Raw genomic sequence first — 71156 nt, forward strand, 5'->3', positions numbered from 1 at the left:
GAGCTGAGATCTTTGCGAGCCATACAGCACTGCCAAAATTAAAAATTTAAGAAAAAAAGAGAAAACTTTAGGTCACTTTTCTTTAAGAATATATATGTGTATATAAAAAAAACTTCAATAAAACAGTGAAATCTAATACTGTGTTAAAAATCAATGCATCTTATTCAAATAATAGAATATTAAATAATATTTTGTGGGCTTCCCTGGTAGCTCAGAAGGTAAAGAATCTTCCTGCAATGCAGGAGACCTGGGTTTGATCCCTGGGTCAGGAAGATCCCCTGGAGGAGGAAATGGCAACCCACTCCAGTATTCTTGCCTGGAGAATTCCATAGACAGAGGAGCCTGGCAGGCTACAGTCCATGGGGTTGTAAAGAGTTGGCACAACTAGGCAACTAATACACAAATAATATTTTAAAAATCTATCTACTGCTATACACAGCAATCCACATTGTTGAGTGAAAAGCCAGACGTATAAGACTATCTACTATATGATTTCATTTCTGAGAATTTCAAGACAGGCAAAATGAATCTATGGACAGAGTTCAGAAGAGTCATTACCTTAGGGGTGAGAGGCTGGCAATATAGACCAGTTCAGGGAATTCAAGAGTCACCAGTGCGGAAATATTCAATATCTTGGTCTGAATGGTATTTAAATGGATGTATAAGCATGTAAAAATTCATTAAGTGACACATCTAAGATTACCGTGCTTTACTGAATGTAAGTTATACTGTGAAGAATTAAAGTACTTTGAATGGGAAAATTTTATCCCAGTAATATAAAAACATAGTTCATTAGAAAGTCTCTCAATATAATTTATCATTATAAAGCAGATGTTGGCAAACTTTCTTACAAAGGGTGAGATAATACATATTTTAGGCTTTCTGAGCTAGACAGTATCTATTTCAATTACTTAACTCTGTGCTGCTGCTGCTGCTGCTGCTAAGTCACTTCAGTCGTGTCCTGTGTAAAAGCAACCATAGACAGTATGTAAAAGAATGGACATGGCTGTGTTCCAATCAAATTTTATTTCATTAAAAACTAATTTTTATAAAACTCTTAGGAAAATAGGAGCTTTTCTAATTTGAAAAGACTAGATAACCAAAGCCTTTGGCGAACATCATACTGAAAGAAGAAGCTTTTGATATGTTTCTAGTAGTGTCCACTATTGCCATCAAACTCTTCAACAGGATACTGAAGGTCTTGCCCAATGTAATAAGATAAGAAAAATAAAAATGTTAAGTACTGGAAAGAAAGATACAAGTTACTATTAGCAGATAAAATGATAATTTAATGAGAAAACTCAAAGGAGTCAGCAGACAAATTTTTAGAACTAATAGAAGAGTTTAGCAAAGCTGTTGGATTCTAGATCAACACAGACATTTGAATATAGTAAGCATCAATACCATTGACAATACTTTGAGGGCAAATACAGTTTTGAGGGCAGAAGTTTATGCAATTTGAGGAGCCCTGTTTGAGAAAAATAAAACAAAATTACAGATTGAAAATTAGGTATAAAATAAATGTTTATTTAGAGTAAGAAATCACAACTAATTATAACTAAAAAAATTGAACAGCACAATGGAGGTCACAAAAGCAACATGTTATTTTAAAATTTAATTATCCACTTGGCTTTCATACATCTAGTCACCTTTATATCCAGATGTCTGATTAGTCAGGACAGTGGGAAAAGGAATTCCATGAATTCTTGGAAGCCATTCTGATACTAGGACCCCTAGCAATGACTTAACCATACATCGAAGTGATTGTGACCATGTGAACAAATCTCAAATTAGATGTAGCTTCAGCTCAAATTCCCTTTAGCTGGACCCTCCCCCTCAAATACCTGTGATCACGCCAAAACTGCTCAACAGTAAGGGAGATGTAGCAGAGGGCAGGTTGGAAGGGAAAAAGACCACAGGCTTTACCAGTTGTGGCTGAAATACTCTGTGTCTGCAATTTTATAATCACATGGTCACATTTCTAGCCCTTCCCAGGATCCTGAAGATGACAGTAGATCAGTCTCTGATAATAGCAATGAAAAGCACAAAGGCCTTGGGGATTAACAACAAAGGCACAAGACCACAAGGGGAAAAAACACTGAACTTTTAAAAACCATTAAACAAAAGTCCTAAATAAAAAGAAACACTATATCTGTGTTTGGAATGACTTAATCTTGGGAAGATGTCTGCTGCTAAGTCGCTTCAGTCGTATCCGACTCTGTGCGACCCCATAGACGGCAGCCCACCAGGCTCCCCTGTCCCTGGGACTCTCCAGGCAAGAACACTGGAGTGGGTTGCCATTTCCTTTCCCAATGCATGAAAGTGAAAAGTGAAAGTGAAGTCGCTCAGTTGTGTCCGACTCCTAGCGACACCATGGACTGCAGCCTACCAGGCTCCTCCGTCCATGGGATTTTCCAGGCAAGAGTACTAGAGTGGGGTGCTATTGCCTTCTCCTGAAGATGTCTATTAGCCCCAAATCAACTTCTACATTCAATTAAATTCCAGCAGGAGTTTTGGAGAATTAAACAAATTGATTGTAAAATTCTATAGAAGAATTGAGCCCCACAAATAATTAATCCAATTAAGAAAGAAGCAACAAAGAGCAACATTTGTTCTGCTGACAATCAAACTGATTACACTAAAAGCAAAATAACACAAACAGTGTGTTATTGGCATAGGAACAGACAAATAAACCAAAGGAAGAGAGTAAGGGACAAGGAACAAACCTAGACATATATAAACAAATTAAATAAGTAAAAACAAATCTAAATAAACAAAACTACAAGGCAACCCAGCATGTGATAGAGGTAACATCGCAAATTAGTGAGAATGATGAATTATTTAGCAACGAGGATTGGTGAAAAGTGGCTCCGTTTTTGGAAATAAAGTTAGATACCTACTGAACACTATATTTTAAAAATCTAAATGAAGAAAGACCTGAATGTAAAAAGTAAAAGTATAACCACAAACAGATGAAAACTTGTTAAAAATAAATATGAACTTCAAAGTCAGCATTTTTGGAAAAGATTTTAAAGAGCCCAAGGTACAAAAAAAATGGATTTTATCCCATCAACGTTCAAGATTTCTGTTTTTTAAAAAACAGTATAAACAAAGTTAACAGAGAGGTAACAGAGTGGGAATAGATATTTTTAGAAGTTGAAAACTGACAAAGGTTTAGTATGCAGCTTATGCTACAGACCCATAAGAAAAACACAAGGATCTAATAGAAAAAAAAAAAAAGAAAGAGGCTATAAATAAGCCACTCATAGAAGTGGCCCTTTGAAGAGCTAACAACTGTATGAAAAATTGCTTAATCTCTTTAACACAAACTAAGGAACCCTTTTACCTACCCTCTTCTGCTGGCAATAATGAGAAAATTGGAATCATATCAAATGCTAGTGAGGGAGTAGGAAAGAAGCCCCCAGTCCCTGTTAGTGGGAAGGGTGAGTCGTGTGTGCTGCAGAGAAATCTTGCTGACCTAGTCCTGAGGGTCTGCACTCTCACTGCACTCAGGGTTGTGTGTACAACTTCAGTCTTGCCCCCAGGGGGACGTGCGAGAGGCAGTGCCAGTCTTGATGGTCAGATTTGAGCCTGCATGGTGTCCCTCACTGGGGATGGGTACTTAACAGGTGGTGGTATGTGAGATGCGTCGCCAGTGAGCAGCCAGATGTAATGGCCTGCATCTGAGTTTAGCAACTTGGGAAGATCTCTCAGGCAACTCAAAGGGAAGAAATGGAACAAACAGAAGAGGAGATGGCCTGAAACACTTTATGTGGTTTCCAAAACACAGACAACACTATGTTTTTAAAGGGTACCCATGTGTCTAAATAAGCAAAACCCAGAAAGTTAGAATGGAAGGACATTTTAGCTCCTCAGGTTTGAACAGGTAGACACGCAGCTACACCAAAATGTAGCAGGTCTGTTACTTATTACCCATGAATGCTTGTTGTAGGGCTCCTTGCCTCTTACCTCATTCCTGCGGTGGTGTTTGAGGAAGGGGTGAACAGTCTACTTTGCATGTGACGTGGCAATAGGAGCAAGCTAAGTTTGATGGCTGCTTTAAAGGCCACATCAAGTGTGTCTTCATGTCAGAACGGATCCATCTGCGTCACTTATGGATTTCCCTGGTGGTCCAGTGGTTAAGAATCTACTTGCCAGGACAGGGGACATAAGTTTGATCCCTAGTCTTGGAAGATCCCATGTGACGCAGAGTAACTAAACCTGTGGACCACAAATCCTGAAGCCTGTGTGCTCTAGAGCAGTGCTCTGGGACAGGAGAAACCGCTGAGTGAGCAGGCCACTCACCACAACTAGAGAAAGCCTCATGAAGCAACAAAAGCCCAGCACAGCCAAAAAAAAAACATAAAATATATATATTTAAGAAAAAAGATGTCACTTATCTCCCCAGAAATGTTAAAATACCCTGTTGCCATGAAGGGTGGTTATCTCATCTTCTGCAAGGGTAATGTACCCTGAGAATCTCCATGCTGCTCAACCAGGCCATTTTAAAATCAATCTTTCCTGGGGATTTCTTTGGGGGGCAAGGCTCATGGTTTGGGGCCCCAGGTCTTATTAGCTTCCTCTTGGCCTCACCTTGATGCTGCTGCTGCCTCTCTATTTGTATTTAAAAGCAAAAGAAAGAAAAGAAAAAAAAAGTAAAGTAAATAAGACCAGGAAAAAACCACTAAAGGATTACTTAATAAAACAGTAGAGATCAAAACAGTAAAAACATGTCTGCCTGGAACCATACAAGGCCAAGTGAAGTCTTTTGTCTAAATTAAAAATTATACCATAAAGCAGTGAGTCTGAGGTTCAGGGAGTGAGGCTTCTGGAGGCTGCAACCCAGAGTCAGGCACAGGAAGCACTCACTCCTGCTCACGGAGGCTCTGGTCCCTGAGCCAGGGCTGAGATGCCCCCACCCAATGGGGCAGGACTGATGGAGAGTCTCTCCCGCTTGAGGTCTACACTTCTGGCCTTCAAGTCGCCCTCCCTGGCCTCTGCTTCTTCTGTCCTCCTGGCCTTTGCCCTCCCTGCCGCCTCCTTCCCTTCTACTTTCCTCCTCACTGTGCCTGCCTGCCCAGCAGGGAGGGGAGGACTACCTGCAGTCCTGGTTCTGTCCCCTACTATATATATACTATATATATACCCGCAAACGAAAGTGTTAGTCGCTCAGTCATGTCTGACTCTTTGGCATCCCATGGACTACGCCTCTGTCCGTGGAATTCTCTAGGCAAGAATACTGGAGTGGGTTGGCATTCCCTTTTCCATGGGATCTTCCTGACCCAGGGATCAAACCTGAGTCCCCTGCATTGAAGGCAGATTCTTTGCCATCTGAGCCACCAGGGAAGCCCAGCTACCCATAGGGCCTGGGCAAATAGTTGAGTCTCAAATTCCTTATCCCTCAAAAGAGGAGAATCATAACACTGGCACTACCTCCCAGACATCCTTTGGGAACCTGCTACACCAAGGCAAGCTCAGGGGGTTTTCTGATGGAGGCTCAGCTCAGGACTCCCTCCCGCATTAAGCCTTGTATATTTCCACTCTAACTTAGAAAGTGCACCCAGTTATCCTTTAACCAAGATCTGTTAACACCTAAGATATTCCCTCCATGCCTGAAAAAGGGTGGAGTTATTAGCTGGTGCTTAATGGATTTTGACTGATTGATTGATTAAAAGGTCTTGCATTCTTGAATTGCTGCCTCTCCAACCAGATTGCGAACCTTCTGAAAGACAAACCTCTTCTTTATTTCTGCCCTACTTCCATTCATTCTCTCAATCATCAAATACTTGAGCACCTACTCTGTTCCAAGTCTAGATACCAGTGAGATGCAGTTGTGCCTTCAGAAAGCCTGTATTCTGGGTAGTGGGGGAGGGAGAAGGCTGTTAAAACACAAGGAAACAAACAAACAGCAAAAGCAACTGCAGACTCTTTTTTTTTAAGTTTTGTCCGTTTGTTTTCAATTTTGGCTGCACTGAGTCCTCATTGCAGCAGGTGACTCTCTAGTTGTGGTGCCTGAGCTTAGTTGCCCTGATTATTGGGATCTTATTCCCTGATCAGGGATTGAACCTGCATCCCCTGCACTGGCAAGCAGATTCTTAACCACTAGACAACCCAGAAAGTCCCTGACTACAGATTCTGAGAAGCGTAGTGGACACAAAAACAGAGGGGCCACAAGCAAGGAAGATTAGCCTGTGTAGGAGGAGCAGGGAGAAGGGAAGTGAAGTCTGAGAGGGAATCAGGAGTCATTCATAGGCAGGTCCCTGTGGATCCAGAAGCGGATGTGGACTTTCTTTTAGGGTGATGGGAAACCACAGAGGAGTTTTAAGCAGGAGAGTGATGTGACCTACGTTACAGTTTTGAAACACTCTCAGGTATTGAAACAGATGTTAAACACACTGTGGGGATGGGCTCAGCCAGTTAGAACGTGGGCCCTTCCATAGCACAGAAAACCTGCCCAAAGATGATGGTGGAGGATGTTAACGCCAAAGATACCTCAACCAAGTACCACAGGCAAGCCTTGTTTGCATCAAGATTTGAACAAATCAACTGTAGAAAATAATTGTTGAGGCAACTGGGGAAATTTGCACATAGACAGAATGCTTGATATTATTAAAGAACCATGGCTAATTTTGTTAAGTGTGTTAATGGTATTGCAATTAGGTTAAAGGAAGCAAAGTCCTTATCTGTTAGAGATACATATGGAAGTATTTACAGGTGAAATGAGATGATGTCTGAGATTTGCTTTAAAATACTTCAGAAAGCAAAATGTGTGTGGGGGAGAGAAATAAGATGAATAAAATTTTCATAAATTTTGAAGCTGGGTAATGGTACATGGGTTTTTTTTTTTTAATACCAGCTTCTGAAATGTTCCATAATAAAAGCATTAAAAAAAATATTTTAAAGTTCCCTGAGTGGCTGTGGTGTGGTGCATGGTGCCCACCAGGTGCAGCATTAGGGCACTGGTGCCGAGCAGGTGGGACTCTCTCCAAGAGCAGAGGGCAGGGGCCTGAAGATGACATACTTGGGGGCATTTCATGGGGTGATGGGGGAGGACTTCCCAGAGGACCATCTCTGATGCTCTGCTCACTGACCCAGGTGTGGGCCAGCCTGCCCTCCAGCAGAGGGCTTTGCCGGTGAGCTGTGGACTCAGAGCTGGGGCCAGCCCCACGGGCCGACGGCTTTCTGGTCCCTCGGCAGAACTACTCAGTTTTCCTTATCTGTAAAATGGGAATAGTGATAGTGCCTTTCCCATTGGGGTTGTTACAAGGATTAAATAAAATCGTTCATGTAAAGCCACAGCTCAGCGCCAGGCCATGGTTACTGTTCACTTCCTGGAAGCCGTCATGGACATGGCAGAGGCTGGGGTGAGCATGGCTGGATTCTGGAACCTTCTTTTGGGGATTAGTCTCCAGTATGGAGAAAGTTGAGGCCGAATAAGAGTATTGAAGTACATAAGCCATCATGTACTTACGCGCATCTCACCTCTGGCTTGCATTCACACGCCTGTACACACACAGGCACCCCTCTACGGGGTCTCCTCCTGGCACGGACGGAGCAGGTCCAGGCCTGACCTCCAGGAAGGCTGGGGATGGTCCTCCTGGAGGACCCAGAGTGGAGGTGAAGGGGGTGTTGCTCAGAGGTGTCTGGGCTGTGTGGCCCACAGGGAAGCTGGGCACCTGCAGGCCCAGGTGGGAGAATGCAGCTGGGATGAAAGTAGTGACATGGGGTAGGCCAGGGGTGGAGGAAGCAGGGTGGGAAGAAGTGGGCATGGGCTGTGGCCTAGGGCCCTGCAGGAGGGGCTAAAGAAAGGGCCTGGCTGAAAAGTCCATAAACACCAAGGAGATCAGCAAGGAAAGGCTTGCCACACCTACAAGCAGCAAGAAAACAGGGCCTGTTTATGGTCCTGGAGCTGCTATCCTTGACCACCGAGGGCTGGTCGGCCTCATGGACCCGTTGCTGTCCCCCAGCTCCTCCTTGACTCCACGTGGCACCCAGTTCTCTCTTTGTGGTTGGGCCAGAGAAATGCAAGACAGGTAGGCCTCCTGAGACCCTTCTTCTCCATCCTGGTTTTGATCTGAGAGCCATCTGGCCTCTGGGACCAAGGATGGAACCTTGGATCAGGAGAGACAGGACTGTATGGTGCCTAGGGGGTTAGTCCCTGCCTGCCCCAGGGTCAGTTCTCAGCCCCAAACCATCACAGGATCCTATGCCAGAGAGACAGGGAAGTAGGGAGGGTCTGAGCTCACAAGATAGAGGAGTGAGAGGTGGTGAGGGGCCTGGGGGCAGAAGAAGCTTCCAGAGCTCAGGTCTTGGGGAGGGGCAGGTCTGCAGAGAAAAGTTTAGGGTGCTCCCAGGAAGATAGGCAAGGAGGCAGGTCAGAGAGGACTGAGGCCTCCTCCCTTCGCCCTCCTTTCCCCTCATGGCAGACACAGAGACAGCAGGCCACTTCTTCAATTCTGTCTTTATCACCAGGAAGGTGCTTTTAATCAAATCCTAAGTTGAGTGGCAGAAGGCAGAGGGGCCTCGTCATTCTTCCTTCACTAACTCTATTCCGGGAGCAACTGGGGAGTCTCGAATCCTGCTTGCATCACATTTACACCAATAAAACACCCCCATGGCTCCCACCCTCCAAATGTCAACATTTATTAGCTCCAGAGCCCAGTGCCAACTTCCCAGCAGCCTCCCTCCAAGCCCAGGCCTGGCAGGAGGAGAAGGGAGAAGAAGAGGGACAGAGCCCTTGGTTCCGTCCTGGGGAATCAGCTCTGGGGGAGTCTTGGGGGATCAGTGCTGAGAGTGGGGCTCAGAGCCAGCAGAGTCTCAGGAATAGCACCCCAGCAGAGACTTGGGACACCTGTGTGGAGAAGGGCCTTCTCTTGCTTCTCCTAACCTAGAGGGTCTTGTGCCCTCTACCCACCCTGCAGAAAAACACTTTCCCTTGTAGCCCAGTCTCCCCCTTCTCCCATTACTCTTCCCGACCCGCCCCCAACAACCTCCGGGAAAGAAGTCTCCTTGCTGAGGTCTGATGGCACCTTGGGCTTCCTCAGGCCACCCTTAGGGTCTGAGGCCCATTTGACACAGACCAGATGATCAGATACAGAAGGTTAAGGGGTCAGCTGGGGAGCTTGGTATCAGGACAAGAAGTCAGATGAGCGCTCGATTGTTTCGCCCTGTCCATTGCCTGTCCTCACCTCAGGGCACTCCTGAGAGCCTTTTCGTTCTAAGATGAGGAGCTGAGTCTCCTCGTGTGGTGTCTGGGGAATCACCTCCCATCCCTCTGGACTTTCCTTATGAGAAACCCCTCTACCCTCGAGAAGAGTTGGGACACCCCACGGCAGTAGTGATCACAGGGGAGTCTAGGGCACAGCCCGCAAACAGTTTTGCTCTAACCTCCTTTCTCATCTGAAAAAAAATTCAGGCACATCAGGCATTCTGTTCCACAAAGCACGTCTCATTTGCTTTAAATTACTCATCAGTTAAATCACTTGATTTTCTCCTGCGGTTCTTTGAGTGCGTTCACATTCCAGGGAGCTGGCTGTTTGACCAAGTTCTCCATGTGCTCACAGGACTTTGAGGGGTTTTTGAACCCTGGTTTGGGAAGCAAGGCTTTGACTCCTCTGCATGCCTGTCTCACCATCTTGTGGTTCTCACAGATAGGAACACTTTTTATTTGGGGGGTTCTTTTTTAAGGGGCTGTAACAGTTTCCTAGAATGGCTGTAACAAAGACCACATACTGCCTGGCTTAAAACAATGGAAACAAATTCTCTCACAGTCATAGCGTCCAGAGGTCTAAAATCAGAGCTGGCAGAGCCATGATCCCTCCGAAGGTTCCAGGGGAGGATCCTTCCTGCATCTTCCAGCTTCCAGGGGCCCCAGGTGTTCTTGGCTTCTGGCTCCCTCACTCTAGCCTCTGCCCCATCTTTACATCACCTTCACCATTAGTCCAGAAGAGGAATGAATCAGACTTCTTGTTGGAGGACTTAGAGAAAAGCAGGCCCCACCCCTCAGAGATGCTGAACATCAGCTAGGCGGGGAGAAGGATGTTCTAGGTTTTGGAGGTAACGGGATCCCAGTCCTCCTTGGGCCAGCTTGCCCCTGAGAAGTGGTTGGTGGGTGAACAGAGTGAGTTGAGGATGGCAGCATTAGTTCTTTGGGCTCAGGCCTGGGGGGTCCACAGGGTCTTGCTTATCTGAGCACCACTCCGAGGAACTGCTTTTTCCTGAAGGGGCTCCTCCCTGGGTTGGTGGCCTGGTCAGGTCCCTTCTGCTTGGGTCTTTGGTCTTGGTTAATAAAGATCTTGCTTCTTGGTTCACGGTGCTCTTTCCTTCCACAAGCGTGGAGTTGGTGGGAAGCAGCCACCCCGATATTGTCAGCTGCAGGGCACTCTGCTGTGGGCACCTGCGGCTGCAGCACGAAAAACAGAACTGGCTCCCTTCTCCAGCTCTCACCCCCATCCCGGCCACCCCAGCAAGGCAGATGGAGCCAGTTTCCAGGCTTCCTTTGAGACACTAGAAAGTACCCAGCAACACGGCATGTACCAAGAAGGGGCTGGCTTCAGGGAAGCCTGAGTATCAACTCTCTGGGGAGAGACCCGGGCATTTTACTTTCTCCTCACCCTGGGCAGGGGAGCTTCCCCAGTGGCCCAGTGGTAAAGAATCTGCTTGCCAATGCAGGAGATGGGGGTTCGATCCCTAGGTTGGGAAGAGCCCCTGGAAAAGGAAACAGCAACCCACTCCAGTATTCTTGCCTGGGAAATCCCATAGATAAAGGAGACTGGTGGGCTACAGTCCAAGGGGTTGCAAAAGAGTCGAATACAACTTAGCGACTAAACAATAATAATACCCTGGGCTGGGGCCACCCTACCCACAACATCCTCCTCATTGGAATGAGTGTTGTGCTGAGAACAACCCCTACTTCTGAGGCAGCAGCACCGTCAGGACTCAGGGCATCTCTTAAACCCCCCGGGTGCTGCCGTCACTCAGTTTACATCAGCCAGATGTCTCGCTTTCCAATCACTCCTCACCGTTGACCTAAACAGCAGCCCACAGCCTGATGATTCCCCATGCGCCAGACTCAGCTCAGAACGCCTCCTATTTAAAAAGAACCAACAAACAAACACATCTGGTGCATTCAATGGCCTAGAGCACACGCTTCTGAGAATCCACAAAGGCGGCAGGTATCTGTTATCTGAGGATGGGTTTGGCTCGTGGAAATGGTGTGGTGGTATTCTCTGTCGAGGCTGGAGAATCAGGTAGCAGGGGACAGCTCTTTGAGTCGGAAGTAAGGAGGCTCCAGAGGGGCTGGCAGGCTGCCCACTCTCATCTTCAGCTCCCAGCCCACTATTCTGTTACTACCGTATTTTGGTTGTCACGGCAGGTGTGGTCAGTCGGCACCTGGCCTGTACTGCTCTCTGTCCGGTGTTTCTCTGCTATTGGAACCATTCCACTCCGCTTCCCCTGTGCTGGTGCGTTCTGCTTGGTTTGCAGGGTCTCCAGCAGGACTGAGCCTCAGTTGTCCCCAGCGGTAACCAGCTCAATTAAGACGGCTTGGGCCAGCCTTTCTCGTCCCTATTTCACTCTTCCTGGGCCCCAGCCCTACATTGTTCCCAGATCTCTTCCCAAAGAAGCCAGCTGCCTGAAAGCTCGTGCATTTGGGGGACCCTGGGCTGACAGCTGCCCTGTTGGGTTTCTTGTGAGACGCATGAGTGGAATATTTCAGTGGGCATGTGAATCCTGGGGCAGGTGGGGGTGGGTGGGAGTAGAGTGAGATGTGTCCTCAGGCACTGTCCTCTGGGCCATTTTTTACCTCTCCTTTCTTCTTCAAAAAACGAAAAACTGACTTTCGTGAAATATAACTCACACGACTCACCCATTTAAGGTGTGAAATTCAATGTCTTTAGGTATATTCACAGAGTTGTGCAACATTACCACGATCAATTTTAGAATATTTTCATCATTCTAAAAAGAAAGCTGGTGCCCAATTAGCAGTCAACTACCTATTTCTCCCTCAAACCTGACCCCGACCCAGGCAACCAAGAATCTACTTTCTGTTTCTATAGATTTGCCTAATTCTAAATATTTGCATTTAAGTGCAATCATACAATATGTATTTTTTGTGTCTGGCTTCTTTTACTCAGCATAATGTTTTCCAGTTTCATCTGTATTGTAGCATGTATCAGTAATTAACTTATTTTTCTGGCTGAATATTAATCCATTGTATGGATATACTCAGTTCAGTTCAGTTCAGTTCATTTCAGTCGCTCAGTCATGTCTGACTCTTCACGACCCCATGAGTTGCAGCACGCCAGGTCTCCCTGTCCATCAGCATCTCCCGGAGTTCACTCAGACTCATGTCCATCGAGTCCATGATGCCATCCAGCCATCTCATCCTCGGTCGTCCCCTTCTCCTCCTGCCCCCAATCCCTCCCAGCATCAGAGTCTTTTCCAATGAGTCAACTCTTCGCATGAGGTGGCCAAAGTACTGCAGCTTCAGCTTTAGTATCATTCCTTCCAAAGAAATCCCAGGGCTGATCTCCTTCAGAATGGACTGGTTGGATCTCCTTGCAGTCCAAGGGATTTTCAAGAGTCTTCTCCAACACCACACTTCAAAAGCATCAATTCTTCAGCGCTCTGCCTTCTTCACAGTCCAACTCTCACATCCATACATGACCACAGGAAAAACCATAGCCTTGACTAGACGGATCTTAGTCGGCAAAGTAATGTCTCTGCTTTTGAATATACTATCTAGGTTGGTCATAACTTTCCTTCCAAAGAGTAAGCGTCTTTTAAGTTCATGGCTGCAATCACCATCTGCAGTGATTTTGGAGCCCCCCAAAATAAAGTCTGACACTGTTTCCACTGTTTCCCCATCGATTTCCCATGAAGTGATGGGACCGGATGCCATGATCTTCATTTTCTGAATGTTGAGCTTTAGGCCAACTTTTTCACTCTCCACTTTCACTTTCATCAAAAAGCTTTTTCGTTCCTCTTCACTTTCTGCCATAAGGGTGGTGTCATCTGCATATCTGAGGTTATTGATATTTCTCCCGGCAATCTTGATTCCAGCTTGTGTTTCTTCCAGTCCAGTGTTTCTCATGATGTACTCTGCATATAAGTTAAATAAGCAGGGTGACAATATACAGCCTTGACGTCCTCCTTTTCCTATTTGGAACCAGTCTGTTGTTCCACGTCCAGTTCTAACTGTTGCTTCCTGACCTGCATACAGATTTCTCAAGAGGCAGGTCAGGTGGTCTGGTATTCCCATCTCTCAGAATTTTCCACAGTTTATTGTGATCCACACAGTCAAAGGCTTTGGCATAGTCAATAAAGCAGAAATAGATGTTTTTCTGGAACTCTCTTGCTTTTTCCATGATCCAGCGGATGTTGGCAATTTGATCTCTGGTTCCTCTGCCTTTTCTAAAACCAGCTTGAACATCAGGAAGTTCACGGTTCACGTATTGCTGAAGCCTGGCTACTATATTTTATTTATCCATTCATCAACTGATAGACATTTGGGTAGTTTCCATCTTTTGGCTATTATGAATATTTGTGTACAAGTTTTTGTGTGGCTGTCTGTTTATATTTTGAGGGTATATACCTAGGATTAAAACAGCTAGGTCAGCTCTCTCTTTTATTTTTAAATTTTATTATTATTTAAAGATATAGTCCCATATTATTTCACAACATAAAAGGTACAGAAGGAGAATTTCAATTCTCTCCTCAGAGGCAATGAATATTTTCCACTTTAAGTGTATTTGGGGAGGATACTTCTAGCATATATAAACAACTATGAATATGTATTTTTCTCTTTTTTACACAAACAGTGGCATACAATACACACTGTTCAGCAGCTTCTTTTATTCATTTAACATTAAATCTGAGAGACTGTTCCATATTGTTACCAGAAAAAAAAAAACTTTTCATTCTTTTTATATATGTATAGTATTCCCTTGGATAGTGGGAAATTATTTATGCAATTTAAATTATTTAATCAGTTCTGTATCAAAAGGCAGTAAGTTCTTCCCTAATCATTTGTTATTACAGACAATGCAGTGAAGAAGTTTGAACAAATATCATTTCCTTTATGTGTGAGCACATCCGCAGGAGGCATTTCCCGTTTTTTCTTCTTCTTTTAAAAAATATCTATTTATTCAACTGCACCAGGTGAGATCTTTAATTGTGGCATGCGAACACTTAGTTGGAACATGTGGGATCCAGTTCCCTGACCAGGGATCGAACCTGGGCTCCCTGTATTGGGAGCGTGGAATCTTAGTCACTGGACCAACAAGGAAGTCTCTCCATTTCTAAGAGTGGGAGAACATATGCCAAATTGCTCTCCACTCCCAATTTATAGCCCATCAGCAGTGTCTGAGCTTGTTTGCCCACTCTCACCAATTTGATGGCTGAAAAATGGTATCTCAATGTAATTTTCATTTGCAGTTTTCTTACTGTGTGAGTTAAAGCATCTTTAATTCCTTCTTTATGTAAAGTTTCTGCATCTTTTGCCTGTTTTTCTACTGGATAGTGTCATTTTCGTGATGATTTGTGGGTGCTTTTTACTTATCAGAGAAATTAGCTCTTTGTCTCTAATAGGAAAGTCTAAAGCTGTTTCTAGTGGTTAAGCCTGTTGCTTTTGTGTATTTCTGAACAGGAATATCCAGTTTCTCTCCCTGAGACAGTATTATATCTCCTGCCTTCTTGACCAGGGGCAGTTGTGTGATGTGCTTTGGCCAATTACACGTGAACAGAAGCGTGTTTGTCACTTCTGGGCTGAAGCCCGAATCGCCGGTGCTTTGTGTTTTCTCTTTCCTCCTGCCGTGGCAATCGGCATCAGCAGCGATGGCTAGGCCTTCAGCTGGGGAGCCCAAAGTAAGGGTGCCGAGAGAGACAGCACGGAGCAGGGACCCCGGCCAAGCTGCACGAGGACATGCAGTGTAGGCAAGAAACAAACCTTTGCTGTTCTGTGCCACCAAGATTTTGACTTTTTTTTCTTGCTGCAGCATAACTAGCCTATCTTGACAGATACAGGTGATTTTTTTCCACAAAGCATATTTTTTATTTTGATGAGGCTAAAATGATCAATTCTTTATTTTGTGACTTCTAAGTCTGTATCAGAAATCTTCCCGGCTTCTGGATTATTATTTTAACAATTCTCCCATGGCATGGTTAGTTGAAAATCCATTATTTTTCTCTCAATTTGAAATGCCGTCAGGTGCTATTACTCTGATTGTTGCTCCAAAGTTAAAGAAGCAGAGCCTAGGGCATTGGCTGCTGCAGTCGCCATTAACCATTGTTAATGTGTTAGCACTTTGTGTTAGTCAGGGAAGGCAAGATTTATGACTTGGTAACAAAAGACCCTTATCGAAATGACTTAGTATATACGCATTGTTTCTTGTTCACAAAAATGCTCATAGCTCTCTAGGACCGCTGTCCCTACCGATCCAAGCAGCTTAGATTCTGGTGATGGTACCATCTAACATAGGCTGCTCGTGCCACAAAGAGTGAACAGACTGGCAGAATTCGAACCTGCTCTTCTCTGTTTCCACTGGAGGTGACACTTAGACCTACAGTCCGCTGGCCAGCACGAGGCAGACGGCACTGCCTGACCTCAGGTAGCACAGATCTTAGTCAAGTCTCCGTTTCTAGCAGCAACGTGTTCAAGAACTGCCGCCACCAAGGCCTATAGGAACCTGCTACTAGTTCACGTCCAAGTGCCTGCCTGACCCGCAACAGCTCCCGTGGTTTGGCCCCACCAGACTCCTCCCAGCACATCACCCACCTCTCCTGATTTTACTCCCTGCTGCAGATTGATCACACCAAGTCCTCCCTCTGAGACTTTTCTCATGACCTCCCTTTGTTTATCAGTCTTTCACCTCTTCTTCCCCAAGTTCCTCAGAGACCCAATCAAGGTCAGTCTCTTTCATGAAGCCTTCTTCTGGCTCAGCTCTTAGTGTTCTCCCTTCTCAGAGCTCCTCCAGGGATTACTTTTAAGCTCTCACTCAGCCCTGAGCACATGTTTCTTCTATGGCCTAGATTGTAACCCTTGGAGGTCGAGGGCTGGGTCTGAACCCTCTTTGTGCTCTCAATGCCCTTCTCAGTAGGGCTCTCAATGATTTTAACTCACCAATGGTTGTTAAACATCTACTAAATGTTAGACACCAAGTGAGGCGTGGAGGATGCAAAGAATAATAAAACACGGTCCTTGAAGGAAATTAACTAGCATTTATATGTTGCCTGATCTGTAGCATCTAATGATGAAGAGAGACAGCTCTGGAGTCTGCTTGGGGTTAAGCCCTGCCTCTGGTTAAATAAGCTGTCGGACCTCAGGCAAGTTACTTAACTTCTTTAGCCTGAGTTTTCTCATTTTCAACAATAATGATGATCGTTATCTGCAGTATTAGCTTCCCAGGGCTGCTATAACAAATTACCACAAACTGGGTGGCTGAAGACAACAGAAATGTGTTCTCTGACAGCTCTGGAAGCTAGAAATTAGAAATCAAGGGGTTGGCAAGGCTGTTCTCCCTCTAAAGGCTCTAGGGAAGAACTCTTTCTGCGCCTCTTCTGCTTCTGATGGCTCCCAGCACTCCTTGGTGCTCCTTGGCTGGTCGCTGCACCCTTCCAATCTCTGCCTCCATCCTTACATGATATTCTTCTCTTTCTCTCCTCTCCCCCCACGTCTTCTCCTCTTCTTATAATGACATCAGATATAGGATTTAGGACTCACCTAAATCCAGTATGACCACATCATAACTAATTTTGCAAAAAACACATCTGCAAAACCCTACTTCCATATAAGGTCACATTGTGAGGTTCCAGGTTGACATAAATTTTTTGGAGGGAGCATTTAGTCAACCTACCTCATAAGGTTATTGCGAAGATTAAATAAGATGGTGAGTAAAAACTCACTGAATGCTGAGTAAAAAGATGGTGAGTAAAAACTCACTGAATGTTCAGTTCAGTTCAGTCGCTCAGTCGTGTCCGACTCTTTGCGACCCCATGAATCGCAGCATGCTTGGACTCCCTGTCCATCACCAACTCCCAGAGTTCACCCAAACTCATGTGCATCGAGTCAGCAATGCCATCCAGCCATCTCATCCTCTGTCATTCTTAGAATACTATATTAGTGAGGATTACTTTATTTCAAAGTGTCAGAAACTCAGCTCAGTCCTGGTATGGCTGGATCTGGGTGTTTAAATGAGGCCATTTGGAATCTTTCTCTTTTCCTCTCTCAGCTCTCTGTCATCTTTATTCTTACGTACTCTCTCCCAGTGAAGTGGCAGAGACATCCTTCAACAGGTCTAGGGCTCCATTTGACCAGCTAATCATCCTCAGTGGAAAAGAAGCACCTCTTTCCTCAATAGTTTCAGGGAAGTCTCAGAACTGATTCTCACAGAGCCGAGCTGGACTATAAGTCCATTCCAGAAGTGTTCTCTGTGGGTAGAATGGTGGAATAACCTGAGCTGGAGGATGGAGTGGGAGTCAGCCATAGCTGAACCACTTCAGTAGCAAGTGAGTGAGGGGTGGTTCCCAGAAGGGAAATCAGAATGTTGGACTACTGGATGCTAAGCAGGCAAAAGGACAGCTAACTCACCATAGATCATGGCACTGTTGTGTGCCAGCCTGTGGCCCAGTGCCTGGGACAGTGCAGGAGTTTCAGTCAGTGGTCACTGAATGGTCACATGAATGATATAAGAAAGAACATGTTTAGTTGGAAGCGGGTTGCTCGCGCTTTTTCATTATTTCCCACAGTAGCACTATTTCTATTTTGTAGATGTAGAAATTGAGGTTTAGTGAGTTTAAGTGATCTGTCCAAGATGACAGATTGAAAAATTCGTAGTTAGGATTCAAAGCCAGGTAGGTTTCATTGTGGAATCTATGTTATTTCTATTACACCACTTTACATTTTGTTTACCAAAATCATAGTGAGAGAGAATACATATCACTTTCAGGTGCAAATGTAAAATTAATGCATTTCTTGGTCACCTTCCCACAATTTACCACCCTACAAGTTCAAATCCCCCTTTTCTTTTTACTAGTCACATATTTCAATTATTACTGTTTCTTAAAATAGTACACAAGCCCCTAGATTTAACTATGTCTTTGGGTTTTAATTTCTTTTCTATGATGCTCCATGCACCTATAATTAGTAACACCAAGGTAATTTTATGCCTTTTCTTCTGTTAATCTGTAGTTTGTTAGTTTAATTTGCAGGGCCCAAGTATGTAACCAAAAGGGTAGAGGAAAAATATTGCCTCTCCTACAATATTTAAGTTGTTTCCAGTTTTTGGCTATTAGGGAGCAAGTCACTTTGAATGCTTTTATTCATGTCTTTTGACAGACTTACGCCAAAAGCACTTGCTTTTGTTAGGTACACAGCTAGAAGTGAAATTGTTGGGTCATAGCTCCTACCAGCATTTCCTGCTCCCTGTCTCCTACCTTTTGAAGTTCCTCATATTGTGCAGAACCCCTGCCTGCTTAGACCTCTCTAAGCCCAGGGGCAGAGGGTTGAACAAGATGACTCCCGAGGCCTTGCTCCTGTTTCCCAGAAGGACTTAACCATAGGTTTCCTCCGTCTTAAGCTCCTGCCAGCACCACTATTTGCTCATGAAAACGTTTCATGTGATTAGCCAAGTAATGACATCTTAAAACTGTAGAGCTAATATATTACATAATAAAACACAGGAGCAAATCTCTTTGACACACAGTGGTGATTTACTCCACCAGCCATAAAGATAATTACATTTCAGGTTGATATATAAAAGGCGGCAGGCAGAGCTTATGAAGAATTAGCAAAGCTTTGTGTCGGACCTCTCCATCCATGTGGACCTATTTGTCATTCCTCTCGCTACCAGCTGGCAAACATTGACTCAGCTGGGCCTGCTCAGTGACTGGTCACCACTGCCACTGGGAGGAACAGTTGGATCAACTGAAGGAGCAGCAGGGAAGGCTCGGGCTTGGGATACAGGCATTCAGTCCCACAGGAAGCTCTGTACCATTGCTGGGGAAAGCTCTGGCCCACACACTGAGCGCTTGGTCTCTGGGCCTGCTATGCCCCTTCCAGCCTTAAGCAAGTCACCACCTCTCTTGGAATCAAGATATGCCCTGGGGCAAGATGACACCCAACTCCTTGCCCTATCACCCAGGAGAATATTGTGAATGCTCTGAACTTCTAGGACCAATTTTTCAGAATCAAAGTCGGGTGGCTCAGTATGACAACTTAGTGAACTTTTAAGGGCAAAGTGGCAGGGCGTAAGGACCCAGGGATGCCCTGGTGTCACTGATTCCAGGACTCTGTTCCCCCTTAATCCTTGCTTTCCCAGACCAGAAGGCAAGCAAGGGTCCAGAGGGAGATCAGAAGAAAGGAATCTGGAAGGACCTTGAGGCATCAGCATCTAAACTTTCAGTTTAGAAACAGGAAATTGAGGAAGGGAGAGGACATGTAACGGTCCAGATTCACAGAGATCAGTGTCAAAGCTGAGAACAGAAACCAGGAGCAAAAACAAAGAGCCAAGAGATGAAAAGATTTTGCTACCATTTGGGTAAGGGAGCCCAGAATCCAATGCTATATAGCTCCTTCTTTTATTTTGGCACAAAGCAAGATTTCAAAGGAAACCCAGCGCCACACTGCTTCCCACTTCTCTCTTGCTTCTCCATTCCTTCTCTGTTGTTCCAGCTGGTGATGGCTTGTCTTGGAGAGGGTAGGTCTGGGTGCAGGGAGATGGCCAAGATGAACTCTGGAGAGTCTGGTTGGCTAATCTTTAGACTTGGGGAAAAGTGGGACTTGGGAGGTGAGCTGTGGATGATTAAGGCTGAAGTAGCCATCAACCAATCCCAGTGAACCCTTGGGAAATGACAGTCAGGACTCCTGGAGTCTCCTTCTTTACCTCCTCACCTTCTGATTTTCTGAGGTCAGCTTTGGTTTTCCGCTAGGAAATGTCTTCATCTGGCCATGCCTGGGCAGAGTGCCTCCTGCTGGTCCGATGGCGATATTCTCCAGTGAGCCCTAGGACCTGAGTTTGGGAAGAAGCAGACTTCCCTGGTAACTCAGTAAAGAATCAGCCTGCAAAGCAGAAGACCTGGGTTCAATCCCTGGGTCGGGAAGTTCCCCTGGAGAAGAGAATGGCAACTTACTCCAGTATTCTTGCCTGGAGAATTCCATGGACAGAGAATTCCATGGACAGGCTAGCGGGTCACAAAGAGTTCCACACAACTGAGCGACTAACACTTTCACTTTTCTTTTAACATTGTAAATATCTGATTCAACAAAAAGCCATTTGCTAGGGTTTGGGCATGCACCCCCAAGCCCCCCTTCTTTCCCCTGAATGCAGACATGGTAGGTGTGGGACACAATTTGGTGGCGGGCGGCAGGGCAGGGATGGGGAGGACGACGGTGGTTGGAGGAAGCGTCCCAGCAAGCCCAGGAGAAACAGAGTCCCTTCCAGGTTCTGGAATGTGCACACTCAAGACCCACGGCTTCCCTCAGCTGTGGGCCCCAGTTCCCTGCTGAGTCAGTCACTGAGGCAAACAATGGGAGTTGGGAGGGGCCTTTCTGTATCGAGTTCGGACCGCCGGGGTCTCTAGAAACCCCCAAGCCCCTCCCCCTGGCCATTGTCTCCTCCCGCGCTGACCGTCGCGTCCTTCTCCCGCCAGCAGCCTGGGAGGCACTTTGGCTGGCTGCGGAGCCAGGCTCTTTGAATGACAGTGGGGCGGGGGGACCGCGGGGCGTCCATTTGTTCTCCTTGGAGGTGGAGGCAGATAAACAGCGCCGCTAACGACTGCGTCTCCACGTCCGCGGGCTTCTGGGAGCCGTCCCAGCGGGGAGCCCGGGAGAAGACGAATCGCTTTGAATGACACAGGACATGGCAGATTGGATGTTTAATTTGGGTATCTATCTAGAACACCCCCACCCCCACCTCCTCGGCTCCCACTTAGCATCCTGCCAGAGAGAGAAAGCCGTGCTCCTCACAAATTGCCTTGTCTGGCGCAGAGAAAAATCCCAACGTGACTGATGTCTAGATGGGTCCCTCCGAGTGCAGGGAAGGGAAACAGCACGACTGCATAATGTTCCTTCTTGCGAGGACAAGGTGTTGTGCCAGAGTCGGAGATTTGAGTCAGACTTCAGAAAGGACGGCCTGCGGGGGAGGGCTACTGGCTGGGGGTGCGGGTTTGCTGAGGAGTCTATCGGAGGCAGAGGGAGGACCAGAGGACCAAGGCAAGGGTTTGGGGGCTGTGGGGGGCCTGCAGGATAGGGAAGAGGAGGCCTGCACGGTGTCCTGGAGGGCGGCGTTAGGATGCGGGGCGCAGAGGCAGTGCGCTGGCCCCATAGCCAGCCAGCCTTCGCGAGACTCTGCTCTGGAGCAGAGACTGATCACAACCTGTCAGTCCTGCTTTCTCTCCAGCCTCACCTGCCTCCACATCTTTCCAAACAAGGAAAGGAGCTGCAAACATGGCAATCACCTTCTCTGGCAGCGACCAAGAGCTGTCAGGGCGCAGCAGGGGCCAGAGCCCCGCCCAGCCCAGGGTGGGGAGCCCTGGGGAGGAGGGTCGGGGCTGTGGCAGCCCTCTAGCCTATTTTGAACTCACTGGGAAGACCTCTCAGTGCGGGGACTGTGGGGGTTGGGGGGGCAGTGTCCTCTGGTCTGAGCCAGACCAGAGTTTGAGTTCAGGGCCCAGCACCCAAGAGCACAGCTGCTGAGACAGCAGTTATGGAAGGCGTGAGAGGGGTGAGAGGAGAGCCAGACATTGGCATTTCTGCTAACAATTGTGTGGCCTGGGTTAGTCCCTTGACCTTGGCCTCTTCATCAAGAAAACACAGGGACTGAGGTGGGGCGGGGGGTAGTTCTCTTCCACCCCCTTTGGTCATTCTGTGGTTCAGGAGATGCCATAGTAGTGTTGCAGGAAGGGGGACCCCTTCCAGGGCCTGAAACTGGGCTCTTGTCTAACATTAGGAAATGAATTGTCCGAGGAAACACATGTGCTGACAAAGCAAGAGATTTTATTGGGAAAGGGCACCCGGTGGAGAAGTAGGGTAAGGGAACCTAGGAGAACTGCTCTGCTGCGTGGCTCGCTGTCTCGGGTTTTATGGTGACGGGATTAGTTTCTGGGTGGTCTTTGGCCAATCATTCTAATTCAGAGCCTTTCCTGCTGGTGCACGCATCCCTCAGCCAAGATGGATGCTAGCGAGAGGGATTCTGGGAAGTGGACGGACATGCAGTGTCTCCTTTCAACCTTTCTTGAACTCTTCCCTTTGGTGGTGGCTTATTAGTTCCGTATTTCTTATCAGGATCTCCTGTCATAAAACAACTCATGCAAATGGTTGCTGTGGTGCCTGGCCAGGGTGGGCGGTTTCAATCAGTGTGCTTCCCCTAACAGTAGCAACTGAGGTGGTATTTGGTCCCTGACTGAGGTTTGGAAGGGCTGTTTTGCAAAAAGTTTTACTTTCTTTTTCTTTTTTCCACTTGGGTGGGTGGGTGGGGGGGCTTCCGTAGTAGCTCAGATGGTAAAGAATCTGCCTGTAAAGTGGGAGAACCGGGTTCAATCCCTGGGTTGGGAAGATCCCTTGGAGAAGGGAATGGCTACCTACTTTAGTATTCTTGCTTGGAAAATTCCATGGGCAGAGGAGCCTGGTGGGCTACACAGTCCATGGGGTCCCAAAGAGCTGGACACAACTGAGAGACTAACACTTTTGTTTTAGGTCCAAAGGATTTATTAGCAAAAGAAATCACTCGTTATATACAAATAAACAATGTCAATATTTAATAGAAGATTATTTAACTTAATTTCAACAATCAGCATTAAAAGAAAAGAAATAGAAACAATAGCCAGAAGTAACAGTGGTACACATCACCAAACTGGGCGGAAACCTACATCCAGACTTGAACAGTGCTGGGAAGTCCCAAATAACAGCAATTTGGAGTTCCAACTGGGAAAGGGTCCTGGGCAGTGCTTCAGCTTTGGAGGCTCCCGCTGAAACCATTTGGCGTACCATAATCCTGTAGGTCTCAGTGCTGAAAGAATTCAGCGAGAGGCAAAGTGATAGATAAGAGACGATTTATCAGAATAGGATGTTATGAAACTTACAGGCAGGTGAAGAATCAAAGCTACTCCATTTTGTAAGGTTCCGGGAAAAGAGCCTTTGGAAATCCCCTGACCTCACCCCACCACCTGCGAACCAATCAGAACCCTTGGCCAGCCCGGGAAATTCGAGTCAAGCCCGGGAAAGGAGAACCAATCAGAACTCAACACCTAACCCTTCACCAGAAGGTGACCAGTCAGACCCAGAGACTCCCGTTTTTTGAATTTTTCGCGTGATAATACCCTATATAAGCAATGTAACCCAGAGCTCAGGGCTCCTCCCTATAGCTGCTGCATCGGTATTGGTGGGAGCCCCAGCTCGAGCTTGGTAATAAAAACTCTCTTGCTTTTGCATCGGATATTGGCTCCCTGGTGGTCATTGGGAGATTTCGAGACTTGGGCATAACACAGTCAGGTGAGGGAGTGCCATGTCCCAAGAACTTACTGGGCTACATTTTTAAAATCAAAGGAAAAGTAGGGAGGGGAGAAGATCTCCTTTGTCTTTTTTAGAGTAGACATCATGCTTCCATCATCAGCTCCTCCTCTAGGTTGAGCAGAGGAATTTCCTTATCGTATGTGGTCAAGCTAGGTCTACAAATTACTGTTTTCTATGTGTACAGAGAACATGTCCTAGGGACCATTAACTTACTGAGCTCACTGAGCAGAACGTGGATCTCATGCCACCATTTTTTTATTGTTTTGGGGCAGGTCTTGTGCTTCCGTCTCATTGTTTTGTTGCTAAACAAGCCTGCTTGGTTTTGTGGTTAAGCAAACCTGCTTTCTTGAGTAATCATTAACTTCCAAGGGTCTCCTGTATTTTTTTCACTTACATTCCCCTAGTGGGATTAACTACTTAATCATCTACTTTGTCCCTTTATTCTGTCCCTATCACCGTTTGTAATCCCAGGCTGTAAACTGATTCTGTCATCAGTTTGTGCGCAAAAGTGCAGCTCTGGTTTTTCTTTAACTTTTACAATGCTTGTTCCACCTTGTGAATTATAAGATTCCTTAAACCCCAGGGAAGCAGCCAGGTCCCCAGGGGCTTAAGAAATTCCAAGACCAACTCCCTTTCTTATTTAAAGTGCCACCTTGGGGGGTTTTCTAGTGGTTAAGCATCTACCTTGCAGTGCAGGGGACACTGGTTTGATCAGATGGTGTGCTTGCAGGCAGGCATGTAGTCCAGGCAGGGTCCAGGCAAGGTCAAAGTCAATCAGAGGCATGCTTCCCTACTTCTGAAGTCTGAACAGGACTACCTCTATTTTAATTTCCCTAACAAGGACCTAGGAAATCACAGTTTTGTGGCCCCTGTCCTCTCTTCACACTCCCAGAGGAGTGTTGAGGTGACTAACACAGGTCCTTTGAAATGAAGAGACGTGTGGATCAGACTCCTCAGGACTTTTCAAGCCCGCAGAAGCCTGGAACTAAGTGGTTGATTGATGGAGGTACATCTGGAAGTGTCTCATTTCCTTCCTGTCAGCCTTGGAATCTTCCTGCACATGGCTTCTCACACATAACACATCATTCCCCAGCCCTGGCTGCCTCTCTTGTTGAAGAAGGAATTCATAGGGCCTGGACTCCATCTTAGGTCTGTTCATGCTGATCATGCTCAGCCACCTTTCCAATGGGCTCTGAACTCTGTGTTTAGTGCCTATGAAAACAACAACAGAAAAATAAAACCCCCTCCAGACAGGGGAATCTTGAAGATCATTGTAAGAAACGCCGTGGGAAGAAAGAGCCACCTCTATGGACCGTTGGTGAAGGCCTTTATTGGGCGGTCGCTCTCGGGCAGAACTCCCGGGGGAAGGTGAGCAAGGAGACAAAGGGAGTCTGCGAGGTAGGAGGGGTGAGGAAAGGTTTTATAGCTAGGGCCGGGTTCCCATATAAGGAAGAAAGCGCGGGTTTCAGCGGTGTCTAAGGGCTCCATGTCGGCTTCCTGATTGGATGGCTTGGTTGTCGGCCCGCCTCCTGGGCTTGTCTGCGGCTCTCTGCCGGGACATGTCCTGACATGTCCGACCTTGCCCTTACCTTTCAATCATATCTAGGTTCAGTTCAGTTGCTCAGTTTTGTCCGACTCTGCGACCCCATGAATTGCAGCACGCCAGGCCTCCTTGTCCATTACCAAAAAACATACACTAATCACCCCTTCCTCCAGACAGGCCATAAATTTTTCTGTATCTATCGGAGTGTAACCTCGGGTTTATTGATTATTGGCTAACTGTTTGAGCACATGAGCACATAGCACGTGAACGATGGGTTATTGGGATTGTATTTTCCTCGGTTTATGTAAGTCTTAAGGAATTTGGAGTGGTGGGTTCAGACACACACACGGGGTATAAAAGATTTTCACAAATGCTGGTCGGGGTCCTTGGCTAAGAGGAGACTCTGCCTTGGGCCCGCCGGTGTAATAAACTGCACTCCACTATCTCCATTGTCCTTCAGAGCGAGTTTGTTTCCCGGAACGCGTGGCTACAACATTTGGCGCATTGGCCAGGAAACTCCTCACTTTGAGGAGACAGGTCTCATCTGAGACCACCCGAGGCTTTGTGGCTTGAGTCTTCTAGAGGAGGGAATGTGCCTTGCCCCTCTGGAAGAATTCAGCCTTTCAACGCCCGGTTTCTTCACTTTGGCAGGTAGTGAAAGGCAGCAAGGGAACTGAGCACTCAGGTGAGGAGGAACTCACCTGGCAGGGTGGAAGAGGGGGCCTGATCACCCCCCTGGGAGGGACTAGAAGGAGCATGGACCCACAGGGGCCTGGAATAGGCTGACAGCAGTGATTGCTTGACACAGGTCGACAAGCGTGCTACAGTTTAGGAAGGAAATTTGTGAAGGTCATTTAGGAGGTGTGTCCACGCTGTCTCAGGGAAAATTATTACCAGCGATCACCAGGGGATTTTTAGGATAGGAAACTGGTCCTTGTATGGTCATATTTTGCCCTCCCCTGGGAGGTGTCCCATCTGCTGTGAAATTCTTGACCCCCTAGAATTGTTAGGCTAGAAGGATACATAAGTGAGTATGGATTGGCTTTTCCAGAGATGGCCTGGGACATGATATATTTAACCCATCTGTGATTTCATCCGCACCTGATCAAGCCCACCAAGGCAGAATGGACTTTAAGGGAAAGACAGTCTTGGACCACGTGGTGTTCTGGTTCGGCTGTGCTGACCAGGTGAAGGCACGCCGATCCCTTCTCTCTCTGGGATCTGGCAGGTAAGTCTCTTCTCACCACAATTAGGCGGGCAGAACGGCCGTTTAAGTGTCATTGAGTGGAAATATCAGAAGTACATAGGGTACTGAGAACTTCGTAGACAGAACAAAAAGGAAAAGTAGAAGGTCCGAGAAGGTAAGCAAGATGGGAGGAAGTGAATCTAAGGCAACCGTATTGGAGTGCAGGATTAAAAATTTTGAGAAGGGATTAGGAGGAGACTATGGGGTGAAGATGAAGCCTAACAGCCTCCACATACTCTGTGAGGTTGAATGGCCCCCTGTGGGAGTAGGATGGCCACCAGAGAACACCATGAACTTAACAATAGTGGAAGCAGTCTATACAGGAGTCACAGGAGGGCCAGGGCACCTGGATCAATATCCATATATTGACTCACGGCGAGGGTGAGCTCAAGACCCTCCTGCTTGGACAAGGTTCTGTATCCAGAAGGGAAAGGGAAAAATATTGATGGCACAAAAATAGACTGATGATAAAAAATGAAATTCTACAGGACTTGGACCGGATGACCTGACCCCTCCCCCATACTGGATAATGACGCTCCTGCCTCAGTGCTCCACCAGGACTGGAGGCGGGCTTAATGCCCAGTCCAGGGCCAGGTGAAGTCCTGCAGCAGCCGCTGCTCCTCTGCCAGCTCTCCCGGAGGTCGCAGAGCCACCGAGGTGGCTCTGATCCCGGTGAGAGAAGTCTCCAGCCAGCACTTCCAGGATCCGGCTCCAGCCACCGCCCAAGCTATACCCGCCTCTCCGGGTGAGTACTGACAAAAAGGGGAGGGAGACGCTGGAATTAAGCGGAGACTGCGCTCTGCCAGAGAGCCGGAGGGAACGAAAGGGAATAGACAAGAGATCTGCAATGCTAGCTGCTGCTCTGGGAAAGTCTATCTCGGGCCCTCCTGAAAACCTCTTCTGTCCCAGGGACAGGACAGTCCTTCAACCGGTCCCAGTGGAGGCCCCGGGCCCCGTTACAGCCAAACCAGTGTGCCTGGTGCCAAGCTTTTGGCCACTGGAAGAATGAATGCCCTAAGGGAAGGAAGGAAGAGGAAGCTCCCGCAGTTGTGGGGCTTGCTGACTTGGAAATTAAATAGGGCTGCCAGGGCTCAGAGATATCAGGTCCCCGAGAGCCCATGGTAACCTTAAAAGTGGGGGACCAAAACATTGACTTCATGGTGGATACAGGAGCAGAACTGTCGGTAGTAACAAAACCTGTGGCACCACTGTCCAAAAGGACTACCGCTGTAACTGGGGTATGGGGAGAAGACATGATTAAATCGTTTTGCCAGCCCAGAAATGTCAGATGGGGGGCACCAAGTGATTCACGAATTCCCCTACATTCCTGAGTGCCCAGTACCCCTGCTGGGAAGAGACCTGCTCTCCAAGCTGTCACGCGAGTGTATGTTCCTCGGTTCTTTGTCTCGTCACAACAAAAATTTGGAGTGACAGACATTAAAGCCCCTTCGGTGTGTCACAACTCTCAGGTCTTGGATAGACTGTGTTATAGCTCTCGGACCATGTTATAGCTCTTAGACAAATCAGTGTTACAGCTCTATTTTATTTAGAAGATAGCAGGAAAATCCATCTTCTAGGCGTGAGGGGACGTTGATCCAAAGGCATGAGGAGAAGAGCGCCCCAGCACGTGGGGGAGAGAGAGAGCTGGCTTTGGCTCCTCTTTTATATGTTTATCTCTCCCTATGTCCCTATCTCTCCCTATCATGTCCTATGTAAATTGGGCCAGCCAGGAGTGTTGTTTGTTTTACCTGAGGTCCTCACTCCGGTCCTCGACCTTCTTTTGTTCTATTTTCGCGGGCTTTTCCCTTCCTTGTCTTGTAGCCACCGCCATTTTGGACACCTTTTCCCTATTCTACCTACCTAACAATCCCGCCTCAAGAGATGGGAGGCCCAATTCTTTGGGAATAGGGACGTCGAGGTCTTTCTGGCTACTTCCTGCTGAACTGGGACAGCGAGGGGTATTGGGCCCCCTTCTTGCTAGTCTCAAGCCTCAGAGTCCTTATAGGGGTGTCCATCTAAGGATGTGTGATATTTTCCGTGGTTGGCTATAGTTTTATATCTTTGTTGAACTGGCACTGCATGTTGCAGCTTGTTGACCTGGGCAGACAAAAAACAGGTTAGACAACTGATAATACATGGAGCAATCACAAGCATCATCAATATAGCATAACAAGGACCAGTAGGGGCATTAGCCAAGTTTAAATTCACTTCGCCAGGATGGCTCAAGTCCCTCCTTGTTCAGGGATCAGATCTATCTCCTGTCTGTTTTGGAGTACTAGCTCTACCAAACTGTGTTGGCTCTTTAGAGATATTCTGAGAAATCTTATCTCCAGAAACCAGATTTTGGGGGGTGTTCATTAGAATGGCGCTCATTGGTAGTCCTGAATAGGTATCTGAGATCTCCCAGGGGCTCACAGGTGTATTGAGTGTCCTCTTCTGTTTTCTTCCACAGCTTGACTCATGAGTAGTGAATCCAGAAGTCATGTCCTGGTACCTTGACTGCTGTGGGGGTAGAAAGCTATTACAGGGTAGGGGCCCTCCCATGTGGGTTGGAGTTGGGCCTTTGGGGACCCATCTTTCTAGACTTTAATTAGGACTTGAGTTCCTGGAGCATATAGTGGTGACTCCTTAGAATCTTTTGGGTCCTGGTTCATACCCCACAAGCATATATCCTGTTGGAATTGCCCAATGGCCATGGTATAAGACTTGAGGGTCTGAACCTCTGGATCTAGGAAGAGGTCATTGACATAAACAAAAGGTCTCCCATATAGCATCTCATAAGGTCTAAGACCAACCTGTTCCTCAGGGGCAATGCAGGTGCGGAGGAGAGTTATTGGTAAAGCCTCCTTCCATCCCAGGGATGTCTCCTGGGTTATCTTTTTTATCGCTGATTTTAAGAATTGATTGGCTCTTTCTAGTTTTCCTGAAGATTGAGGCCTCCAGGCACAGTGGAGATAGTAAGTAATGCCCAATGCTTTCGAGACCCCTTGGGTGACCTTAGAAGTAAATGATGTCCCATTGTCACTTTGTAATGACCTGGGCAGACCAAATCTTGGAATGATTTCATGGAGCAGTTTTTCTACCACCTCCTCAGCCTTCTCAGTCTGGGTGGGAAAGCCTTCAATCCATCCTGAGAATGTATCTATCATGACTAATAGGTATTTGTACCCTTGAGAAACTGGCATCTGGGTGAAGTCCATCTGCCAGTCCTCTCCTGGGTAGGCCCCACGTCGTTGGACAGGCTGGGCCAGCTGGGGTCTTCGAGCTCCTTGGGGGTTGTTTAATCAGCAAGTGGGACAAGAGGAGACCACCTGTCTTATAGTTGTTTGGAAACCTGTTCCTCTGAAGGACATTTCTAGTAATCTTTAGAGGGCCTTTTCTCCTAAATGAGTAGTGGCATGTAAGGAGTTAACCAAATTCCACTGGAGGTTCCCAGACAGAAAAAGGAGTCCCTCCTTTTGGAGCCACCCCATATGATCTTGAAAGCCCTCGCTCTTAGCTTTAAGAGTCTCACCTTCAGTATATGAAGGAGTTTCTGGCAAATTAGTCTGTGGAACTAAGGTGGCAGCCCCTATTAGGTCATGGTTCTGTAATGCTGCTCTCCTAGCTGCCTGATCAGCTGCTTGGTTCCCTCGTGCCACTTCTGTGCTCCCTTTTTGGTGTCCTTTACAGTGGGAGACTGAAACCTCAGTGGGCAGATGGACTGCCAAGAGTCGAAGAATCTGATCACCATATTTGATTGGGGACCCTCGGGTGGTCAAGTGGCCCCTTTCTTTCCAAATAGCAGCATGTGCATGTAGCACCAGAAAGGCAGACTTGGAGTCAGTGTAAATGGCTGCTCTTCTTCCTTTTCCCAGCTCCAAAGCTCGAGTCAGGGCTATGAGCTCAGCTAATTCGGCTGAAGTACCTGGTGGCAGAGGCTTAGCCTCTATGGTCTCAAAATTGGAGACTACTGCATACCCGGTTCTTCTTTTTCCATCCAAGACAAAGCTGCTTCCATCATTGTACCAGATTTCCTCAGGATTGGTCAGAGGATCTTCTGACAATCCCTCTCGGGGTTTTGTCCAGTGGTCCAGGGTTTCTAGACGAGAGTGAAAGGAGAGAGAGCCCTCGGGGGGTAGGCAGGAGGGTGGCTGGGTTAAGAACCTCACAAAGGGATATAGTGAGGCCTGGATTTTCCATCAGCATTACTTGATATCTGAGGATTCTTTGATCAGACATCCGTAAACGGCCTCTCCCATTTAGGAATTGTTTTACTTGGTGGCTGGTAAAAATAGTTTGCCCCCAAAAGAGAGTTTTAAAGCATCTTCTATCATGATTGCAATAGCTGCAAGATTTCGAAGGCAGGGGGGCCAGCCTCGGGTAGTTGGATTGAGCTTTTTGGATAAGTAAGCTACAGGCTGGGGCTCAGATCCCAACCTTTGAGTTAACACTCCCGAGGCTATTCCCTCTCTTTCATGGACATAAAGTTGGAATGCTTTTTCTGGGTCTGGCAACCTCAAGGCAGGTGCCTGAGTTAAGGCCTGTTTTAGTGTAGCCTCTGCCTTCTTTTGAAGAGTTCCCCACATCAGTGGGATTGAATCATCTCATCCCTTTAAGCTTTCATATAAGGGCTGGGCAATTAGACCATAGTTGGATATCCAGATTCTACAATATCCAGTTAGCCCCAGGAAAGCTCGAAATTGTTTTTGAGTTGTGGGGGAGGGCAACTGGAGGATTCCTTGTACCCGATCAGAGGACAGCCTCCTGGACCCGTGTGTAATCTGAACACCTAGGTAAGTGACCTTTGTCTCGACCATCTGTGCCTTAGGGTGGGAGACTGTATATCCCCTTTCTGCCAAGAAGTTTAGAACCTGAATTGCATGTTGTTGGGCACTTTTCTCATCTGGAGAGCAGATTGGTAGGTCATCTATGTATTGTAATATTTTCCCATTAGGTCCCAGGTCCAGATCTAGGAGGTCCCGGCTAAGGGCCTGTCCAAACAGGTGGGGGCTATCTCTGAACCCCTTAGGTAATACTGTCCAAGTCATCTGTTGGCGTTTTTCTCCTGGGGCCTCCCACTCAAAGGCAAAAAGATATTGGGATTTTTAAGCCAGTGGTATGCAAAAAAATGCATCTTTGAGATCCAAGACTGTAAACCACTTGGCACTGGGTGGGATTTCTCCCAAGATTACATAGAGATTGGGTACTCTGGGATGGAGGGGGACTACAGCTTCATTTATGATCCAGAGATCTTGAACCATTCACCAGGTTCCGTCTTTTTTCTTTACTGAGAGGACTGGGGTGTTACATGGCAAACTGGTGGGGACCAATAGCCCACAAGCAAAGAATTTATTTATTAAAGGCTATAGTGCCTCCTGAACCTCTCTTTTGAGAGAGTATTGTTTCCGGTTAGGAAACCGAGTGGGATCTCAAAGGACAGTGATGACCCGTTCAGCTTTGTGGGATCGTCCAGGAATCCCCTGGTCCCACACCTGGGGGTTAATTTTGTCTTCCCATAGTTTTTGGTCCCTCTCTAGTGAAGGTAATGGGTTCTTCAGTAGTAAGCAGGAGCTGTAGAGCTCTAGGGGCTGAAAAACTTCCCATCACAAGGATGATCCCCAGTTTAGTGAGTATATCTCTTCTCAATAAGGGAGTAGGACACTCAGGAACCACCAGAAACCGGTGGGAAAATATTTGTCCATCCTAGCAACAAAGACGTGCTCAGGTGAATCTTTTAGTAGTTGCTTTTCCTGTAGCACCCAAAATGGTACAGGTTTGGGAGAAGGCTCCAGAGTAGGAGATCAGGACAGAGTAGGTGGCCCCTGTGTCAACCAAGAAATTTTCGGACCTACCTGCCACATCCAGTTGCACCCTTGGCTCCAGCCCCATGATGGTTATCTGTGACAGGCGGGCTGGCTGGAGCGGGCTGCTTCAGTCCTCTTGAACCATCGTGAGGGTAGGCTTGGCGCTTGACCTTGAGGCTCTTGGGTCCCGAGGGCAGAGTGCCGCCCAATGTCCCAGTTGATGGCATTTGTGGCAAGCTGTTTTAGGAGACTTGTCACGGTTTGGACACTCTTTGGCCCAATGCCCCGCCTGTCTACAGATCAGGCATTTGTCTCATGCCTTGTCCTTTAAGGACTCAGGGTTTGCCATAGGGCTTCTCTGGAGGGCAGCCAGCACCTGGCATGCCTTGTCTCTTTCTTTCTCTCCTTCTTCTGGGCCTTGGCCTCCTTCTCCTGTTCTCTGCTATAAAAGGTATTGGTGGCTGTCTGGACCATCTCATCTAAAGAGACAGCGGGGTCCTGCTGTTGTGGCTGTGGTAACTAAATTCTGATATCTGATGCACATTGGGACAGGAATTTGTCCTTTAAAATCACCTGTCCCTCGTAAGAGTCTAAGTCCAGACTGGTAAACTTTTGGAGTGCCTCTGTTAGCCTTTCCAGAAAGGCAATGGGATTCTCACTGGGCTCCTGAGTTATTGCTGAGACTGGGCACAGTCCCACAGTAGGCTTCCTTCTGTTTCCATGGGTGGATTTCCTTAGGGGTGAGTCTTTCTGAAGCTTATCCTACCCAGAACTGTTGCAACCTGAGAGCCAGGCATCCCCGGGTCAGGGTGCAGATCCCCAGGCAGGCAGGTCGAGGCGTGATGGCCTCCTGAGAATTGGGTCCCTGGGCAGGTCGAGGTGTGACAACCTCCTGGGACCCCTGGACTGGAGTTGGGTGTCCCTAAGATCTCCCATGTGACCAGTACTGGGTAGGATTAGGGGGTTGGATATTATAGAGTATTTTCCTCCCAAGGCCAGCTATTTTCCGGTTGTCTCTCCAGAAGATTGTAGAGGCAACCTTGTGGGTCTGGATGGGGCTCAGGAAAAGAGCATGAAACAGGAGGGAAAGGGGCAGAGCACAACCTTTGAAAGAATGACAGAGCACCAGGGTATAATGTAAACTAATTAAAATCAACTGGGTCCAAGATGACAAGTCAAATTCAAGTAAACCTTAATCCCCAATCTACAAGCCAACAGACACACCCAGAGGTGGCAGGACAGCTCCAAGGCACTGTCAAAAGAGGGAGGAGTGGGTGGTTCCCTAATGGCTGGGATGATCCTCTCACTCATTAGCATGTGAATTCACCGCGCTCGCAAAACCTAGCCAGGCTGCATTCCATGGCCAGTACCCTGTAGAGTGGGCGCTTCTCTCTGAATCTTAACAAATCTACCTCTTATCTATCGCTTTGACTCTCAATGAATTTTTGCAATGAGACATCAGAGCCCAAGTTTCATTAGTTTTGGCTGGGCTTGAGTCCCGGGAGAGAGCTGAAGGACAGGAGGAAAAAGCAGTGGGAAAAACATGCCAAGGAATCCCCTTCACAGCCCGCCGGAAAATTTGCTAAATATCTGACTGGTGCTCAGTTTCATCGGTCTGATCCTTGGTACAGAGAAGAAAAAGGACAGAAGAACCCCCACCGGCTTGTGTAACAGCTACCAGGGCTCAGCAGATAGCACCTTTGGGACATGCTGAGGACTAGCCTCTCCAGAGTCCCTCAGTTGTGCCCCCTGCCGCCCGCCTGTTCCCAGGATGTTCGAGGAAACAGAAACGAGAGATTGTAAAGGAATTAAGATTTCGTTAGGCATGTCCCTCCAGCCAGAGGAGCAAGACCTCTTACCTTAACCGGAGGTCTTCTGGAATCTGAGACTGGGCCACGTGAGCTTTCTGCTGAGTTTGTTTTTCGCTGTCCCGGTTTCCAGCACGATGGGCCTGCTCCTGCGCTGGATTTTCTTTGCAGTCCGCCTCTACCGCGGGAGCTTCGCTGAGTTGGGTTCCTGCTGTGCTTGGCCTCTTCCGCGTGGAGGTTGTTTCAGCCAGGTTAAACCCGAGTCTTGGCACCATAGATGTCACGCGAGTGTATGTTCCTCGGTTTTTTGTCTCGTCACAACAAGGATCAGGAGTGACGGACATTAAAGCCCCTTCGCCGTGTCACAGCACTCAGGTCTTGGATAGACTGTGTTATAGCTCTCAGGTCTCGAATGCACCATGTTATAGCTCTTAGACAAATCAGTGTTACAGCTCTATTTTATTTAGAAAGCAGGAGGGCCAGCCAGGAGTGTTGTCTGTTTTACCTGAGGTCCTCCGACCTTCTTTTGTTCTATTTTCGCGGGCTTTTCCCTTCCTTGTCTTTTAGCCACCGCCATTTTGGACTCCTTTCCCCTGTTCTACCTACCTAACAAAACTAGGAGCACAAGAGACTTTCGCCCCTGAGGAGAGGCCCACCTTTCGGATGGACTCTATGACTAATTTGCTCTCTCTCTCAATACCACCCCAAGATGAGTGGAGGTTGCATGAGCCTCTGAAGGAAGAACCGGGTGGGCCGGAAGAGCATGAGAGCGAGCTAACTCAATAACTCAATTATTCCCTGAGGTCTGGGCAGAAGACAACCCCACCTCCCTCCAGGCTGGCCAAACATTAAGCCCCAGTGATAACTGAACTCAAACCAGGCACCATTCCGGTTAGAAAGCTCCAGTACCCGCTACCGATAGAGGCCTGGGCCGGCATACTGCCCCACATCAATAGATTGAAACAAGCGGGCATTCTAGCAGAGTGACAATCGGCTTGGAATACACCGATCCTGCCAGTCAGAAAGGAAGGAGGGCAGGACTATAGGCCTGTACAGGGTCTCAAGCTAGTCAGCCAGGCTACTGTGACTTCACACCCCACTGTTCCAAACCCCTATGCCTTACTTAGCCTCCTCCCGCCGAGGACTAAAGTTTATACTCGCTAGATCTCAAGGATGCCTTCTTCTGCGTACGCCTCACCCCAGAGTCACAGCCCATCTTTGCCTTTGAATGGGAGGATACAGTCAGGGGCACCAAGCAACAGCTCATCTGGACTCCCCCAGGAGATTTAAGAACCCCCCCAGCCATCTTTGGGGAAGCCTTGGCTTCTGACCTGAACTCATTCCATCTGAAAGAGTATGGATGTTGGCTCCTACAATATGGGGATGACCTGCTGCTGGCCACCGAGACCAAGGAAAAGTGCTGGAAAGGGACAAAAGCACTGCTCCAGCTGCTGATGAAAGCAGGTTACCGGGTGTTGAAGAAGGAGGCACAGATCTGCGAGGAGGAGGTAAGGTATCTGGGGTTTGTTTTAAAGAAGGACACAAGGTTCAGACCCTAGTTGGGTCCTGTATACTGATGGCACTAGCCTGATACAACAAGGACAACAGCTGTCAGGTTAGCCAAAGCAGAAGGGGCCATCAAGACTGAAAAGGGATGGTGGGAATTGCCAAGCAGCAAATTATTGGTACCAGAGGAGCTGGCACACAATCTGGTAAGCCAAACACACCAAGCGACCCACCTAGGCCATGCTGCCTGCTCACAGGTTAATGCTGCCTCTCGGGTATTCAGACAAAAACCTCTGGGTATTTAGCGGAAAGGCACGCTGCCCTTTGAACACCTGGGAGTGGACTTCACTGAAATGAAACCTCACTGACACTACTGTTACCTGCTGGTCATGGTATGTACATTCTTGGGATGGGCAGAAGCTTTTCCTACCTGGACTGAAGGAGCATCAAAAGTAGCCCGGTGCCTGCTTAGGGAAATAGTTCCCAGATTTGGACTTCCTACCACCATTGGTTCAGACAATGACCCGGCTTTTGTAGCTGATTTAGTACAACAAGTAAGCAAAACTTTAAACATCAAATGGAAACTGCTCACTGCATATAGGCCCAGAGTTCTGAGATGGCGGAATGAACCAACCGGACATTAAAGAGACTCTCCAAGTGGATCACAGAGACTGACTGCTCCTGGGTGGACTTGCTTCCGACGGCTCTGCTCAGACTCAGGATGACCCCACAGTCCCAAGGCTATTCTCCATATGAAATTGTGCGTGGGAGGCCCCCTCCCATAATAAAACAGGTGTCAACAAATTTGCCTCAGGTAAGGGGGAATAGGATTTCACAGCAGATGGAACTGGGTAAGGTAATAAATCGGGTAACTAAGTTTGTACAAGAAAGGGTGCCATTCCCCCTCGGGGAACAGATTCATGAGTTTATGCTTGATGACCAAGTATGGGTCAAAGATTGGAAACATGATTTGCTAGCCCCTTGGTGAAAGGGCCCTTGTGTTATTCTAACTACCCCTACTGCAGTTAAAGTGGCAGGTATTGTCCCTTGGATACAAACGTGAAGAGAACATACAATGCAGACCCAAAAAACGCTGAGTGGACTGCACAGAGGGACCCCACTGACCCTCGAGAGACTAAGACCATCCTTAAGAAGAAGGAAAAGAAGATCCTGGAGGAGCCCCTTCAGGATGAAGCCACACAACCAACTCCTGCTGCTTGGCCTCACCAACGTGATTTTGAATTTAACTTCCGTTTCAACTCAGGACAATGCTTTCATCTCATGGGCACATTCCCACGCAGACTTCCACACTCCCAGCTGCTGGGTTTGTAGGGCTGTGCCTCTGTCGGTGACGGATGGACTTCCTTGGTGGGTGTCACCGCTCTGCCAAGGAGATTTTAAACCACTCTGCTCTTTCTGGGATGACAAAAAGAGGCCTTCCTCTCTCTTGCCAATCATAACCTCTCCTTGCTCTCTTGGTGTAAGACCTACAGTCAATAGACTTGGGTCATGGGGTTACATTTGATATAAATGCCAGTGTAACAAGAGCCTAACCTACTTGTTGTAAATCTACCCCGGTAGCCCCAGTAAATCTACCTTATTTACATGCAAGGTGGACAAGATCCGTGTTTCAATGGTATGAGTGTATTGCTGCTTATTCGTATCCTCTATAGGGACAACAGATATCATGATTAAAGTAGAGGCCTTGACTAATTTCACACAACAGGCCCTCCTAGATAGAACAAAAGCCACCCAAGCCCTAAATGAAGAGCAAATCCAAATGAGAAAAGCGGTAACTCATAATAGCATGGCTGTGGACATACTCACAGCTGCTCAAGGAGGGGCCTGTGCCATAATTAAGGCTGAATGTTGTGTATACATTCCTGACTTATCTGGCAATGTATCGACTGCTTTAGATGACATGAAAAACCAGGTAAAGCAATGTCAAATGAAAACATTCCTTTCTGGACTTCGGTCCTATCCTGGGTGAAGGGTGGAAAACTATATTTACCACTGCTATAGTTGCCTTGATAGTTCTGCGTTGTGGACCCTGAATTTTACAATGTGTTATGAACTTAGTAACCCGAAGGTTGTAGTCATTCTCCCAAATTGGCAGTTGGAGAGCCAGGGTGCAATATATCCCTATGAATGATGCTCATAATATGAGTTAAGAGCATCAGGACGGGGGAATGAAGAAGGAATTCATAGGGCCTGGACTCCATCTTAGGCCTGTTCATGCTGATCATGCTCGGCCACTTTTCCAATGGACTCTGAACTCTGTGTTTAGTGCCTATGAAAACAACAACAGAAGGATAAGACCCCCTCCAGACAGGGGAACCTTGAAGATCGTATCTAGGTTACTCATCGCCTAGGAGAAAGCATACACTAATCACCCTTCCTCCAGACAGGCCATAAGTTTTTCTGTGTCTATCGGAGTGTAACCTCAGGTTTATTGTTTATTGGCTAACTGTTTGACTGTTTGAGCACATAGCACGTAGCACGTGAATTATTGGTTATTGGGATTGTATTTTCCTTGGTTTATGTAAGTCTCAAGGAATTTGGAGTGGTGGGTTCAGACACATACACATGGGGTATAAAAGATTTTCACAATTGCTGGTCGGGGTCCTTGGCTAAGAGGAGACTCTGCCTTGGGCCTGCCGGTGTAATAAACTGCACTCCACTATCTCCATTGTCCTTCTGAGTGACTTTGTTTCCCAGAATGCATGGCTACAACACTGTTCCACGAGTTATCTTTCTGAGGTTGCGTGTCTCCCTCTGAGTTTTTGAAAGCCTGAGGACAAAGAGAACAGAGGATGTTCTCAACGTGGGTACAGGTAATTTGCTTCCGATAAGCCACAGTGTGGATAATTTACCTGTACAAGTCAAGAGATGGATGCCTTTTCTGTCTGGTCACACTCTGATTTCTTCTCAAGTCAGAAAATATCTACCCTGTAGCCCCCAGCCCAGCTTATGCTGACTGCTCCTTCCCAAGCCCCCTTCCCAGCTTCTTCCAGGGCAGTGGTGATGGATCTCAGCCCCCATCCTGGTGCCCCGGGATGAGAAAGCTGAGAGATGGAGGAGCCTGGAGGGAACTGGAGAGAGAAGAGCCACTTAAAAATGTCCCTTTGGCTTAAAACTTGATGTAGGTGGGGAAGATACCATGATCACAGGGAAGTTAGGGTGGCAGAGCCCATCCTGACACATCACAACAAAGAAGCTGGGACCAGATGCTGAGGCACCCTTCAACAAGCAATGCCAAGAGAACTTTTTCTTAATATTCCTAGCTCCCCTTTCTGTGCCACATGCTTTCCCCACCCTCTCCAGGGGCTTAACATCCTCATGTTTTCTGCTCCCTCACTGTATCTCTGTGTCATTTACACCTGCATTAGAAGATAAGTTACTGGGTGACATCATGTGTAAATTCCTAGGCCATCTTTTCTGAAGGTTTTCTCTCTAAGTAGTCTAAGACCTAAAAAATTTCTAACACTGGGCTTCGTTCCCCCATCAAATAAGACCAACATTGATGGCACTTGGGGGTTTCAGAGCCTCTGTAAGTAGCAGTCAGGAAGCATTTGCTTTGCCATCAGGTGAAATGACACTGCCAGGTTTCTGGCAATGGGACAAGCTCATAGTGGGGCAAGGAAGCCAAGTGGCCTTTTCCTCTCCTACCCTTTGCTCCAGGTTGGTGAGCTGGGCCCAAGGGCTGAACTCAGGCTAAGCTCAGAGATTCCTGAGGGTTCCCTCCTTAGTCCTCTTCTAAAGAGCCTGAAAAGGGCCTCTCTTGGTAGGGAGATTTAGGAGAACAAACAACAGAAGCAGAGCCTAGGAAGGGCTGGAGAGAAGGTGCGAGGGTGTGGCCACAGCCCATTGCCAGCAGCTCCCTCCTGCCAATTCCCAAGTCCATCCCTGTGGGGGGCTGCCGGTTAATGGGTGCGCGTGCTTTTGAGCCTCTCAGATGGACTGTGCATGGCAGAGGCACATTAGTGGGGTTGCGGGTTGGAGTGGGTGAGGGAGGAACTGCACCTCAAGGGACAGAAGGGTGACTTGAGGGACTGAAGGATGCTGCCCCTCCTTGCTGGCCACTCACTGCAGCTCCCTCTGTCCTCAGATGAATCACAGCACGACGGGACAGAAGCTCAAAAGGTATGCAGCCAGCAAACCTAAATGCTCTGCATTTGGTGCATGTGTTAGCCACGCACTCATGTCAGCCTCTTTGCAACCCCATGGACTGTAGCCTGCCAGGCTTCTCCATCCACGGGATTTTCCAGGCAAGAATACTTTGCTAACTGCAACCAAAACTTCATTTTGGGACTTCTGTAGTGGTCCAATGGTTAAGAATTCGCCTTCTAATACAGGGGAGGCAGGTTTGATCCCTGGTCAGGAAACCAAGATCCCACATGCGGAGGGGCAACTAAGCTTGTGACCCCAACTGCTGAGCGCAAGCGCTGTGGAGCCTGCAAGCTACAACTAGAGAGTCCGTGCGCCACAACAAAAGATCCCGCGTGATGCAACAAAGATCTTGGGTGCCACAACTAAAACCTGAAGAAGTTAAATAAATATTTTTAAAAACCAGCAAACTTCATTCAGCCTCCGTTTTCCCATCTGTAAATGATAATGTGAGAAAAACTCCCGATTTGAAGATTAAGTGAGATTTGGTATGCGAGACTGGCTAGTCTGCACAGTGGTGTGCTGATGGCAGTTATTATCGTTTTCCCTGTGCAGGGGGCGCAGGAGAGCCTGGCCAGGTCACTTTACCTCATAGTGGCTCAACAAGCCACTACCCCCCACCCCCACCCCCACCCCCGCCCCAGCTAGGTGCGTGGTCCATGGTGAAAGGCAAAACAACCACCACAAACCACAGATGGGGGCGTGATGCTTACCCACAAGGGTCCCTCCTCATCTTCAGGAGACAGACTTGGAGAAGGGGCCCTAGGATCTAAGCCAGGTGAGGACCCTTTGAGCACTCATGGAAACTTTCATGGGGGTCTGCAGAAGAGGGGAAGGTTGGAAGAAGGGAAGTTTTCCTGAATACAAACCAAGCCTACCCTTTTCAACTGACACCACTGAGCATTCCCTGGTTGCCCATCCTGAGCTGGAAACTGTATAGGACTAAAGAAAACTCTGAAGGGGCTTACAGTCTAATTGAGATAATCAGGGGACCCCTCAAACATGGGAAATAATAGGCAAACTGGACCACCATACTCACAGGTGTAGAAGGAAGGAAGCTGTGACCCTACCATGGCCTCCCATCAAAGAGTGGTCCTCCTTGGGGAAATGGGGTCATCTTTAGCTGGGCAGGGAGCATGTGAGGCTGAGAGGGAGGGACATGGGGGTGCCAGGCATCACTGCTAGGTCATCTGCCATCCTCTGATTCCAATTCTCCAACACCAGCTGGATGCCCTATGTGTGGGGGTGTGCCATGTTGCTTCAGTCATTTCTGACTCTTTGCAACCTCATGGACTGTAACCCACAGGCTCCTCTGTCCATGGGATTCTCCAGGCAAGAATACTGGAGTGGGTTGCCATGCCCTCCTCTAGAGGATCTTCCTGACCCTGAGGATTGAACCCTCGTCTCGTGTGTCTCCTGCATTGTAGGTGGATTCTTTACCCATTGAGCCACCTGGAAGCCTGATGTCCTATACTTCAATTCAATTCAGATACTAGCTACACAGAGTCAGCACAGATCCCACTGGTTAAGGGGCTCAGTACCACAAGACTGCTTCCCCTTCAAGTGCCAGCTCCACTTCAGGTGCCTGCCCCTACCTTAGAGCCAACAATTTCCTGGAATGACTCACAGAGCTCATGGAAAGCACTATACTTATTTATTTTTTAAAGGCAATTTTGATTTACTTATTTATTTACTTTGAGGCTCCAAACAGCACATGGGATCCTAGTTCCTTGAGCAGGGTTGGAATCTGTGCCCCCTGCACAGTGGAAGCACACAGTCTTAACCACTGGACCAGTGCAGAAGTCCCCACTATACTTAGGATTATTGTTTTATTAGAAACAGTACAAATGATTAGCCAGAATAACAGGACTATTGAGCAACATGTAATGGAATGGACTGAAGCATAAGGGCTTCCATTCTGTGAAGTCAGGGTGAATCTCTTTCCCAATATATCTACAATGACTGTTCACCAATCTAGGAGGGCTTATTGTTCAGAGTTTTTATGGTGGTTTCATTACGTAGGTGTGATTGATTAAATCATCCGCCGCATGCCTGAGCTCAATCTCCAGCTCCCCTCTCCTCCCTGGAGGCCAAGGGTGGGGGCTGAAAGTGCCAACCCTCTATTCATCTGGTTGGTTTTCCAGACAAACAGCCTAGCCCTCATTCTGAAACTACCCAGGGACCTGCCTTGAGTCACCTCATTAGCATAAACTCAGGTGTGGTTGAAAGAGGCACATTATGACAAAAGATACCATTTGGGAAATTCGAAGAGTTTTTGAAGCCCTGTGCCAAGAGGCTAGGACAAAGACCAACTAGATATATTTTTGTTTGATCCTACTCTTGGGAGGGCCTAGACCACGGCTGTGATGGGGAGAGACTCAGGGAGGGTGCTAAGAGTTGGTGACTTTGGTTAACTGAAGATCTGTCCTACAGAAGGGGCTCTGCCAGGAGGAGTTCGGACCATTGAGCCACAGTGAGAGGGAAGCAGGTTTTAGGTGGAGCTTTCTGGCAGCAGGGAGGCTGCCTTGGGAGGTAGTGAGCTCACTGCACTGGAGACATTTTACCAGAGCTGAGTGCAAGTTCATATGAGCAGACCCAGTCAAATATGAGCTCTGCTGGATACCTGGGGCTTGGATATTACCTGGCACGGTAAATAGTTGGTAAATATTTATTTGTTGAATACCCATCTGTCAAAGCTAGAGAAGTTAGATTAAACAGCACAAAGGCACAGGCCAGTTATAAATCTTTAGCCTCACCTACTATATCCAGCTGGGCTTCCCAGATGGTGCTAGTGGTAAAGAATCTGCCTGCCAATGTAGGAGATGTAAGAGACTCAGGCTTGATCCCTGGGTCAGGAAGAGCCCCTGAAGGAGAGCATGGAAACCCACTCCAGTAGTCTTGCCTAGAGAATCCTACGGACAGAGGAGCCTGGAGGGCTACAGACCATAGGGTCGCAGAGTCAGACACGACTGAAGCAACTTGGCATGCAGGCACCATGCCAAGTGTGCTGTTTTTTTTTTTTTTTAATGGGGGGGTGGGGAAGGAATCTCTTAAGAGGGTCACAGTTAGTGGGGAAACAGCCATTTATGTTTAGAAAGATGGTCAATAAAGAACAAATCAGTTCCAGTTAAAGATGGCCAGTTGAAACCATCCATTGGCTTATATTCTCCTCAAACCCCATAAAAATAACAGAAAAGGGATTTTATTAAAACTCCCATTAGTTCAAAGGTGAAATGCAGATGGAGACTTCCAGGTAAAGATGGTGAACTGAACACACACAGTTAATTTTTCTCTTCTTGAAACACCTACTAAAGAGGCTATAAAAGAATTTTTGAAAAGCCAGAAACCCACAGAGGTGGAGAGGAGGGAGAGGAAGCAATTGCAGCGGAAGTTTGGAGACTGGAAAGAAATGGACGAGTGGACTTCACCCACCCAGAAGAGTTAAAGCCCAGACCAAAAGAAGGGAAAGCTAAAAACCCATTTTCACCCCAAAGCCATCTAGAGTCTCAGGCACTGGTGACAGGAGGTATTGAAAATTGAGAATTTGGATCCCTGAGACCCTCCTCAAATCTGTGCAGGTAAATACCTGTCCCCTTTCCCACACCAGCAGAAAACTGAAGTTTGTTCCCAGATATGGTAAATAGAGAGCTTCCCTGGTGGCTCAGTGGGTAAATAATCAGCCTGCCAAGCCAGAGATGCGGGTTCTATTCCTGAGTCACGGAGATCCCCTGGAGAAGGAAATGGCACCCACTCCAGCATTCTTGCTTGAGAAATCCCATGGACAGAGGAGCCTGGTGGGCTATAGTCCATGAGGTCACAAAACGGTCAGACACAACTTAGCCACTGAGCATGCAGGCATGGTAAACAGAGGATCTTGACTGGGGATGCCAAGACGGATGCCATGCTGAAAAAGGAGGGGAAATGAAATGCACTCATGTGTATAAGATGCTAAGACCTCCATGACCCCCTTTCCAGAGTGCTGAGAGCTAGGTCAGGGCAGGAGACTGGAAGGGTTTCCTCTGGGGAATCTGACCAGCTCAAGAGGAAAGACTTAAGGAAACAGACATCAGAGTTTCCCTAGCTCAACAGCTAATCAATCACCCAAAGGAATCTCACCATCAACAAGTCCCATCACCTATAAAAATCTTCCAATCAAGAGTAGCATTTGGTCCCCTACTCCTACATAGCAGCTGACCCCCAAGGATTACCACTTATATGAGGAAAGTCACTAACATGTAAGGCAGAGACTAAAATAAACAGAAAGAAGTAATTTAGCAGAAATAAGTACTATGCAAGAAGAGGAAAACTTCAGAAAAATTATCGTTAATATCCTTAGAGAGATAAGTGAAGATAATTGCTTGAAATAAGGAATGGATGCTATAAAAAAGAATGAAAAAAAGTGTTCTTGGAAATTAAAATTATGATAGCAGAAATGAAAAATTCAACAGCAGCAGTAGAGGATACAAATCTAGGAGACCTTCCAGAAAGTAGAACAAAGAAAGAGAGAAAATAGGAAAGATAAGAAAATGTGGGAGCTGTCCAGGGGGTCCTCTATGTGAAGCAAAGGGTTTCCAGAATGAGAAAGCAGGAGGGAGGAAGTTGTAAACGAACTCAAGAGATGTTCTGGGCCTGACCATACAAGTTTCCACACTGAAGAGGCTCCCCAGGTGTCCATTAATGGAAAATAGCCCACACCAAGACACAACACACACGGTGAAATTTCAGAACCCTGGGAATAGAGAAACTTCCTACAAGGGATTGTAGGAATGGCGTCAGAATGGCATCTTTATAGTCATAGCCATGTAACTACTGATCTAACAAAAACTACAATACAAACAAATTGTCAGGATAGGGGGTGGGTAAGAAGCACACACGCATGTGTGTGTGTGTGTGTGTGTGTGTGTGTGTGTGTGATGTGACAGGAGGGGAACGAGGGCCAAATCCTCATTCTGCACAGTGGAAAGTCAACAGATGATGCCCAAAATGGAAAAACAAAGAAGTAGCAATATAAGAACATTTAAAAAAGATATGCAGGTAAATATATATAGAAAAAATTAGCTAAAAGCATTGAAAGTAGCTGCTCAGGAGAGTGATTGCCTCCTCCTGGTGGGATAGAAAGCAGGAGATTGTTGTGTTTTGTTTTTAATACCAAACCTGGGGGGCTTCCCTGTTGCTCCAGTGGCTAAGCCTCTGTGGTCCCACTGCAGGGGACCTGGGTTCGATCCCTGTTCAGGGAACTAGATCCTACATGCCGCAACTAAGAGTTAGCATGCTTCAACTAAAGACCCCACATGCTGCAACTAAGACCCAGCACAGCCAAATAAGTAAATGAATATTAAACAATAATACCAAACCCGGTAGAATTCTATAGCTCTTCAAACTATGTGCATATATAACATTGATAAAATAAAACACGTAGAACTAAAAGAAAAAACCTAAAAAAAAAATTGGGTGCATGCATTTTGTTACATTAGTATATGTTTTTGTATGTCTGTAAGCTTTTATAAAATGTTTTAAAGGCAAACCCCAGGCCAGGGATTTCTGAAGACAGGAGCTGCCAGAGAAGGTTCTTGGGGGAGGGTTCCTTTAACTGAGTATTGAGTGTGAAGAGGAGTTGGGGCAGTGAGGAAGGAGGAAGGGAGGAGAGGGTGGCCAGAGCAAAGGCTTGGCAGGGGAAGGTTCTGACATAGGTGTGTTTAGTATGTTCTTTGATCTAATTGGGTGAAATGCCCACCTGTACTTGGCTCATAGGAGGAACATGAGGTGGATTGTGGGGGTGATTAACAGCCAAGCAAAGGGACATTACCTGGGGGGCTGGAGCCACTGGGTGCTGCTTCTGGTGCCTGAAGAGTGGTTCACCCACCTTCCAGTGGCTGTGAACAGGGCGAGGCCACAGGAGAAGCTGGAGGCAGAGAGCCAGCCAGTGACTTTCCGGAAACCCGAGTGGCAGCAGTGCAGGTGGAAAGAAGGGAAGGAAGGAAGGAAGTGAAGGTTGAAAGAGAAAAGCATGGTGGTGACTGGAGGAAAGGGTGGGAGGGAGGAGCCCAGGGGACAAAGGCAGGGTGTGAGAGGAGGGAGTCACAGGGAGAAGCACGCACAGGAGGGGAGCAGCGGGGGCAACTAGGCTGGGCTTCCGAAGCGTGCGGGAGCAGAGGGATAGGCCCCAGAGTGGCAAGGACTCAGTGAGGGCTGGGAGGGGAGGAACTGTGGTTCAAATGACAGGACAAGGCCCACTGTGACATCTGATGTGTTCGTAGAGCTTGCCAGTCTCAAAGAACTTTCTCAGAATCAGCCTTGTTCAGCCCTGTGAGATGGGGAAGGCAGGCCTCACTATCTTTTATCCATGGGGGAACCGAGGCTTTCAAGACGTTAAATGACTTACCCCATGAGCAAAACTCTCATCTGTTGCCTCCAAATTCCATAGTTTTCCCCAAACCACCCTGGTAGGTGATGGAAGTGAATGTTGCCTCTGAAGAAGCTGTGTGGGGGAATAGGAGGAGAGGGTCCAGGAGACAGAGCATCCCTGGGGAAGCGGCAAGAGAGGCAGAGGAAGCGAAGTCGGGCAAAGTGACAAGAGAAGGAAACACATAATTCAGATGAGAAGAGCTCGGGCTCCAGGATGGTGTTAGTGTCAAAAACAATTGCAAATAAGATCTACCGGGCTCACGCTCTGTGTCAGGCTCTGGGCTCAGTTTCTCCTCTCATCCTGGGGCAGCTCTGTGAAACAAGGGATGTGCTATTGAGGACACTGACATTAAGCCCTTTCCAAGGTCATTTCAGGCTTCCTTGGTGGCTCAGACAGTGAAGAATCTGCCTACAATGGAGGAGACTCGGGTGTGATCTCTGGGTTGGGAAGATGCCCTGGAGAAGGAAGTGGCTACCCACTCCAGTGTCCTTGCTCTGGACTATTCCATGGACAGAGAAGCCTGGCAGGCTATGGTCCATGGGGTAGCAAAGAGTCGGACACGACTGAGTGATTAACACTTTCAAGGTCATTTCATCAGTGAGTGGTGGAACCAGGATTTGAATTCAAGCATCTGATTCAGACACTGAGACGCTCAACTCGGCCATGTTGAAGATCCCGTGCCTTCAGGTTTAGGGAGTAGGGGGCAGGAGCAGTACTTCAAAAAAATTGAAATGTTTTAAAAAATATTTATTTATTTTATTTGACTGCACTGGGTCTTAGTTGCTGCATGTGGGATCTAGTTCCCCAGCCAGGGATGGAACCTCTGGCTCCTGGCATTGGAAGCACAGAGTCTTAGCCACTGGACCACTAGGGAAGTCCCAAAACACCTTTTTAGTATTAAAAGGATAGATTTAAAAAATCATTTACCAATAGTAGTGACAATCATTATTTTTTAAAAAATTAAACTGTTCCTGAAAGATGATGAATGGGCCTTCCTTCTTGCTTTCCTTTATCCACAGCCATTTATGTATTCGTCCTAATAAGGGTAAGAACAGAATGGCCTGGGACCCTCAGTTCACAGAACCTAAGCTGGGGACCCTCGGTGGGTTTCAGAAAGGATACAGGTCCTAGTACTGGTGTGTAAAAGTTTTATCATCTGTCTCTTTTTCTCTGTGGGAAGCAGCCAACCTAGGGACCAGTCAAAAGTTGAAAAGCTGCCTTGTAGCCTGGCCTTTGGGAGATGGTGAAGGACAGGGAAGCCTGGCGTGCTGCAATCCATGGGGCTGCAAAGAGTCACACATGACTGAGCAACTGAACAACGACAACAAGGCTGGTCTCCACGTTGTGGGGTGGGTGGGTGCCCTGCCCAAGCAGCGAGAGGGACGTGTGTGACGGAATGTGTACATGTGTGTTCACGCATATTGAAGTTTCATGGTGTGAGTGCAGGCCTTGTTTGTGGTTATGAATCCTGTGTCTGTGAACAGATAGCTGTGTACATGATGCCCCAAAATCAAGGTATGTGTTCGGACGTGTGTGTTCTTGTCTGCTGGCGTGTTGTGGGTGGAGGTGTAAGGATGTCTACAGTAATGAGTTGTGTGCTTGGGAGCAGGTACGTTTGTGTGTGTGTGCCTGTGTACATGTGTGCATGTATGTGAACTTTTTTGTGGATGGAAGCGTTTTGTGACCTTCATGAGTCATGTGTAAGAGCTGCTGCTGCTGCTGCTGCTAAGTCGCTTCAGTCATGTCCGACTCTGTGCGACCCCATAGACAGCTTCCTACCAGGCTCCTCCGTCCATGGGATTTTCCAGGCAAGAGGACTGGAGTGGGGTGCCATTGCCTTCTCCCATGTGCAAGAGCAGATGTAAATGCGAGAAAATTATGTGACTACGTGGATGTGGCTGGAAGTGTGAGAGTGTGTGGGGTGCCTTATGAGTCACATGTCTGGGCCAGGTAGGTGTGTGTGAGCATGTGTGTGTGTGTGGTTCCCTGGGTATGAATGAGCGCAAGGTCCTAGTATGTGCTCTGTGTGTTGTGCCCTGGGAAGGAGGGTCCTCAAAAGTCCTAGGCTTTTCCCATCCCAGCCCCCAGCCCTCAGGTCCTGCTCTCATCTGATCTTGACATCAAGTTGGAGGGAGATATGAGCATCCTTTTAGCTGCTAGTCATCCTGCCCGGGGAACAGTAACAAGAAAATATGCTTGTTTATATCCAAATACCTTAATAACCATCATTTTCACGTGTTTCAATGGGTGGGAGAGGATGGGGACAGACAGCATTCAACTTGAAGGACACACAGCTACTTAACTGCATGTGAAAGTTAATTTGTAGCTAAGTGAGCCAGCGGGTGCTGGAGATGGACTTCCCCGGTGCCTAAGAGATCAGGAGCACCATTTTCTTTTTCACTTCCTTCTCTCATGCACGCCTTTCAGCAGAGCCTTGGAATAACATTAATTTATCTAATGTGTGCATGCCATAAGTTACTTTTTTAATTATTATGATCAAAATATTGCTTAAAATTGACGCCAGCTGCATGTGTTTCTGTCGGAAATCATAATTGCAATTGTAAATTGGGGAGCAGCTCAGAGCCGGGAGCTTCCCTGAGTAACAGGCCTGATACCATTACGGAGAGGTGGATAAAAATAAACCCGCAGATCGCGCAGCAAAAATACGCCAGCGCGAGTTAAAAGGATAATTAGCAGAGCAGAAAGGAAGCCGGGACGCTCACCCGCTCAGCAGCACGCGGGGGCAGGGACTGGGAACCTGGGGTGGGGGGTGGGGTGGGGGGATAGGGGGGGCCCTGCAGAGAATGGATGAGAAGGGACAGGCCAACAGGTCAGGTCCTTTCTGTGGATCCCAGCTTCTCCTTCTGTAGACTGGAGATAGTAAAGACATCTATGGATAATAAAACCAGATGATGCATGTAGAAGTTTTTTGGAAATGCACAAATCTCCTATTTAAGTAAAGGAATTATTATTAACAGGACTAGGGGAACTGGGTGTTTTTTCGGCTTCTTTGTTTTCTGTATTTTCGCTCTTTGTTTTTTACCTTCTGGATCAGTAATTGTTTAGACTGAGTTTAACAGGAGGCTGCAGGTCTAGGATCAGAAGGCTGCCTTAGAGCATGGTCATCAGAAACACAAACCTTGAAGTTCATTCACTCACTTGACAGCATTTATTGGGCACTGTGTATTTTGGACCCAGTTCTAAGCAGTGAACAAAATAGAGCTCTCTGGGTTTGTGGAGCTCACATTCTAGTTGTGGAGCCAGTAAACACTGCACATAATAAGTAAGCAGTGGGATTATATAGAAGTGAATTATATAGCATATTAAAAGTAGATACATTTTAGTTGTATTACTTTGGGCAAGTTACTTAACCCAGCACTGTCCAACCTTTTGGACAAAGAGGCATTACCATTATCATCATATTAGGAGTACTAATAGAAATAGCTAGTGTTTATGTAGCGCCTATGACATGCCAGACACTGTTTTAAGCATGGTGTATATTAGGCTATTTAATCTCAGAACTGAATCTTTGTGCAAGGAGAAAATGATGTTATTTTAAGATTTGTGGGGGGTACACATGAGGCTGCCCTCCTGCGACTGAATGGTTCTGTCCTCACTCCTGCATTCTGTTTGCTACATATGTCTCTGAAGTGTATTTCCATATCAGAGAAGTGGGGGGAATTACAGCACCCAGCTTACAAGAGTCAAGAAAATGCCTGTGAAGTACTTAGCACAGTGCGGTACATAATCAACATCCAAGATACTCTTACTTTCTTTACTATCTAGTAAGCCTTTGCCAAAGACTCCCGAAACTAGTTGGGAGCAGAAAGGGGATCTCCCACCCATTAACCTTAACCGATCACCAGGTGACCTGCAGAGCAGGGAAGGCACCAAAGTCACACGGAGGTAACTGGGGTGGCTTGCCTAACAGGAAGGGGTCTATGTTTCTGAGTGCACGCATGCTCAGTTGCTTCAGTCATGTCCAACTCTTTGCACCCACCAGGCTCCTCAGCCCATGGGATTCTCCAGGCAGGAATACTGCAGTGGGTTGCCATGGCCTCCTCCAGAGGATCTTCCCGACCCTGGGATTGAACCCATGTCTCCTGCATTGTAGGCAGATTCTTTACCACTGGCACCACCTGGGAAGCGAGTTTACTTTGTCCTTTTCCTCCCAGCCCTTTCCCTGGCTCTGGCCTATGGCAAGAGTGCCATGAATCACCCTGCTTCTCATCCTGGGTGCAGGGTGCAATCAAGCTGAGCTGGTGGTGCCCAGAGGCTGATCAAGGGGCACTGCCTTCATCTGGAGCCCCGTGCACTGGGCTGGCTGCCTCATGGTTTGTGCTGTGCCAGTGGGGGCTGTTTTCCCGGTGAGATGGGTGCCTCCCCGCAGGAAGAGGGCAGGAGAGAAGCCTCACGAACCACCCTTGCTCCAGGTGGCTGTGTTCCAGCCCAGGCTGGTCCTACCTTACACCGCCACTGCCTCCCATCTTCTGGGCTGCTGGTGTACCACCCATCAGTCTCCCCATCGCTCAGAGTGACTCCCTAATGACTATAATCAGGGTGTACACTGAGAGGGGAGGGGGCAGCGAGTGGAGAGCGCCCCCCACTAGCCACTCCGTCTGTTAGTAGGGCAGCAGCCTGTCACAGCCAGGGAGGCCAAGGGGGCCCCTGGGGCCAGGCCCAGAGGACTCGGGGTGGGGCGCTGGGCAGGGAGCCTCTGTCTTCTCCACCCCTTCTTCTCTCCTCCAGTCCAGACCTCCTGCTCACAGGCTCTGCTCTAATTATAAATGGTTTGACAACTTTAGGCCAGGCCCTGCAATTAAGAATAAAGAGGAAGACAGGCAGCATTGTCTTCTAACGACGCCTTTAATTGGTGGAGTTAATTTTAACGGGCTGAGCTGGTGCCTCCAAGGAGGGAATTCCAGAACTGGGGCTCTCGCTGCCTCCCCCTGTGACGCTCACCCAGCCCTCTTACCTGTGTGCCTCCATGTGGGAAAGGAGCTCCTCAGGGCAGGGCCTGTGTCTTTATTTATTTGTTCTTATCCCTGGTGCTGGGCGCACAGTAAGCACTTAATAGATATTTGGGGAATGAACAAAGGACTAAGTGGCCTGCTGTGTGGAAGGCAGGATCAGGAACTTCTGAGGGTTTTTTTTTTTTTTTCCTCTCAGCTCCGAAGAATCCTCACTCTTAGAATCATGCCTTTGAGCTAAGATGTTCTTCGAGTCAGGGGCTGTGACTGGCAAGTAACAGAAACAAAGCCTCTCAGACTGGCTCAGCTGAACAGACTAGCTCAAGTGCAAGGAAGGGGTGCTCAGGGATCCCCCCAGGGGAGGAAGGGAGCAATAGCTGAACCGCTCATCTAGGGGACAGGACACCAGGGGAACCTGGAGCCCAGCCTCTCTCCACCTCCCGTGGCCTCCCCAGTAGCCGAGCTTCCTCCCTAGGTCCTCACGTTCCCTTGGGGACCAGTCCGCTTCTCTCCATGCCCAAGAGAGGAGGGACAACTTTTCCATTTTAACTTCAGCTCAGGCTGAAATGAAATCCTTTCTTTGGGTCTCTGAACATTGCCAAAGACAGGCTGGTATTTTCAAATATCACTGTATTTGAAAGATAGAAAACAGGAATAGAAAACACAAATAGCAGAATCAGTGTCCACAGGGCAGGTTTTGAATGCTAGGAATCCTGGGGGAAATAGAGGCTCACTTTTCGAAATTCCCAACCACATAGTAACCTCACTCTAACCTTTCAAGAGCTAGGACAATTCTATTCCCCGTCCCCTCTTAGCTGCCCCAAGGTCCACATGAGCTGCCTCAGGTGGAAGTCACAGAAGCAGAACCATCCCAGTCCTTGGGAGGGGGGGTTCCCCTTCGAACACAGAGTCTGGCACAGGGTAGATGCCTCAGTAAATATATGCTCTCCTACCTCTCACCAACTGTCTGCAACACAGCAGACTTAGGTTTGATCCCTGGGTTGGGAAGATCCCCTGGAGAAGGGAATGGCAACCCACGCCAGTATTCTTGCCTGGAGAACTCCATGGACAGAGGGGCCTGGCAGGTTACAGTCCATGGAGTTGCAAAGAATAGGACACAGTTGAGCGACTAACACTTTCACCTCTCACCAAGTGGAATCATTTAGCAGGATGTCTTCTTCTCTCCTGGGAGGAACAAAAAAATCCCGCCAAAGACAAACCTTTTTATAAATTAAGCCCCTTGGGTCTAAGCCTCTCTCATCCCTTATACAACCAAGCCTCATCCTTAAATCTTACCAGTTTCCTAAGGGGCTGAATAATGGTTTTGAAATATTAGACCAATGTGTCTTATTGCCAGGGCAGGGAAAGACTTTTTCCTCTACCCTTCTAGGTTTCTGTCTGGTCTAAGAATTAAATTGATGTGAGACAGATTAACAGGAGAAACTCAAGCAAAATGTTCATAACATGTATTCATGGAAGAGACCCAGAAAAACTGAGTGACTCACCAAAATGGCTGAAACCTTCACCTTAAATACCGTCTTCAGCTAAAGACAAAAGAGGTTTGTTGGGGGCAGTGGTTTGGGACTTCACAAAGGAAGAAGGGAATCCACAAGGAGATGGAAAAGCAAACGTTTGGTAAACAAATTTTCTCCGGGCCCTGCAGAGACAAGAGGACACGAGTGGTCTCTGGTCTGTAAGTGCCCCCCACCCCAGCCCAGATTTTTCTGGTGTTAATCCTATTCTTATAATGGGTCCTCTATCTAAATCTTCCAGGCAGTTAGGCAGAGGGTCAAGATTTCTGTTTGAGTCTTTTGGGCCTGGATTGTTTCCATTCAAAATAATCCACAGGCCAGAGAGACACTTTGAGATGGCAAGTTTGGTTCCCCGACACAGGGTATCCTGTACCCACTGAGTCAGTGGCATCATCGCCTCTGGGGAGGGTGGCTCCAGCCTAGAACAAAGACAGCAATTGAATTGCTGAATGGATTTTTCAGATGCAGATAACAGTAGTCTATGAGCAAAGCACTTTTGATTGGCAAGATCTAGCGCTTAAGAGAGAAACAGTTTAGCTTTAAATTCCAAAAAGGCTTAGCTTAAACTCCGGACTGATCATTGAATTTTAAGAAGTGAACCGTAGAGTCTCTAGGGATGTTGCAGATGCTTAACTGTTGATTGAATTAACCTTCTCCATGTTCGAAAATCTATCTGTGCAACTAAAAGTTTATTCTGATGCAATGCTTCTAATGTTAGACTGAAGACTGAATGGGTAATAGGGTTAACGTTGTGCTTACACAGTCGCTTACTGTGAAGTTGGTGTTGTGCTGAGTGGTTGATGTATCTCATTTAATGCTCTTAACAACATCATAAAGGGGTATTATGATTGTCCCTAGGTGACAGAGAAGCTCTGTCAATTGCCCTCTAATGGTTCAAGAGGGCATCCCTGGTGGTTCAGCAGTAAAGAATACTCCTATGATGCATGAGCCTCAGGAGACATGGGTTCGATCCCCGGGTTGGAAAGATCCTCTGGAGGAGGGCATGGCAACCCACTTCAATGTTCTTGCCTAGAGAATCCCATGGACAGAGAAGACTCGCGGGCTACAGTCCATAGGGTGGCAGAGAGTCAGATACAACTGAAGCAACTGGGCACACATGCAAGCCCTCTAATGTGCCTCTCTCTGCTTATATCGATCCTATTACTTCTATTTCCACTGCTGCTACTCATTCAAGTTCTTTGTCGGCTTTGGGGATCAAACCCCCCCTGTCCTGAGGCTTCTGGAGAGAGGCAGTCACTTTCTCTTCCCTGCCACAACTAAGCCTGAACACACTTTGACTTTTGCACTTTAGATACTAGACTTCAATTATTATAAATGTTATTGTCTTTTATCGTTTGACCCATCTGTACTAGAATTTTCCCGTGTATCTCTAAAATCTGGTAAATATTGGCGTATAGTAGAGACTTAGGATTGACTGTGAAGTAAATGGCTGAATGAATGAATGAAAAAACAGTAAACACAGATCAGGGGCTTGAGGGTAATTACTATGCCAGACAAGGAGGCACTCCTCCCTGGGAAGTCGGGGAGCCCAAAGAGACAGAGTGCTGGAGTACTGATGGGTGTTCTCTGTCCTCCCCATCCGCAGTTTTCACTTTGAGACCAGAACCCCAGGGCATGATGGAGACCACCCAGGGAGTCTGCCCAGCCCAAGGCAATTTGTGCCCTGTTTCTCTCTGGAGCTCCCAGAATGCCCTGCACCAGCAGGGGTTGAACACTGCAGAGCAGAAGGGAGAGGGCCTGAGATACTGCCTCTGGTAGCAGCCTTCCTCTGCTACCTTTTGGTTCCTGGTCTGTGGCTGGAATCCAGGAAATACAGAGTGGTCCCCAGTCTGAGAGATGAGAGCTGGTGGGACAAGCCAGGGCTAGCAGGAGGTGAGCAATTGGATAATCAAAATAAATAATACTTCACTGCAGTACTTAAAAAAAAAAATCAAATTGGCAAGTCATGGCCTTGGGGTTGGCTGCCTGGTTTTATAAATAAAGTTTTATCGGAACAAGGGCTGGGATTACAGTGAGGCAAGTGAGACAGGGTCATGCAAGAGATGGGTTGGATCTTCTTGTCTCTATTAAACTTTTGATATTTTGTTTCAATTTTCAGCATTCATTTGATTTTAAAAATACTATGGTAAAATATTATCTATCTTGATTGCTGAGTTTTGGGGGCATTGCCTTAAATTTGTGCTTGAGGTGTGAGTGCCTTAGTCTCCTTACTCTTTGCTGTCCTGGGAGGTGGGGTCTCTGTTAGAAGGATGGCGGTGGGGGAAGGCTGATGTCTGGATCTATGCCTTTGTGGGATTTGCAAATAGGCGCCCCTTCTGGGAGGATGAATTACCCAAAGCACCTTCTCCTCTGGACCGTCTCAGCTTGGTGAGCACGGCACAGCTGGATTTAAATTCCCATTCGGCTCCTTGGTAGAACCCTCTATACAAGTACAATGTGTACAACTAACTATATAGAGTGGCCTCATCTGGGGAACGAGCTTTCCTGGTGGCTCAGCAGTGAAGAATCCACCTGCCAAGCAGGAGATGCAGGTTCGATCCCTGGGTTGGGAAGATCCCCTGGAGAAGGAAATGGCAACCCACTCCAGTACTCTTGTCTGGAAAATCCCATAGACAGAGCATGTAGCGGGCTACAATCCATGGGGTCACAAGATAGTTGGACACGACTTAGCGGCTAAACAACAACAACCAAACATCTGGGAAACAGAAAACAGGTCACCTGGCCCATAGCCACTTCAGTGGCAGATGCTGCAGGGGCAGAAACCAATGCCCAAGGGCCACAGAGGACAAGCCAGCCCTCAAGGGAGGGCAGGGGAGCCCTTGTTCAGGGCCGTGATGTTACATAAAACTCCCATGAATGAGACATCCTAGGGAGAGGGCAAGAGTAGAGAAAACCAGGAGCCCCGATAGGGAGTTTGTAGTCTGAGTTCAAATCAGTTTGAAGCTGAGTGTTGACCCGAAAGAGACTTAAGTTTTCAAAGAGAAGTGACTCTATTACCTTTACTTGGCAAGGTTAGTTGTTCTCTGCTCTCAGTAGGCATAGGGCTCCAGCACTGTATTGGTTATTTGTTGCTGCATAACAAATGATCTGAAAACTTGGTGACTTAGCACAGCAATCACTTTTATTCTCCCTCACAATTTTAGTGGATCAGGGACTCTGGAGACTGTGGCCACAGCTGGGAAACCCAAAGGCTCAGGGCTGGGATTTTATCTGAGGACTTCCCCGGGCAAATGAGGATCTGCTTCTAAGACGATGCCCTCAGGTGGCTGGCAAGCTGGTGCTGGCTGGTGGTGGGAGGGCTCATTCCTGTCCATGTGGGGCTCTTCACAGGACTGCTTTAGTGTCCTCATGGCATGGTGCTGCCTTTGCCCAGAGCGGGCAGTAAGAAAGAGAGAGAGAGAGAAAGAGAGCCTTTTATTGTGTAGCTTTGGAATTAATGTAGCCTCGCTTCTACCGCATTCTATTAGTTAGAAGTGAGTCACTAAATTTGGTCACATTCAAGGGGAGGGGAACTAGACTCCACCTTCCGAAGGAATGACTGTCAAAATATTTTGAGGACTTTTTAAAAACCAGCACAAGAATGAAGTTGAATTCTATTATAAAGAAACTCGTATTTCTGCACATCTCAGTTCTGACTGTATGTTCACATCTGCTACATCCATCCTAAACGCTTCTTGGATCTGACCTTTCCTCTCCATCTGCACTATTCTTCCTTTGTCTGGGTCACCATTATCTCTCATCAAGACTGTAACAACCTCATAACTGTCAGGATTTCTCTGCTTCCAGTTTGTTTTCTACCCAGTGGCCAGAGCACAATCTTTCTAAAATGCAGATGAAAAATGTCACTTCCCAGCTTAAAACCATTTAATGGCTTACTTTTTCCCCCAAATTGACACATAATTCACGTACCATAAAATTCACTATTTTAAAGTATACAATTCAGTGGTTTTTAGTAATTTCGCAGAATTGTGGAGCCATCACCACAATCAATTTTAGAACATTTTTTATCACCCTCAAAAGAAGGAAATCTGGTACCCATTGGCAGCCACTCTATATCCCCCCAACACCCCTACTCCTGGGCAATCACTCATCAGCTTCTCATTTCTGTGGATTTGCCCATTCTGCCTACTTTATTTAAATGTAAGTTGTGGCTTTTTGCGTGCCTTCTTTCCCTTAGCACAATGTTTTCAAGGTTCGTCTGTGTTGTATTGATAACACGTGTCAGTACTTCGTCCCTTTTTATGGTTGAGTAATACTTCATTGTATGAATAAACCACATTTGATTCTTTGGTACAGGGGCACGTTCAACATTCTTAGTTCCCTTCTCCTCCTATTAGAAAATTCTTAGACTGACCCTTAATCTGTTTCTCTGTGAATTTCAAATATCTGTTCTTGCAGCCACAGGAAATACATCTCTCTTATCCATGATATCTGTCTCATATTTGGAGTCTGTGTCCTTAAAAACCTCTCTTGTGCAAACCCCGCATGTCCACCTCCTTCAGCTGCTCTGCTCCAGTCACCCTCACTGATGGGAGCATCACCTAGGCATCAAGCCAGATCCACCCATGGTAATGGCTGAACTGTCCATGGGTTTAGTTCATTTCGGTCAGCATGGGAGCCCTGTCTGATTCACTACACCTTGTAGAGCCCTTTGCACCTGGTAAGTGGGCTTCCCTGGTGGTTCAGATGATAAAGAATTCTTCTGTAATGCAGGAGACCCGGGTTCAATCCCTGGGTTGGGAAGATCCTCTGGAGGAGGGCATAGAAACCCACCCCAGTATTCTTGCCTGGAGAATTCAATGGACACAAAAGCCTGGCGAGCTACAGTCCATGGGGTCCAAAGAGTTGGAGACATCTGAGCAACTAACACTAAGTACTCAATAAAGACGTGTTGACTAAGCCTGCCTTCCTTGTTCAGAGTGAAACCTCTAGCCCTGAATCCCTCTTCCCTACCTTGGCAGCTTCTTGAGACCAGAGAGTGAGGCAGACAGTAGTATCGTAGGATCATTAATTCATTCTTCCTTTCTTTTGACATTTACCGACCATATGCTGGTGAACCAAACATCAGGCTAGGGACCCTAATAAGAAATCTGTTATTTCTCTAGGGCTGCAGTAACAAAGTACCACCAACTAGGTGGCTTAAAATGATAGAAATGTGGGACTTCCCTGGTGGTCCAGTGGTTAAGAATCCACCTTGCAATGAAAGGGACACGGGTTCAATCCCTGGTTGGGGAACTAAGCCCTCACATGCTGTGGGACAGCTAAGTCTGTGGGCTACAACTACTGAGTTTGAAACTAGAGAAGACTGCTTGCTGCAACAGAGACCCAGTACAGTCAAAATAATAATAATAATAATAATAATACAGAAATGTACTGTTGAAGCTTCAAGTGGCTAAGACTCCATGCTCCTAATGCAGGGGACCCAGGTTTGATCCCTGGTCAGGGAACTAGATCCCACATGCCACAACTAAGACCCAGTGCAACCAAATAAATTAAAAAAGAAAATATTTAAAGAAAAAAATAGTAATATGCTCTTTCACAGTACTGGAGGTTACAAACCCAAAATCAAGGTAACAGCAGGGTCATGCTTCTTCTGAGGTTCAAGAGAAAAACATGTTCCACGTTTCTCTTAGCTTCTTGTGGCTCCCAACAATGCATGCTAATCTTGGGCTTGTAGTCATCTCTCCAGTCTGTCTCTGTCTTCACATAGCTTTCTCTTGGGTGTCTGTTTCCAAGTTTCCCTCTTAAAAGAACACCAGTCACATTGCATTTTGAGGCTATCCTACTTCTGTATGACCTCATCTTAACTAATTGCATCTTCCAAAGACCCTATTTCCAAATAAGGTCACATTCACAGTTTCTGAGTGGGCATGAATTTTGGGGGGAGACTAACTCAGCACAAGAAACAATCCTTCCTTGCAAGGAATTCACAGTCTAGTAGAAGGGAAAGCAGACATGCTAGCAGGAATGATGGGCATGTTGGAGCAGAGAGCTCATGCCACGGGGAAGGAGAATAGAAGGGGAAGAAAGGAGAGCATGTGGACCAAGCCTCCAGCGGGAAAGGAGTTGGTAAGGGAAAGAATGCGAGATGGACATTCTAGGCAGAGGAAACATCATGAGTAAGGGCATGGAGGAATGGCCTGGGGTGAGCAGAGAGCTGCTAGGAGTTGGTGATGCTGGAGCGTATGGAGGGGGTCAGGAAGTGATGATGAGAGAAGAGGCTGGGGAAGTGAGCAAGACTGGTTGTGGAGGGCTTTGTATATCAGTGACTTTATCCTACAGGTGACTGGAAGCCATCAGAAAGTTTTAGGCAGGAAAATGATAAGGCCAAATATGTCTAGAAAGGTGACTTTGGCATTAATGTAGGCTGAGCTGGAGAGGTGAGACTGGAGGTCACTGCAATAGACTGAATCTTTGTGTCCCTCCACGAATTCATACTTGAAATTCTAACATCCAATGTGATGGTGTTAGAAGGCTAGGCCTTTGAGAGGTGATTAGGTCATGAGGGTGAAGCCCTCATGAATGAGATTAGTGCCTTTATAAAGGAGACCCCAGGAGCGTTCTCTTTTCCACCATGTGAAGATACAATAAGAAGCCTGTATCCTGGAAGAGGATCTCACCAGAATTCAACCATGCTAGTACCCTGGTCTCAGACTAGCTTCTAGAAGTGTGACAATTAAATTTCTGTTGTTTATAAGCCACCCAGTCTCAGGTACACCGTTACAACAGCTGGAGCCAACTAAGACACCAGCAAGCTGGTTGCAGGCTATTGCTAGTCCAGACCAGAGATGTGAGGCTGTCAGATGCCATTGTGGACCTTGTCCAGTTTGCATAAACTATTCTAATATTAAATACCACGTACTTGCACCACAAACTCAATTTTTGCAGACAGAACTTGACCTTTGTAAAGGAAGGAAGAGAAAGGCATCAGAAGTCGTTTGCCCAGAGCAAAGTTTGGATTTCCAGAGAATCTGAAGTCAAGGCTGAATTTCTCAATGAGCTAGAAGTGGGGCTCCATTTGGCATTTAGACATCCCGGGGCTTGCTTTCCATTGATTTGCCAGTGGAAGACTCCTCCACATCCCTAGTCTTTCTCTTACATTCTCAGTCCCCTGTCAGGTGCAGTTTCTGGCAAGACCTGAAACTTTTCAAAGTGCCCAGTTGGTAAAGTTTCCCTTGGGGCCTGAGTGACCTGGGGATGCCCCTTATCCTGTAGGACTGTGGCACCTCTTTTCTTGTCTATGGAGTTCTTCCATGGGCCAATGTCAATGTGAGTGGCGAGGGAATTCATTCACGGCCAGATCCTCCTCTCCCCAGCCCACCTGTGTCCTTGATGTTGGCTATTTGACATGAGAGACCCTCTGCCTTATACACTGTGAGGCAACCTACTTTCTCCAGTGGCGACAAAGGAACTATTCCCCAGGCAGCTGTAAATGTGAGTCCGGGATGTTAGTATCACTGTGACCGGGAGTTGATTGGCAGTTGAAAGGCCTAGGGGCCAGGCTGTGAGACCACTCTTTGTCTGGTGGAAATAGGGTGATAAAAAATGTGTGCAAAAATGCAATCTGAGAGAGAGAGAATTAGGGGATGGCTGGGGAGTGGACGCTTCCTGCAGCAGCCCAGACCACTGCTTTTACTGACTTATTGATTCATTCTATAGGGAAACACTGTGAAAGAATGAAATAGATGAAAAATAGAATTGAGTGTCCTGACTAGCACGTTCTTGATTTTTTTTCAACTTTTCAGTCTTTGAGCTATTTTACAGTTCTGGAAGTGGCAGAAAACTGATAATAATGCAAATGCTTGTTGTGTTTAGAAACATAATTTAATTGTGGTCAATTTATTATTGCTTGTGGACAGATCCATTTTACATCTATTAGCAAATTCATCTCAGCATTCCTTATTTGCATGTGGTTAACAACTGAATGTTTGTGTCCACCTTCCCTCCTTGCAGTTCATATTTTGAAGCCCTAACCTCCAGTGTGGCTGTATTTGGTGATACAGACTCTAAGGAAGTAATTAAGGCTTAATGAGGTCATAGGGTGGGGCTCTGATCTATAGCAGTGGTTCCCAACGTTTTTGGCACCAGGGACCAGTTTCGTAGAAGACAATTTTTTCACAGACCGAGGGAAGGGAGGGATGGTTTCAGGATGATTCAAGTGCATTACACTGATCGTGCACTTTATTTTGTGGCCTTCTCAGGATATTTCACCTTGACTTTAGGGTTAGGATTTGTGCTCCTATGAGAACCTAATGCTGCTGCTGATCTGACAGGAACTCAGGCGGTAACATGAGTGATGGAGAGCGGCTGTAAATACAGAGGAAGTTCCACTCGCGTGCCTGCCACTCACCTCCTGCTGTATGGCCCAGTTCCTAACAGACCACAGACCAGTACTGGTGTGTGACCCAGAGGTTGGGGCCCCCTGATCTATAGGATTACTGTCCTTATAAGAAGAGGTGCCAGAGGCCTCACTCTCTCTCCCCCTCCCCTGCATGGGCACAGACCAAGGAAAGGCCCTGTGAGGGCACAGTGAGAAGGCAGCCTCCTACAAGACAGAAATCAGCTCTCACCAGAAAGGACCCTGCTGGCATCTTGATCTTGGACTTCCAGCCTCCAAACTATGAAAAATGAATGTCTGTTTAAGCCACCCAACCTGTGGTATTTTGTTATGACAGTCCAAGCAGTCAAACACATACATATCTAAGGTTCTTTGACTTTTCCTTTGAACTGGTTGTAACATCTCACTGGTGTCTTAATTAATGAGTTAAGTAGATTTTTGATACAGATTTTATATTTGTGAGAGTCAGGATTTTATCTTTAGGACAGAAATTATTCTTTGACTATCAACTGCTCAGCTTCTGCGGCCCAGGCAAACTGTGCTGATGGTTAGGCATATGAAAATGAGTTTAACACAGTTTGTGTCCTCCCAGGGCTGGTTGTCTGGAACAGGGCAGACAGGGAGGCAAATTAGAGGTTATCACAGAGTGACGCTGCTGAAACTGCATTGGAGGAGGTGGCTCCAGCAGGGGTTTCTGGCAGGATTGGGTTTTTCTCAGTAGAAGCAGCATACATTTGGGAATCAGGCCTAGGTCCAAGTCCTAAATGCACCATTCAAAGCTTTGTAATTTCAGATTAATTAATGTTCTTATCTGTAAAGTAAAACTAGTAGTATTATAGTCTTAAAGAGTTGGGAGAAATAGAGAAGGTGCTGTGGACAAAGTGCTTAGCCCAGTGCATGGCATGTAATAAATGCTTGATATGTGTTTGTCTTTCTATTCCTCCTTGTCTGGGATCTCAGAGGTGTGAGGAAGGCTCCACTTTCTTTTGCTCCGTGTTAGATGACACCTGAAATTCCTTCAGAGGAGAAAAACCCTTTCATTACACAGCTAGTGAAGGACTGGCAGTGTAAACAGCCTGGGACAGGAAATACAGTGACTGCAATGCACCTTAACGAGTAATTTGCTGATCCCAGGGCTTCCGCTTAGAGAAGGTTTGGATAAGAATAACCCCTTGCCTGTGAGTGCCTTCGAAAGCACTTTCACATCTCTGACCCCATTTAATCCTCCCAGCGCCTTCTGGAGAGGGCAAGGCCGGTAAGATCACGCTCATTTCAGAGAGGAGGGGATGCGGGCCCTGAGCAGAGAAATTAACAACTCGCTTCAGGTTTGCCAGTTAGATCTGGGACTCAAACAACTCACCTTTTCCTCTAAGGAGCACAAGAAGGGAGAGAAGGAGGGAGGAAACTGAAGGAGGGGAGATGTCGATTTAAAGAAGGGAACTGGGAGACTCCAAATGCAGAGAACTTGGGATCAGCTCTGCGTGGAGAAGGCAGAGCCTCTGCAGATGGCAGATCAGGGTTCTGTGACCTACTTGCTATCTAATTTTTAATCACATTGGACCTCAGTTTCTTTCTCTTTTTTTTTGGCTATACTGCGTGGCATGTGGGATGTTAGTTCCCCAACCACTGGATCACCAGGGAAATCCCTGTTTCTTTTTTTGTAAAATGGAGGTAGTAATGTCTATTTCACAGGGTTGCTATAAGAATAAATGGGATAAAGGAAGCTAAATGTCAGGGACAACATAAGGGAAGAGGGCTGCAAGCCGCACAAGGGCAGGGATGAATCTGTCTTGTTTTCGGTTGGATCCCCAGTGATCAGTGAAGTGTGGAGTACAAGGGGGTGCTCTAAAGCATTAAGAGCATGAATATATGAACAGCATGTGCTCAATAAAGTTACATTTCTCCACCAATGTAACTGTGGAGAAATAGGGTTGCCTGAAAACTAACAAGTGTGGGGACATGGATGGGAGGCTGGAGAAGCTGGGGTGTCAGGCACCTCCCAGGTAGCTGTAGGGAGGCAGACTCAAGGAAGGACTTGAATCCTTTGGACACCAAGGCTCTGGGACACCACTGCACTGAATCGAGGGGCCAGGAGCTAGGATACTCTGCACCCAGGCAGAAGTTGTAGGCACACATGTAAGCCCCAGAGGGCAGAGGGATATAGAAGCCCAAGTCCGTGCAGACCAGCAGGGGCAGTTCAAGCGGGTGGTCCAAGGGCCATGTAAACAGCCCCTGGCTGGGGGAGGTGGGGCGACTAAGAGAGCTTGGTTGAGGCTCCTGTGTTTAGGGCTAGGGGAAGTCACAAAGGGACCTGAAGGCCCCAAGCCACAGCTGCGCTGCCTGAGCGCTGTGTCTCCTCCTCCAGCCTGGCCTCACAAGGGGCCAGGATGTCCCATCAGGGGCATCTCTGCTCCTTCCATCACACTCCTGGGACTGTGGATTCATGCCCAGATCTCTAACAGATTTCCGTGGATTCAGATGCTTTTGACGGGGCCTGTTTTCAGGAAAGGCTAGTGGGACCCTCTGTCCCTGAGCCTCAGAAGTCTCTGGTCTGTCCCCATTTGCATCTTCACTTCTGCTGTACACGGCCCCCTCCACACAGTGGCCGGCTCCTTCCCTTCATCATTTACCCTTGCTCACCACCCTCTTAACGGCAAAACCAAACAAAACCCTCTCTCCTTCGCCCCTACCTGTCTCTTCTGATAACATCTATCCCTTCCCCTCCATATCTTGCTGCCTTCGGTTCTCATCTCTCCTTCACTTCTCAGATGTTATTTCTCTGAGGGGAATCGCCAGTAGTCTCCGAGGACCACCCTCCCAATACTCTGTTTATAAATCCATCCAATGAATGATGCTTCTGGAGCAGCACTTGGCAACATGGACCTCTGCCTCCTGGAACCACACCCTGCCTCTCCCCTACCTTGGATCCCGGCCACACAGCCCTCCCCCGTCCCCCTGGCTGCCCAGCCGCCCCTCTCTCGGTTTCCTCCTCTTGTTCTCCCTGGGCCCCTCCCTTCCCTGGGACGCTCCTGTCCAAGGTCCTCGCCTCCTCTCTCCCACGTTCTCCCAAGGTGAGGTCACCTTCCCATGGCTTTAATTACCATCTAGAGGCCCAAGACCGACCGCCTCTCCAGTGCGGGCTTGTCTCAAGAGCCAGAGACCCATACATGGAGCAGCTTGTGAACGTCTGCGGACGGAAGCCTCATGGCGCTTTCTCCACGTGCGCTTCCGTCTCCACGTGCGCTTCCGTCTCCACGTGCGCTTCCGTCTCCACGTGCGCTTCCGTCTCCACGTGCGCTTCCGTCTCCACGTGCGCTTCCGTCTCCACGTGCGCTTCCGTCTCCACGTGCGCTTCCGTCTCCACGTGCGCTTCCGTCTCCACGTGCGCTTCCGTCTCCACGTGCGCTTCCGTCTCCACGTGCGCTTCCGTCTCCACGTGCGCTTCCGTCTCCACGTGCGCTTCCGTCTCCACGTGCGCTTCCGTCTCCACGTGCGCTTCCGTCTCCACGTGCGCTTCCGTCTCCACGTGCGCACACTTGACTGAGCGCGCTGTGAGCGCCGGCCGCTCCCGGCCTTCCCGCCGTGGTCACCATCTCAGTGAGCATCCGGAAATCCGGACATGACCCTTGGTGCCTCTCCTTCACCCTCCAGACTCCCTTCTTCTGTGTGATTTGACCCACTCTGCCATTGGCTTTGTCCCTCCTAATTAGTTCTCAGTCTACTCCCTCGCCTGCTTTCCCGTGGCCCCCCACCCTGGCATGGAGGCTGCCCTCTGTCCCAGCCTCTTCCCTCTGCCTTGAGGGCCCGCTTCTGCTTGCTCCCCTCAGCTCAGCTGGTCTCAGCTCTGCCTCAGGTGTTTGCCCGCTGTCAGCCTCCTTCCCTCAAGGCTCCCGCAAGCCTCACCTCTTTGAAGATTACCGTCATAGATAGAAGGGGTGGTCTGGAACCGTCGCACCTGTTTCAAACCAGACCTCGCCGCTCACCAACTCTGTGACTTTGGACACATTTTTAACCACTCTAAGCTCAGTTTGGATGGCATCACCGACTCTTTGGGCATGAGTTTGAGTAAACTCTGGGAGTTGGTGATGGACAGGGAGGCCTCACGTGCTGTAGTCCATGGGGTCGCAAAGAGTTGGACACTGAGCGACTGAACTGACTGAACTGAGCAGAGCTCAGTTTCCCCCTGTGTTAATGGTGGTCAGTGGTAGAGATAGGTGTCCTTTTTCAAAACGAAGACCCCTGTCCCTCTGCCAGCAATTGCTACCTATCTCTAGAATGCAAACCAGCTAGAGATGCTTGATTCACAGCAGTCTGAAATACACTGACCTCCATTAACACAGAGGGAAACAGCTCAGTTCACCTGTGTGACTGACAGCTCTCCAGCCAGCCATCTCCAGTCAGAGTGAAATCGAGGAAGAGGGGGCTAAAGCGGGGCAGGTGTGAGGAGAGTCTGGCAGTGGGATGGAGGCCAGAGGCTGAAGGGAGGAGTTGCGGGATCTACCTGGTGGAGGGGAGCTGACAGGAGTGGAAGGTCTGGTTTTTTAATTTCCAGCTGTTTGCTGGGCTTTGAAAAGTCCCATCTTTTCCCCAGCTACTCCCAACTTTCATTAAACTTCTCTTTAAAAGTTTTGCCTTATTTAGTAATGTTTAGAGGGAAATTAAGGAAAAGGCAGAGCCACCCCACCTTCCTTCCGAGGCTCTTCTCACCCCCACCCCAGGTTCTGGTTAAGTACCCCACCTCTGTAGATCTACAAGAAGACAGCATGAACTCCAGAACTGAGTCAGAACAGGGCTGAGCCAGAAGAGCACACAGAAATGAGAGAGAATCATGAAAACGCTAAGACCTGGAGACTCTCAGGAGTCTCAGAGAGTGAGGGAGGGGAACCATGTTTATCTGAAGGTTAAAGGAAAGGGTGAATCTCTAAGCCCTAAAGGACTTCAAGAGAGCATTTGGATCATTGAGAATTAAATTAGATAATTTACTGAAAGCTTCCAGCGCTGAGCCCAATACCTAGGATACTCTTAGAAATTTGGGAGTTACTATTTTTCAGACACACAATAACCTCCTATTTCGTATTTGTCAAGAATACAAAAATCTCATCAGAAGTGAGGTGGGCACATATTTACAGAAGCAGGTGTGGGATGTCTCCTGTGTCTTCCCTTGGCACCCAGTCTTCCTGGTGGGCATGCGCAGCTGCTGGTATGTCTCTAAGCAAAGGACAGTCTCACTGTATTTGGAAATGTCCACTGTTGTTGCTGTTGTCGGCTACTATTATTTTCAATAACACTGCTCTTCTTCCCCCGTGTTCCCTGAACATTTACTGTCTTATCTCTGTCCTCTGTCACTGAGTGCTAATCTTAGATTACTGTTTTTCACCTTAGATATAAGAAGCCTGGCTGGTTTTCACCTGTGGTTTATGAACACAGAATGACTATTTTTTGGTCCCACCATGTATTCTATCTCCTGCCTCCAATTATACTGTAAGCTCTGTGAATCAGAAACTGAACGGACAGTTTAGCTTTCCTTCTTTTTGTCTTATACACAATAGTGGCTCCACAGGTGCCTGTTGCTACTGTGGATGTTAATTCCCTCCCTGGCTGCAACCCGAAAGCCCACACCTGGGCAGAAGGTTGAGATCAGCGCCTGTTTTGTTTTCGCCTGTTTCTTCACTTCAGCTTTGAGACAGCCTGGGATGCCCAGATGCGGTGATGGAGAGGAGACAAAGAAGGGTGAGCAGTGTGAAGTGAGGGACATGCCTGGGAAGCGGAGATTGCCTTCAGCCTACTTCATAGACCTCAGCCAAAGACATGGTCCTTGGTTGGGGAAATGGGTATACTTGTGAGCCATGTGGACTTATTGCGTTAAAGAGGACTAACATCTTCTAGATTGGAGAGGACCTTGAGGTCATCACATCCAACTCTGACCCACTACCACAATCTCCTCTGGTATCTCTGGCAGGTTTTATTCAATTTTGAACATCTCTAATGACAGAAAGCTCATTGACATCAGAGCAGGAACTTTCAGTTACATAGTCATATCTCTTCTCTCTGTCACCTCCTTTCTTCCTTCTGAACTTGGAACTTGATTTTGATCAAGCATCCACCCACCTCCTTGTGTCAAAGGGAGAATCATAACTGGTTTAAGGAGTTGTGGTGAGCCCCTTTTCCTTCCCAGTGAGTGATTTTGACAAGGACATGAAAATGTGACATAATTTTAGCTAATGAAGTGAGGGAGAAACTTGCTAAGGGCTTCCAGGAAAGTTTTCTTCCCTTTAAAAAAAGACACATGTCTTTACATGGTCTCTTCTATTAGACACTTGAGCCTATATGTAATGCCTGGAACTGTGGCAGCTATCATGAGACCATGAGGGGAGCTAACTTGAAGGTAGGGTGGAAAGACTGAGGCTAACAGAGCAAAAACATTTAAAAATAAAAGAAACTAGCAATCAAATAGTGGAGGAATTGATATAGTCATTGAACAGCTCCATTAAATGGCATTGGGTTGTATCTACCAATTTAAGCAAACCTCAAAAGCTGCTAACTCATGTTAAACATGAGAAATAGTTTACGTGAACTGCAAATAAACCAGGGATCTCTCAACCTTAATGTATGTGACTGAATTTTGAACCTAAATGAAGGACTTTACATTTGTCTCTGTTAAGTCTTTTTTCATTTCTGTTAAATTTTATTTTTTGGTTTTGATTTAATTGATCTAACTTTTTATCTTTTACAAACCTTTCGATTACCAATTTAACAATACAGACTATTCCTAATTCCTTTCAACTCTATCTCTTTTACTCATAACGTTTCAATAAGCACATTTTCTACATTCAAAGACATGATGTGAGCTGAAATAACTATACTTGAACCTCAGGGCACCAATGTACAGACATTCTGAGCCCACCTTGCTATATACCAGGCAGCCCATATTTCTCTGTCTTGTCCACATTTGGAAAAAATTGCCTTGGTGAAATCAGGATGTAGTAACTATGATATACTGATACACTGACATCCTGGCCCAGTGATCTGGGGACTGGGATTGCCAGGCCCTGCTGCCCCCTCCCAGCTCTCCAGGGCCTGCTAGCCTGTGGGCAGATGTCACTAGGGAGGGCAAATGACAGCTTTATAGGGCCCAGTCCAGATGTCCTCAGGGCTCTCAGTCAACATACTCCACACTCTGGAGGTGCATTCCTGCTCCGGGCCTGAGGACCTGAGGTTGCTGGAAGGCGGGAATCTCTCTGTGGCTTCCTGGGTTGGTTCTTTCCCAGTTGGAGGAGAGCCAGGTTGGAACAGAAACTGTGTAGCTCCTGCAGGAGCAGGATCGCATAATTTGGGAGCCCCAGATTTCCTGGATCTCTTTTCCTGAAGGTGGGCGAGGGGCCTGGCCAGACAGACATCCCAAACTCTGTGTGGCCAACAGAACCTGTGGTCTGATCTGGGTGAAACTGGGAATTCTGAGAGACTGATCCTATCCAGGAAAGGGGGTCTTTCCTGAGCTGTCCTGGGGGTGATTCACTCCTGTTCTCTGGCTTGGCATTTTTAGGTGGTGTTCAGTTGCTGTCATGTCCGACTCTTTGCGACCCCATGGATAGCAGCACGCTAGGCTTCCCTGTCCTTCACCATCTCCTGAAGCTTGCTCAAACTTATGTCCATTACGTCAATGATGCCGTCCTACCATCTCATTCTCTGTTGTCCTCTTCCCCTCCTGCCTTCTATCTTCCCCAGCCTCAGGGTTTTTCTAATGAGTCGGCTCTTTGTATCAGGTGGCCAAAGTATTGGAGTTTCAGCTTCACCCTCAGTCTTTCTGTTGCAGGAAGGCGGATCCCTTCCAGGGCCTGAAACCGGGCTCTTGTTTAACACTTGGAAATGAATTGTCCGAGGAGACACATGTGCTGACAAAGCAAGAGATTTTATTGGGAAAGGGCACCTGGGTGGAGAGCAGTAGGGTAAGGGAACCCAGGAGAACTGCTCTGCCGCGTGGCTTGCGATGTCAGGTTTTATGGTGACGGGATTAGTTTCTGGGTGGTCTTTGGCCAATCATTCTAATTCAGAGTCTTTCCTGGTGGTGCACGCATCGCTCAGCGAAGATGGATGCTAGCGAGAGGGATTCTGGGAAGTGGGCGGACACGCAGTGTCTCCTTTAGACCTTTCCTGAACTCTTCCCGTTGGTGGTGGCTGACTAGTTTCGTATTCCTTATCAGGATCTCCTGTCATAAAACAACTCAGGCAAATGGTTACTGTGGTGCCTGGCCAGGGTGGGCGGTTTCATTCGGTGTGCTTCCTCTAACACTTCCAACGAATATTCAGGACTGATTTCCTTTAGGATTGACTGGTTTGATCTTCTTGCTGTCCAAGGGACTCTCAAGAGTCTTCTCTAGCACCACAGTTCAAAAGCATCGGTTCTTTAGTGCTCAGCCTTCTTTACGGTGCAACTCTCACATCTATACATGACTACTGGAAAAACCATAGCTTTGACTATACAGACCTTCGTTAGCAAAGTAATGCCTCTGTTTTTTAATATGCTGTCTAGTTTGGTCAAAGCTTTTCTTCCAAGGAGCAAGTGTCTTTTAATTTCATTTTTAGGTGACTTGCCTGCAATGCCTGAATTGGTGAGGAGTGGGAAGAGGGAACTTGGTATTTGAGTTTGGGGGTAATTTAGCAGGTGCTGGGGAGCTGGGGGAGCCACCTCATGGGGTCAGCTCTGCTGTCCTTTTCCTGTGACTCTAATAGTCAGCCACCCAAATGAGGAGGGGCAGCTGTCTTGGGCCTGGCTTCAAGGATGCTGAAGGGAGAGTCAGGGTTCAGGCTGTTTGGAAGCATCAGAGAGAAGGTGCGGAATATGTGGTGGAGGGAGAGGTGCACACTCAGGCAGGCCCACTCACCCAGGCTCCATAGTGCTCACCCAGCTGTGTGCTGGAGGGAAGGGACAGAGACCAGGTGTTTGGGTGGTGCCTTTGCCTGCACCCTCCAGGATGGCAGTCCCTAGCCACGTGTGTCTGTTTAAATTAAAATGAAAAATGAGAGCCTGTACCTGACGGTTCTGTAGGTCTGGGTGGTAGGGCCTGGATGCAGGATGAGGCTCCTCTTCTGGGCTGGCATAGAGCAGCATCTGGGGGTTGGGGTGAGTACGGGGTCGGGGGCGGCAGTGTCCTCTACGTGGATGGTCATTAGCGGTAACAGGCTCCGGGGAGGGCAGTGCGAAGAGGCTGGGGGAAGTGGCCTGGGGGTGACAGTTCGGCAGCCAGCTCCAGATGGTGGTCCTCCCAGAGACAAGGGTAGCTCTGGAGGGTGAAGGGCCTGGCAGGGCTCATCCTGGAGCTCCAGGGAAAGAGAACAGGGGAAGAGGGAGCGCCAGGAAGAGAACAGGAGGTAATGGGGCCTGCCGCCCACTGGGCCCCTCCCAGCCCACCCCTCCCCCCTGCAATGTGGGAGGGGGCTGTTACTCTCCCCTTAACAGCCCTGGAGTGAGTGGAGTTAACCCACTCACCCGTGGCCACTGGCAAGTATTGGGTTGGCCGGAAAGTTCATTTGGGGTTTTCCATAATATCTTATGGAAAAATACGAACAAACTTTTCAGCACGTGGCAGAGCAGGGTTTGAACTCAGGCCTGTCCATGACTGACCTCCCCTTGCTGCTGAGAAGAGTCTAGAGGAATAGTGGAGAGGAAGGAGAAGCAGTAGGGGTCTCTCTGGGTAAGTGTGAGTAGCGGTGGGGTGACTGGTATACTGAACAGAACTTCAGTTGGTTCCCCACGACCCTGGGCCCTGGCCTGGATGTCTCGGGGACCCCAGTCAGTGCATCCTGCTCCCAGGCGCGCCGGAAGTCCTCCAGCGGCTTCCCTGGGAGGGGCTCACCTTGGGGCAGAGGGCTCCCTGGCTGCAGGGGCTGAAGGCAGGGGTACAGTCCCAGGACTTCCCAGCAGGGGGAGCTCCTCCCCACGTGCCCACTTCCCCGGGTCTTACTGGGTTGGAGGGCCCAAGGCAGCAGCTTCCACACTGGCCTCTGAAGAGCATTGAGGCCAATTAGTGGAGGAGCCCGACTGGCCCTGGGAAAGGCTCCCTGGCCCTGTCTTCCCTGGCCTGCCCAGCTTCCACGACTCCTGACCTCCCATGAGGCTGGACACAAGACTTGGGCCATTTGGCTCCCAAGCCCCTTCCAGGGGTCCTCTCACCCTCCGCCAAGTCTAGAAGGGAGAAAGAACATATGAGATGGTGAGGGGGTCCCAGGAGCAAAAGCCATCCTCAGGAAGGGAAGGAAAGACTAATTAGGGCCTGGGAGGGTGCTCAGGCTACACACACCCCTGCAGGGATTTATGGGGGTGGGGAGT

General features: G+C 47.7%; 1 long non-coding RNA gene across 1 annotated transcript; it reads left to right on the forward strand.

The window, feature by feature from the left end:
• Window positions 1-26057: 26057 nt before the first annotated feature.
• LOC138421338 (uncharacterized) lies at window positions 26058-39977 on the forward strand. The gene is made up of 3 exons (XR_011249464.1): window positions 26058-26277; window positions 26784-27040; window positions 39504-39977. It is a non-coding gene; the product is annotated as an uncharacterized lncRNA (long non-coding RNA).
• The last annotated feature ends 31179 nt before the right edge of the window (window positions 39978-71156 follow it).

The sequence above is a fragment of the Ovis canadensis genome, chromosome 15 (genome assembly GCF_042477335.2).
Source record: "Ovis canadensis isolate MfBH-ARS-UI-01 breed Bighorn chromosome 15, ARS-UI_OviCan_v2, whole genome shotgun sequence".
Classification (NCBI taxonomy): domain Eukaryota; kingdom Metazoa; phylum Chordata; class Mammalia; order Artiodactyla; family Bovidae; genus Ovis; species Ovis canadensis.